The following is a 72,089-nucleotide window of genomic DNA, read 5'->3' on the forward strand; positions in this document are numbered from 1 at the left end:
CTGTGCATTACAAGTCCCTTGCTTTCCCCTTTGAAATAGGCTGAACACACCCCCTGCTAACCTGCAACCTCTTAATTTTTCTGGCTCCTTCTAGAGCGTAAGGCCCATGGGCTGGATCCAGCCCCTTGAGAGCTCTTTTCTGGTCCATGGGCCACCCCCCCCCCCAGTCCTGATCTGGGCTGCTGAGGCATGGTGCAACAAGTGACATTTATGTCATATTTGGCCCTCGTAACAATTGAGTTTGACACCCCTGTTCTAGAGTATAGAATCATGGAGTTGGAAGGGGCCATATAGGCCATCTAGTCCAACCCCCTCCTAAATGCAGGATCAGCCTAAAGCATCCCTGAAAAGCGTTTTTCCAGACTGCCAGTGAGGGGGAGCTCACTGCCTCCCAGGGCAGCTGATTCCACTCCTGAATTGCTCTTACTGGAAAAAATGTTTTCCTAATATCCAACCAGTACCATTCCACTTGTAATTTAAACCCATTATTGTGAGTCCTATCACCTGCTGCTGATAGGAATGGCTCCCTGACTAGTAGACTAGTTGGAGCCAACCTTAGCATCAGTTCTAGGTTTGGGGGGACCCTGGGGCAGATGCTCAGTGCTGGACCAGTGTTGCCTCCTCATTCACGTTCAATGCTTTGGATGGGAACACCCAAGCATAATCCTTTAAATTAAGGTGCTACTGGACTCTTGCTCTTTTCTACTTCTTCAAATTTAATCAGGTTTTACAACGCCAGTGCTAATGTAAATGTGGCCAGGCCTTGGGGAAATATCCAGTACAGAAGAAGAAGAGTTGTTTTTTTAAAATATTGTCGAAGGCTTTTTTTATATATGCCGACTTTCTCTACCACCTAAGGGAGAATCAAACCGGCTTACAATCACCTTCCCTTCCCCACACCCTGTGAGGTAGGTGGAGCTGAGAGAGTGTGACTAGCCCAAGGTCTCCCAGCTGGCTTCATGTGGAGGAGCGGGGGGGAAAATCCAGTTCACCAGATTAGCGTCCGCCGCTCAGCGTCCACCGCTCATGTGGAGAAGTGAGGAATCAAACCCGGTTCTCCGGATCAGAGTCCACTGCTTCAAACCCCTGCTCTTAACCACTACACCACACTGGCTCTATTGTTAGAACTTGTTGACACTTTGGCTATGCATTCTCTTAGGCTAGGAGATCCAGAAATCTTTGGGTATCAGTTTGCTTACAGCAGTCCTCAGATTGTCAAGATGTTGAGTATCTTCAAGGATCTAATGGGTGGTATTTTTCTCTTTATTATACCAGTAAAGCCCCCATAAACACATGGCAGTGTGAGGAATTGATTTATATGGCTTAGTGGTTAGAAAGAGACTTTCTGATGTTTATAAGCCGATAAAGGAGTGGGAGGATTAGAATTTGAGAATATAGTTTAATTTCCAAAATTTGGCATCCAATGAGATTAAGTTGTTTCAGTGAAGGCTTGCCCTGCAAACTGTAAATTCCATATCTGCACCATCATTGCCCCGGGTATGTGCATACATATGCACAGTGGCTGATGTGCATATGTACGCACATACCCGGGGCAATGATGGTGCAGATAAGGAATTTACAGCTGCCACACACTGTTCTAGGGAAAGTTGCAGTTGCCTTTCTAGCTTTCTGATGTAAATTGACCATAGCTTCTCATGCAAGCACATTTTCTGTTGTAAAACCAGGTATGCTGCTAGGAAGCAGGGATGTGGGGGGGATATTCTGTTCCTATGAGAATGTACATAGGCACTGGAGAGATAATAGAAATTTAAGGCAACAGCATTCTTAAGTGGATTATGGTCAATTCTGAAGTATCCAAAACAAATGAAAGACAAAGGTTTCAGGTGTGCCTTCCCTGGAGTATGTGTTGATGAAGAATTGGCTTGGGTTTTATTGCCCATACACTACTGTCTTCATAGTTAGCTGATTTTGTGATTAGGAAAGCCTAAGGAAAGTTGAGAATAAAGCTGCCTGGAGTAGAAAAAAGGAATTTTATTCATGGCTCAGATCAGACATTTTGACATTAACGCTCTGCTCTAAAATGAGAAAAGAATTTTAAAAAATACTTTGCACACATTCCAGCTACTGAAATTGGTAAACTTGATGTTTTTCAGTCAAATCTTTTTGTTGCATAATGTTTATCATCAAGATTTTTGCTAACAGCAGACTAGAACCAGGATTCCAGTCTTGGCCAAACTAGTATCTTACCAGGTCTGTGATGAGAATACTTGAGGGGGAGTAAAGGTGAGAAGCATGAGGACTTCAGAGAATATGGATGCTTAGACATAACTTTGTTAATGCTTCTTTCTGTGACAATGTGGTCTGCAACCATGTTTGGGTGGAATTTAAGAAGCTCATGCGTGGTTCACAGGTAGAGCCAGCGTGGTGTAGGGATTGGACTAGAATTTGAGAGAACTGAGTTCAAACCCCCCCCCCCCCAGCCATAGATTTAACTGGGTGACCTTTGGGCCAGCACTCTCAGCCTGAGCTACCCAGCTTGTGAGGAGAAAACAACCTTGTACTCTGTCCTGAGCTCCTTAAGGGAAAGATGTCATAAAAGTGTAACTCTTAGATATATATAATGAGCTCCTTCCTTGATTACTGAGCATTCACTGCTGAATGGGTGAACTGGCTCCATTGATAATGCTTCTGGTATTAAGATTGAGGAGGAGCCCCGTGGCGCAGAGTGGCAAGCTGCAGTACTGCAGTCCAAGCTCTGCTCACGACCTGAGTTCGATCCCGATGGAAGTCGGTTTCAGGTAGCCGGCTCATGGTTGACTCAGCCTTCCATCCTTCCAAGGTCGGTAAAATGAGTACCCAGCTTGCTGGGGGTAAAGGGAAGATGACTGGGGAAGGCACTGGCAGACCACTCCGTAAACAAAGTCTGCCTGGTAAACGTCGGGATGTGATGTCACCCCATGGGTCAGGAATGACCCGGTGCTTGCACAGGGGACCTTTACTTTACTTATTAAGACTGAAATGGCCTTTGTTGTCCGGGTGGATGATATGCCCTGGAAGATGGACAGCGGGGTATGCAACCCTGTTCATTCTTCTGGACCTCTCAGTGGCTTTTCATACCATCAGTCCTGGTATCTGGATCACCAGGTTGATAATTGCATACATTTTATATGGGAGACATATACAGCCCAGTATAACAACTTGAGACAATCTTACCAGATGTTTGTATAATTGGTAACATATTATACAACCTATTTACATGCCTGGTCTGATATATATTGTCTGTATATGTATGTATATATCTGTAAATGTGTGTATGTTTGACATGGGTTTCAGTTGACCACCGAGGAAGGCCAAACAGGCCGAAATTCGTCCGGCATGTGGTTATAGATATCAAGCTTAGGAAATGCCATTGTGCTTTTTTTAACGTTTTAAAATAATGTTTATCTTGGCATAGTGCTTTAAATAAATTATATTTTCATTATCTATATATTTTATTTATCCCACCCAACCTTGGGTACCCAGCTTCTGTTTTCTAGTTTGGGTTTCATTCCCCTCTTTTTCCTTCTGTCTATGCATGCCCTGGTAACTTCTAGATTAGATTACTGTGATGCTTTCTATATGTGGCTGCCCTTGAAGACTGCCCAAAAGCTACAGTACAGAATGGTACTGTAGTACCATTGGTACAGAATGCTGCAGCCCGAGTGTTGACTGGAATGGGTCATAGGGACTATATCACCCCAGTCTTGTTCCACCTGGCTTCCAATTTGCTCAATTCAAGGTGCTGGTATTGACCTTTAAAGCCCTGTATGGCCTGGGACCATCATACCTTAAGGACCGCCTTCTCCCATACAAACCTGCCCACTCACTGCAGTCATCTTCAGAGGCTCTGCTTTGGTTGCCCTTGCCCTCTGAGGTTAGACAGGTGGCGACCCGAGAAAGGGTCTTCTCCATCGTGGCACCAGAACTTTGGAACTCCCTCCCCAGGGAGGTTCGTCTGTTTCCCTCTATCAATATCTTTCACCAGCAGGTGAAGACTTTTTTGTTTCATCTGGCATACCCCTAACTGGCCCTCCTTCTGGTGGTGCTTATGTGTTTTTCATTGCTCAAATGTTTTGATTCTTTAAAATGTTTGCCGGCGTTCAGACCTTGAAAAGGGGCGGAAAGGCAGCATAAAAATATTTCCAGTAAATAAATGAAATATTTTTCTTACTCCATTGCCTACAGAAGCCAGGTCCCATGATTGGCGAGGCTTGATTTTCTTGGAGCACATTTATTTTTGTTTGAAATAGCTGATAGACCCCCCCAAAGGAATAAGCTCATTATGCTGGTGTCAGACTTCTGTAAACATCTTGTCAGTGCAAAGTGTCCCATTGTTTAGGCACCTGACTCTCCCCCCACCCCTCACGATCAGTTGGAGCATATGTACCGGCAGAAACTCTTCTAGGTCAATTATTTGGAGATCATCAACCACCCAAAGCCTTCAATGTGTGCAGAGCATGATACTTTCCAGAATTATCTGGAGTAAGCAGATAGCCCTTTGGTCCTTTCCCTAGGATAATGTCAGCTTCATCAAACCCTCTTAACCATGTTATCTCAACAACAGAATAGTAATAGGTTTTTAATGCCTTGATTGAGGTCCCTCATGAAAGATATGAAAAGTAGACACGAGAGGAATATCCAGGGATAATACAGGACAGGTCTGAATAGTTCCTGAAGTAGTAAATGCTTGTACTTCAGTGGAAGACAATTACTTTTAATAGTGAAGACCTACCTGTTCTTTCAGTGGATAAATAATGGGGTATCTGAGGAAAACCTGGTAATCCTGGGCAGAAAAGATCTTGCCACCGTGGCACATTCCCTGGCACATTCCCAGGTCTGAATAGTTCCTGAAGTAGTAAATGCTTATACTTCGGTGGAAGACAATTACTTTTTATAGTGAAGACCTACCTGTTCTTTCAGTGGATAAATAATGGGGTATCTGAGGAAAACCTGGTAATCCTGGGCAGAAAAGATCTTGCCACCGTGGCATATACCCTTGGTTAGATTACTGCAATGCACTCTACGTGAGGCTGCCCTTGAAGACTATCTGGAAGCTACAGTTGGTCCAGAATGCTGCGGCCAGAACGTTTACTGGAGTGGGTGTTAGGCTAGGGACCATATCCCTCCAGTCTTGTTCCATCTACACTAGCTTCATCTGTCTCCCTCTATCTGTGTCTCTCACCAGCAGGTGAAAACTTATTTTGTTGTTTCATCTGGCCTATCCTCAATAGCGGTTACTGGCCCTCCTTCTGGTGTTTCTTGTGGATATGATTTTTATGTTTGTTGCCTTGTGGACCCAAATTGGGAGGACAGGCAGCATAAAAATGTTTCAAATAAATAAAATAAATTTATCTTCATTCAGATCAGAAAAAGTGCTCCTAGATTTTTGCAAAATCTGGTAATGCAGCCTCTTGCTTCATTTTCCCTCTTATGTTTTCGTATTTGGTCAAGTCTAACAGATAGCTCCAAGAAGGAATATCCAGAGAGACTGAAAAGTTTTCCCAGTGGATTCTCTCAACTCAGATCCATTGAGGATAGCTGTAGTTACACAATGAGAGCTGCTGTAGTGGGACAGTAGAACATGGTTGTGGACAACATGCGTGCCTGAGCTTCTGAGTTTCATAATCAGAACTTCATAATCAGATGCTACTTTTCCATTTTTATGCATTTTAGCAAGTTTAATTTTTCATGAGAGATTTTTTGATTTGGTTTTGTTGGGTGTCTGTTATTTCAGCTGGAATTCAGCCTAAAGTTAGAATATAAATGTTTTAATGAATAAGAAATAAGAAATATAGGCTACCAACGTGATGGTAAGAGGTCAGATTGTAGAGAGGGATCCCTTTACAGAAGATATTTTTAATATGAAGACGGTTGCTATTTGCACACACAGCATTTACAACGATGTTTCTGAAAGAACTTTGTAATGGAGTGGACTATGATTCTTTGATAAAGCATGCTGATTTGTTTAATAAGGTAGAGCAAAGGTTAATCACTATCCCAGAGCATGGGTATTTTCTTGTCACTGAGAAGTTCTCTAATGTGTGGATTCTGAAGAGCTTGAGAAGATACTGGTGAGTTTGGGAAGCGGTATGTGTGCACACATGTGAAAATCCTTGAATAATGCTTTAAATTATTTAATCTGAATGATGTTTCTTTAAGAAATAGGAGCACCTTTAAGAAAAAGGAGCACCTTACACCATTGTTGTGGTACCTGCTGGTAAACATGGGTGTCCCAGTATGTCAAGAGGAGATATTAGAATGATGCTGCAGAGGGGATCTGATGAGACCTGGGCTTGGAGGATGGGGCAAAAGATGACTGAATTATAAAAGGAAATTGTAAGAAAGGAAAGGATGAGTTTGGACCATAAATTTTGTTTACACTGAGATTTTAACTACTGAAATGTTGTGTTGCCATAAGATGTCATGGCACCACTGTACTGGAATTCATCTCCCCATTAGGTAGAATAATTTATCATGATGGAAAGTCTGTTTAAAGATTTGTAGCCCTGGAGCTATAGCAATGACCAGGAAATCCAGCATGGTCAAAGTCTATCAACTGAGTATTTCTAGAGAAATTTTACTAGCTGTGGATGCAGAGATCTTTGTGAGGCCGTTCCCAGCGCCTCAGAAATGAAAGCTTTATGCTGAAAGTCCGGTCCTGTCTGTAAATTGTGTGGTTATTTGCCCAGAGAGGATTCTTGTGCCTCAGTTGTGTGTCAGGGAGAGGTTCTGCAGGAGGGACCTGTTCTGTCATAGTGTTTCCACAATGGGGTAAGCCACATTTTATGAATGCTTCCCTGCTTATGCAGTTTCAAGGATACAGTCTTAACACGAACATGTTTTTGGTCTGGAAGCAACCCCGTACAGGACAATTTTGGATGTTGGCATTGAATTTCTAAGTGTCAGTTGCACCTGAGTCTTTCCCAACCCTAGAAACAGGAAAGCTGAATTGGTATAAAATGTTTTATAGATGGTGTATTTTCTCAAAGATATCGCAAAAGCCAATAGCAAATACAGGGGGAATTGTTGGAAATGCCATATAACTTCTTCTTCTTCCTCCTCTTCTTCTTTCTCTTCTTCCTCTTCTTCCTCCTCTTCTTCTTCCTCCTGCTTAACATGAGCCAGATCCAGTTATACTGACTTACAAAAAAGAAATCGTACTGGGATGTAAATCCGTTGCACCCGACTTCCTGTCTCTAGTTGTTCACCCATCCATAGGTCTAGGATGGCTGAAACCATCTGTTTGCGTTAAAAAATAAACAAATTGTACGATACTGAAGGGAAATGGGCGAAACGAGCAGTTGGTATTTGAATTGGCTGAGGATGACTGGAAAGGAGGACCAGCCTAATTAAAGCAGATGGCTATATACAGGTGGTTCCTGTAGCAGCCCAATTAAAAAGCACTTGGCAGATGGAGCTAGTGGAAGAAAACAACATTTTGAGGGAGGGAATTTACAGTGAAAATCAAGCATGCGGCCGTCATAAAGTCAGCTCTTCACAGATCTAGTGATGTCCTATGGCATCTATCTACAGCACTGGTTCCCAACCTTTTTTTGACCAGGGACCACTAGGACTTTTTTGTTCAGTGCAGGGACCCCAAGGCTCAAAATAAAAATTCCGAGAATTTGAAAATAAACTTTAATCACAACTGTTAGTTAAACATTAAACTTAGAATAATATTTGAATATATATTTTTATAATAGAGAACTTTTAATTGAAAATATTAATTTATTATGGGTTTATAACTTTGTTTCGCGGACCTTAATTTAGTTCTCGCGGACCCCTGGGGGTCCACGGACCCCTGGTTGGGAACCAGTGATCTACAGCAATAAAAAAGGAATAATTGTCACCAATTGATGGCGATTTGTGTCGGAGCCCCAGCTTTGTTCCAGATCCATGAGGAAAATTTCTCCCTCTTATTTGCTATACTTTTTTCTATAAAATGGGAACAAGATTGCCATGACTCACGGGGTTGTGTTTTGAGAACTAAGCACAAAAAAGAATGTGCTTTTGGCTCCTGAGGTTTCAGTATCTTCTCATCCAATAGATCTTTAAACTTGCTGTTTTTTTTCTAAATGACAGCTGAGATGGTTTTCCTCCAGAAAATTGACATGCAGCCTGACAAAGTTGTACTAGTAAATGGTTCTTTTATTTTTCCCCCCCATTGATTGATTTTGTAATACATTTTTTTCTGTAATAGGATGGTGTAATATGGTTGTTGTGTAATGTGGCGTAGAGTGATAAGCTGCAGTACTGCAGTCCAAGCTCCGCTCACGACCTGAGTTCGATCCCGACGGAAGTCGGTTTCAGGTAGCCGGCTCAAGGTTGACTCAGCCTTCCATCCTTCCGAGATCGGTAAAATGAGGACCCAGCTTGCGGGGGGTAAAGGGAATATGACTGGGGAAGGCACTGGCAAACCACCCCGCAAACAAAGTCTGCCTAGTAAATGTCGGGATGTGACGTCACCCCATGGGTCAGGAATGGCCCGGTGCTTGCACCTTTACCTTTTAATACGGTTGTTTGGTTCAATGGAACAAGTGCCACCCTGCAAGATATTATGTCCTTTTTTTTCTCCTTGCCTTTTTCCTTTTCTTTCTGTGTGCTGTTCATGAAGCTATTCTTCACAAAATGCTGCTTCTCCTTTAAACTGCTTGGTATTTTTGCCCTCTTTGTGCCTGCGCGTGGCTGCTTGTTGCACTTGGCAAACGCCTCAATGCAATGTGGGCAGGCAGGCAGGTGTGATTTCACAGCCTTTCAGCTTGTTAGCTTGCTGCAGTGAGTGGCAGAATTGGAACGATATTTTTTTCCTCTTAAAAATTAAAAGTTAATGTGATTCACTTCCACTCTGGATGAAGGGTGGTTTTGTCACTTCTATATCTGGATAAGTTGTTTCCATGGGATTCAGGGCCCAGCACAAATGGAAAGAGCTCCTTTGCGGCTAATGTAACAAGAAAGTGATTTGTCATATGTGTGCAGTGTTTAAACAATGGTGGCGCAGATGGTAGCATGGTGATATCATCCAGTTACTGAGATGAGTTCAGTAAGCTGGCATGCCCAGTTTATGACAAATGTTCAACATTCGAGAACGCAGCCTCTTCAAGGTCTTCCTTGTGAATGGACAGCGCCTCTCACATGCATGCACAAGAGCAATTCAGAGAAGGGGACAAGAGAAGACAGCAGGGCGTAGTTTAAAAAATCTGTCCAACCTTAGTAGAGTGAGCCTGTGCAAGAATACCTTTCCCTCATTATTGAGAATATGCACAGCCAGCCCCACATTGCAGTAACTGATATTTAGGGAAAGGTCTTTCTTTCTTTCTTTCTTTCTTTCTTTCTTTCTTTCTTTCTTTCTTTCTTTCTTTCTTTCTTTCTTTCTTTCTTTCTTTCTTTCTTCCTTCCTTCCTTCCTTCCTTCCTTCCTTCCTTCCTTCCTTCCTTCCTTCCTTCCTTTCTTTCTTTCTTTCTTTCTTTCTTTCTTTCTTTCTTTCTTCTTTCCTTTCTTTCCTTTCTTTCCTTTCTTTCCTTTCTTTCCTTTCTTTCTTTTCTTTCTTTTCTTTCTTTTCTTTCTTTCTTTCTTTCTTTCTTTCTTTCTTTCTTTCTTTCTTTCTTTCTTTCTTTCTTTCTTTCTTTCTTTCTTTCTTTCTTTCTTTCTTTCTTTCTTTCTTTCTTTCTTTCTTTCTTCGCCCTCATTCCCGGCAAGCCGGGCTCAGAGCGGGTAACAACGTGATAAAACATTGATTAAAACATAGTAAAACAAATTAAACATGTTAAAACATAACTATAAAATCGTATTTCATTATATTAACAGTAAAAAAGATGGCAATCCCTTTACTTGCTGCCACTAAACACTAAACAGGCCTGGTAAACAGTGGGCCCCCAATCTAGTTGGGGGGGGGGGAGATGGGGAGGCCAGCAGGAAGATGAAAGTGAAGAGGGACTTATGGCTGTCCTCAGATGTAGGCCTGGCGGAACAGTTCTGTTTTACAGGCCCTGCTGAACTCCTTCAGATCCCGCAGGGCCCTGATGTTACTTGGGAGACTGTTCCACCAGGCCGGGGAAATCAGAAGGTATCATTTATTACTTTTAGAATCATAGTGTCGGAAGGGACCCCCAGGGTCATCTAGTCCAACCCCATGCACAACGCAGGAAATTCCAAAGTATTTTCTCCAAAGATATTTAATTGCATTTGGCACGTTTTAAATGTATTTTGGATATTTATACCCTGCTTCCCCCCCCCACCCATGGGGACATGAGACAGTGTGAGTGACCCAAGGTCACCCAGCAAGCTTCCATGGCAGAGTGGAGATTTGAACCTGGGTCTCCCAGGTCCTAGTCTGACACTAATCATTATACCCTGCTGGCTACTGAAGGGAGGTTTTCCTTTTCTCAATTTTGGGTATCCTTGGGCAAGTCAATAAATTTCAGCTTTGACTCCTCCATCTGCAAAATGGCGATTCTCTAGTGGTCTTCTTCGCAGGATTCCTTGGAGCATGATACAGGATGCAGCGTTCTTTTAATTGTACGAAATGCTTGTAGCAATTATTGCGAATAACAGTTTGCTGTTGTTTCTGTTATATCTCCTCCCAGGAACCAAGTTGTTTGGAAAGGTAAACATTTGAAAGATTTTGGGACGAACAAATCTAGTTTGCACAAGCTCAAATCGGAATTAAATGGCTGATAAACAGATCAGGTAAAAACTGTTCTTCATTCACTCTCAACTGTTGCTTCCAGTTCTTGTTTCTTTTCTTAATTCATCATGTTCTTCCCTGCACCATCCTTTCTCGAAGACCCTTCCATTCCTTTCTTCCCTCTTGTCCCTTGGTTTTCAAATGATGTTGCATTCTGGCTCACAACTTCTGGTGACAGCCATACCTCTTGTCAAAACTTGCCACATGTTTTTTACCAGAGCTTACATCAGCTTAAAAAGGCCATTTTTTATTCAGGTAACAGCACCTTTCCTTTCCTTTATCCCTTAGAAGCTCCTTGATCCATTGAACTTGAGCAGCATATATCTAATGTTTGAGGGATACAAGGACTGAAACAAATCTTGCCACTGACAATGTAGCCTTGGGATCCCTATCACTTAGTAAAAAAGGCATTATGTCAGACACAGAGGCATTAAATTTATATGTTAAAAGGGGAAAGATTCAATGTGATCGAAGTTCCTCGTAAAAGCTGCATTCCAAGAGGGCATGAGCTAATGAATCAATAGAGCCAGAAGAGCAAGGACAGGTCCTGTCTGTGTATGGTATATTCAAAATCCTGCCCTGCATAACCATAGAGGGGTTAGCATTCAGTCTAGCTAAACAGAAGGCTCTAGAAAGACGAGGAGTTGTCAAATAATAAGTATAAGCAGGCAAACCACGTGGTGGTGGTATTCCAAAGAACTGGGATGAACAAACGTGGCGAGCACGAAAAGTAGTGCTGTTATAATCAAGCTCTTTAATGCGCTTTTTAATTTTGGTGAAAGCTTCAGTTTTCCCAAGGTCTAGTAACATATCCAGCGAGATGCCCAACAATGACAATTTCTCATCTAAGATTTTTTGCCATGAGGATTAGGTAACAGCACCGGAGAAGCATCTAACCTCTCCTTCCCCAGTTCTCTAGCCTCGTTTAGTATCACACACCCCTTCCCCCATTGACTACTGTTTTTCCTTTCCTTTCAGTTCAGGCTCATCTGACCAAAGGTCTTGAGCACAACGTGCACAGGATAAAATAATTTTAACATTATAGATTATTAAAATGTACAACAGAAGTGACTTTAAATTCTTAAAATACTTGAAACACTTTAAAATTAAAATCACAATAAATTACACACTGGGAGATCAAATCCCAAATCCCCCATGTTGCATGCAGTTTGGCCCTTAGCTAGCATCCAGTGAATGTACAGTTGACGGAATAAGCAATAGACTTTGAGATGTTAGAAGAAGGAAAGAGGAAGAGGTGTTTTTTATACCCTGCTTTTCTCTACCATAAGGAGTTTCACAGTGGTTTACAATCGCCTTCCCTACCCCCCTCCCAACAACAACAGGCACCTTGTGAGGGAGGTGGGGCTGAGAGAGTTCTGAGAGAACTGTGACTAGCCCAAGATCACCCAGCAGGCTTCATGTGGAGGAGTGGGGAAACCAACCTGGTTCACCAGATTAGAGTCCACCGCTTATGTGGAGGAGCGGGAAACCCGGTTCTCTAGATTAGAGTCTGAGTTTGGAAGTGAACTGTGTTGGCTTGCTAAATATAATGTTGATCTCATCACAAAGACTTTGGAATGGAATCCACTAAGTGTACTTGAGCGTTCTACTTCACGCACAGCACATTGTAGCAGTGGTATGTCATGCTTTGGTGAGTTGTCCGTGCGTGGCTTTGATTCTTTGGCTTTACTGGTGGCTCCCTGTGAACCATTTGTAGGTATACAACGAGACACCCCAAAAAGTATAATCTAAATTAATAGCTTCTAAGATTGAAAGCAGGTTTCTGCTTGCTGTTGTCCTTTGATAAATGGCCTTTTGATTCTTTGGGTCTTCTGAAGCCAGCGTGGTGTAGTGGTTAAGAGCAGTGGTTTGGAGCGGTGGAGTCTGATCTGGAGAACCAGGTTTGATTCCTCACTCCTCCACATGAGCGGGCGGAGGTTAATCTGGTGAACTGGATTTGTTTTCCCAATCCTACACACTTTAAACACTTTAAAATTAAAAGCCAGCTGGGTGACCTTGGGCAAGTCATATTCTCTCAGCCTCACCTACCTCACAGGGTGTCTGTTGTGGGGAGGGGAAGGGAAGGTGATTGTAAGCCGGTTTGAGTCTCCCTTAAGTGGTAGAAAAAGTCGGCATATAAAAACCAACTCTTCTTCGTCTTCTTCTTAAGTCCAAAGCCATGCTATCTCCTTCCTCACAAGGGACTTTCCATAGTCATTGTCACATCGAAAGGCTCCAGCTATTAAGAAAAACTGCGGAGATGTTTGAAATTTTTTGCTTTCATTTTGTATGTAGGCAAGTGTCCAGATTTGTATTTTGAATAGCTAAGTGGCTGGACTCAGCTGATAATAGTAAGCAGCACACACATACTCGCAATTATGGCATTATTTTCAGTAATGATTCTGTGTCCAACTTTGTGTAATTTGAGCAGCAGAATGAGATTTCCATTATGAGCTGAAATCCAATGTGGTCCTAATCCACCGGATTTCCATGGTGGCCAAAGGCTGATATATTTATTTATTTTTATTTAAAACATTTTTATGCCTCCTTTCCACCCAATCAGTGCCCACAAGGTAGTGAACAGAAAAATTCGAACAATTAAAATACAGCCAAGTATAACATTCAATGAAAAACATATAAATACCTAAAAATCTAAAATTAAATTAATAACACATAAGCAAACAACGCTAGAAGGGAGGGCCAAGAACCATTATTTTGGGGGTATGCCAGACGAAAAAGTCTTTACCTGAAGACACAAAAAAGTCTTTACCTGAAGACACTAGCTGAAGGCACTGATAGAAGACAGATGAATCTCTCCAGGGAGGGATTTGCAAAGTTTGGTGCCACAGCCTAGAAAGCCCTTTCTCTGGTCACCAGCCATCTAGCCTCGGATGGCCGGGGCAACTGAAGCAGGGCATCTGAGGTTGACCGGAGTGAGCAGCTAGATGTTTGGCAGGGCATTTTTTTATAAAACACACAGAGCAGGACTGCGGTCTATTCCACAGTGTACGCTATATATAGTATCAATTTGTTGTACTATCATGCTCTTTCAGCATTATTTTCCTTTTTTGTAGTCCCTTTTTCTTCATTGCTTGACACAGAATGCCTGATACGTTTTTGCACTTTTCTAATTTTTGTAATCCTAGTCCTGTTATATTGTTTATTAGATCTCTCATGCTATTAGATTACATTGTTTTATGCCACATCCCACTAGACTGTTTATGTACAATGTGAGGGTTTTCTTAGGCCATTTTTGCATGGTCAATTTTGATGCTTGCTCAAAGCTCTTTTTTAAAATGCGCCTTAAAAATGCCTTTTCACGGTCCCGATGCAAAAGGAGTTCCACTCCCCCCACTCACCTTCTCCTTTGTTCCTGTTTTCATAGCCATTAGCATATGCATAGCTAACACACCTCTGTTGTTTTGCATTGTTCCTTGAGGGGGATTCTTTGCGGCAAATACCAAAGGTCGCGTTAAATGGACTCTTTAGTAATGCGAAGCAGGTATGTGCCGGCTTCGCAGTCACTTCCAGAATGACGGTGTGTGTGTGTGTGTGTGTGTGTGTGTGTGTGTGTGTATATATATATATATATGTGTGTGTGTGTGTGTGTGTGTGTGTGTGTGTGTGTTGCTAATAACCATGCAAAACCACCTTAGTATTCTGTAAATGTGATTTTTCATGAATGATTTTTCTGAGTGCTTGTAACCAGGGGATTCTCTAGTATTTTGACACTCCAATCCTCCGTATGCTTACTTGAACTCTGCTGGACTGAATGTTAAATAGACTCATGTAAGGATTGGGCTGCGAGGTTTATACAACCTTGACAGTGGACCACTGTTCAGTTTTATGAAAATGAATCTGAGAGCTGGGCCTCGGTTTTCATTTGCAGGAGGAGAGACTTGGAAGGATTACCCTTGCAAATGTCTGAAAAGTACTGTTAAGAGAAATGGCCTGGCATAAGGAGAATAACAGAAGTTCTTGATTTAGCCAGGGTCTCTTGTTTTGGCTGTCAAATCCCAGTAGGCTACCTGTGTTAGGCCAAGTTAAATGTGAGGCACAGAATTTCCCCTGTGTGATGTTGAACAGATCTGTTTAATCGGTTCTGCAATCCCTACAAAGTATCTGTGGCCTTTTATGCATGGGTTGGATCTCCCTGGCTGGACCTGGGTTCATTGCACATTAATGAAACCCAATTTGGGGGAAACTGTATGGGTTGGCTTGAATGATCAGGGACGAAACTGTGTGCTAATCGAGCCATGAACACAGAAAAGCAGTCTCCCAAGCTCAGATCAAGTCCCACCCCTTTAAATGCTGCTCTGTAATTGGCTTACTTCGCAGTGCTCACCGTGAGAGAAGATTTCCTTCCCCCCGAACCCAACTGCCGCATAAAAAAGCATTTGAAGAACAACAACAAAAAAAGAGCAATCTGAAAGAAGGGGGGGGGGGGAATCCAAGCCTTGTTCTTAAAAGGCCTTTCCTTTGCTCAGAAAGCTCTGAGGAAGCAGGAAGCACTTGAATCCCCACCTCTTTACACACTGCTTCGTGATTGGCTGTGAGAGAAGCCAGTCTTCTGTGTTTCCCCCTGTTTAGTCGTCTGCACGCTGCTTTGAGCCGGGTTGAGCTCAGGGGAGAGGGAAAAGTCGGATTAACAGAGGAACGGGAAGACCCGGGTTGGTTTTGCCTCAAAACAGCGTCGAGCTACCAAGGAAAGGAATATCGTGCATACTGAAAAGTTAGATCCTGGCTGAAACAGGGAATAAAGGAGGTTACAGCGACCATGCTTAAATGACCTATGTGCACTTAGTTAGCATGCTAGCACAATATCTGTGAGGGCTCTGGATCGCTGGTGTGTAACTGAAACACACGTAGCTGCTTTGCACAGATTGTAGCACAAGGAATTTTGCCTCACCAGCATCACATAAAAGTCATCTACATCTAGGTGCAGCAGCAACATCAAAGCATCTTGTAGGACGTTGAAGTCTCCTGGGTTTATTGTGGCTGAAGCATTTGCAGACTAGAGCCCTCTCTGTCACTTCATGCATCTGTTGGAACAGGCTCTAATCGATGGACGTTTATGCTGTAATAAATCTGTTTGTCTTTAAGGTGCCACAGGGCTCTTTCAGGTTTCCCATGCCCGCTGTTCTGTGGTCTAGCTGTGAGTTGTCTTTCCCCTTTGATATCCTGCTGACACTCTCCTTCTGTGTTTTCTTTTCCTCACAGTTTACCTTCCAAGCTGATCAATGGAGGGATAGCTGGGCTCATTGGGGTAACCTGCGTGTTTCCTATTGACCTGGCAAAAACTCGCCTACAGAACCAGCAGAATGGCCAGAGGATGTACACCAGCATGTAAGTTCTCTCCTGTTATTAAAAAAAGAAGAAAAAACTCCACTAAAGTGACTGATTAATTATTGGTTATCCTTTTTCATATCAAGTTTGAGTGAACTGCTTTGCAGCTTTATCTTGATGGTCCTTGCAACAGCCATGTGAAGCGGGCCTTGCCTTAGCGCCTTGTCTGCAATAGCCATGTCTTAGTGATTTACTCAAGGCCAATCGGTATATCTATAATGGGAGTAAAGATTTGTACCTGAGATGCCTGAGCTCAGTACTGGCTCACAACGGCTCTTGTAATTCTGACGAAAGATACCTTTGATGCACCAGTCCTCAGAAAAAGCAGTCTTGAGGACTGATTTGTACTGTAGGATGTGTTTAAAGATGTTTGTTTCTTATGTGGTTACTGCAGTTATCCCTTAGCCTATAGATCACGATGGGTAGCCGTGTTAGTTTGTCTGCAGTAGTAGAAAAAGGGCAAGAGTCCAGTAGCACCTTAAAGACTAACAAAATTTCTGGCAGGGTGTGAGCTTTCGTGAGCCACAGCTCACTTCTTCAGATACAGCTAGAATGTGATTCCATCCATCCTTAAGTAGAGACGAGCGAATTCTGTCTGTACCTGTGCAAGTTTCTTTCCGAGGTTGATGGATTTCCATTCTGTACGGCTAAATGTGGTGCCTTCGATGTGATGCACCTTGTAATCTGAAGAGCTGGGGAGGTGTTAGAGCATCTGAGGGCCAAACTAGGCAACGCTAATTTTTCAGCCCTGCACTTTGAAGATTGGAGTTTGTGAGGAAAGAACTGAAGATGCTTTCCTCCCTGGTTCTTGTCTTTTTCTCCCCGCAGAGCTAAATACAGCAGCCAGCGTGGTGTAGTGGTTAAGAGCGGTGGCTTGGAGTGGTGGATTCTGATCTGGAGAACTGGGTTTGATTCCCCGCTCCTACACATGAAGCCAGCTGGGAGACCTTGGGCCAGTCACACTCTCTCAGCCCTGCCTACCTCACAGGGTGTCTGTTGTGGGGAGGGGAAGGGAAGGTGATTGGAAGCCGGTTTAAGTCTCCCTTAAGTGGTAGAGAAAGTCAGCATATAAAAACCAACTCTTCTTCTGAATTGTGGAACAGGCATGGAAGAAAGCCTTAGTCCCTCTGGACCGTCTCTTATCTCCAGAGTTAGTGCTTTAGGCTGCTCATTAGTTTATTTGGGGTGGAAACCCAGAGGGATCCTAATCTTGGGTCTCCTGCCTCATGTCTAAGGGCCAATCTAGACATGACAAGGTCCTTTTGTCTGTTGCCATTTTAAAGTGATTTTAAAATGCTGCAGTGGCCCGATGTATTGTGGGCTGAGGTGTTCTTATTCTCTCTCTCTCCCCCAGCACCTTTTCATGTGCTAAAACAGCCATGGGGGTGGAGGGGCGGCGGCGGCCATTTTGGGACTTGAAAAGGTGCTGGGGGAGGACAAGAGTGCTTTAGCCACTGTGCTGGGAGCACGATCAGGATTGGGCCCTGATTTTTTAAATCACTGTAAAATGGCGGCTGCAAGGACGCCATCACGTCTGGTTTGGCCCTAATTTGATACCGACTTGGACTCGGGTGACTTTGGTTCGTATCCACTGAAGTATGACAATTATTATGTGACCTTGGGTTAGTCATTATCTCTCCCTAACCTACCTGTGGCTGTAGAGGTAAAAGGAGGTGGGATGGGAAACCATGAAAGGCGGGATAAAAAGTAATAATAATATCGATTAGTGGATATTGCACTAGTGAGAGGGACACTGCCTCATAGCTCAACTACTGTTTTCCAATCCCTTAAATATGTGAACCCATCCAAGAACTTGAAAGAGGCCCCTTCATCCTCTGTATTCCAGTTCTTCTGTTTGGTCTTTCTTTTGTACCTCCATGCTTTGGGTGTCTTGCCCATATAGTTTTGACTTTCTCCCACTTGGGCAAAACCTCATGTGGTCTTTCCTGGGGGCTGCTTTCAGTTCCGGGATCAGCCTTGAGCATATTATATAGTCCTTAAGAGGAGAATTCGTTTCAATTTGTGCAGGTGGCCTTCCCTTGCCACTGATGAACCCCAATACACTCTTACACTTCTAAGATTAGGGAGAAGAAGTTGGATTTGTGGCTTCCAGTCATGGGACCTGTTGTTTTAGGATTAAGTCAACTTCTTGAAAGAAAATGTAATTACTGGGCTTGTCTTGGTTATATTTTTTCCAGTTGGCATAAGCCAAAAACGTTAGGGACCAGGGTGAACATTGCCACCGATTATGCTTCTGGGTTTGTTTTGTTCTTAGGCAGCCGTGGATGTCACCCAAGGGTATTCAGGTATATAACAGGGCACCAATATATATTCTTCAGTGGGCTGTACTACTATTTTGTGATGCACCTGAACTTCATTCCTCATTTTTTTAAAATTGCTTATATAAAACTTTTCCTGAGGGAACTGTTTTCAGAGGGCGTGAAAGCCTTTTTTAAAAAAGAGAGAGAGAGAGAAGGGACTTTTTCCCCACTAGCATAAATCTGGAAGGTGTCTTTTCTCGTGACTGCCCTCCTTATGAAGACTGGCAGTCTTCTTGCATCAAGGTGACTAAGGAAGGAAGAAGTGAGTTGGCTGAGCAGTGTGGCCAAGCCAAAGCACTCCTTGAAACGTCCTGTGGTTGTTTCCTGTCAGACAACCCCTGTGTTGCCTTCGCTGCAGCATTCCTTACTCTCCCGTATTCAACCCGAAGAGTGGTCCTTGTATCCGAGACGGAAGTGTTACCGAATCCCCAAGGGATGGCATTTCGGTTGTCACTACTGCTCTGCTCTCTTCCCTCCCACTCCATCCATCTTTTCAATTCTTATATCTGTCTCTTGCTTGTAGGTCCGACTGCCTCATTAAGACAATCCGATCCGAAGGTTATTTTGGCATGTACAGGGGTAAGTGTTGGGCTGTGTTCCTGTGAATGTGTCAGTCGTAGTTGACAGTCCTATTGGACGAAGAAAGGTTGTTACATTTTGATCAAGGATGCTAAATGTTCTGGTATAGAAGCTCTTGTGCCTTTAGCAGCAGCAGGACACCCAGATTCTGCAGGGGGAACTTTTCTCAGCATGTAGGGACGGAGAGAGCTTTATCTGTTGAATTTCTACTTGTTGAGAGCTGTTAAAAAAATTCAGGTACCCTACCTGAAAAAAAGGTTGGGAACCTATCTTGGCTCTGCAGCTGTGAGCTAAAGATCAATATGCTCATTATTCTTCACAAAGTTCAATACATGTTTTTCCAAATGGCCATGAGATACCTAAAGCGCTATGGTAATTAACGGCCTGGAGGAATAGGAGTGGGTTTTAAGATGGAGTGTTGTGGTGACATGGAGATGGTGGGTTGTGTGGAGAAGACTGTTGCTGACCTTTGACAAGAAGATAACTGGGATATGGATTTTACTGTAGCGCTTAGAACTATTTACTACGTTGACTCTTTGTACCATTTCTGAGTAGAGGGAGAAGGGAGAAAAACCCCAGATTTTTAAAATTCAGGATGGGAATTTTCTGTTTAGCGGCTATATTTGTAACACTTCGCAGTTTTTTATATGCCCAAATTTCCTTAAGTCTCACAAAAGTCATCTGTTATTTCATGGTGGCAATGTGATCCCTGGTTAACTCTTGGTGCTAGGATTGTTGCTTTTTTTCTTTGCAGGGCTCCTGTGTCTTTAAACAGCTGCCCAAGAAGTGGAAATCCAGTGTATGAAGCATTTGTGATCATTATATCGGCATGTTAGACAAAGCTTTTCATTTGCCACGTTTGTGCTTGTCACACAGCTGTTAAAGGCACAAGAGTCCTGCCTGGAATAAAGTCAGCAACCCAGTAGGCTGGAGGAAGCATGTTTGAAATTAGCTGACTTACCTTTGGTTCATCTGTCTTATCAGACTTGAGTTTTACTGTGCGTTATCCAAGACCAAAGGCACGTTTCGTTTTCAAACGAAAATATTCACATGATTAAAGGGAGTAGTTGGCAATTGGAGTCTCTTTCATTTATAGTAATAGAAAACTGTGCAAACATTTACCAGTTTCTTAGAAGCGTGTGTGTTCATATCTTTTGTCAGCACAGATAAAATTTACTGCTGATAGTTGACACCAGTTTTACTTTATTATAAATCCAAGTTCTAGCTCAGTGATCTTTGACGCTTGCTGCTCCCAGGTAAACAGTTTCCTACCACCACAGGTTAAGTTGCCCTGGAAACTGTGATGGTTTGTGGCCATGGGAATAGCTGGTTGGCTGTTAGGGGCAAGCTTCTGGGGAGGATAGGCACCCTGAGCAGATACTGCATTAGGAGTAGCTGGCTCAGCAGTTGAGCAGAGAGCAGTCCCCAGATAGTAAAGCAAATGACCAAAAACAGCCTGTGCAAATAAAGCCCTCTGGTTTTGTTGTCTTCTCGGTCTTTGCAAATCCACTGTAATATAAGTGATGAATTCAGATTTAATTGGATGCCAGACTCGTTGGCTGTGTACCCACAGGAGAATATACAGGAAGAAATCTGAAAGCTTAGATTTATTTCACTCTGGAAAAGCTGGATTCCTTTGCAGGCTTTGTATGGATCCCTGTGCAATTCCTGGATGCCAGATACACGGACTGTGTTCACATTAGCCCTTGAATACTGATGGCGTGGAACTTCCCTCCTAGCCTGCCTTGTTTCTGCCCCACTTTGTGATGTCAATGCACCACTGCCAAACCTTTGCCAAACTGTCCCCCAGCACAGAATAACAGCGGTGTAGATCACAGGCAGACGTTTTACTAAAAATACCCTCAATATCATCCCTGTACGTGCACTGTAACAGACAAACTATTCCTGGCTTCTGGGAACATAATGAGGCTTTATTTAGCTTCAATGCGAGTTTATTTATACAGTTTTGTGGCTGGTTTATAACCTCTCTGATTGTGTCCTCCAGCAGCACGTTGGTGTACTTTGATGCTGATCCTCTTTGCCACAGCTATATTTTTGAGCTTTTCGCTGAAATTGTCTCAGTGGGACCTAGAAACGTAGCTTCCTCTTTTCTCTATGTTTTTTTATCCATCTTCCCCTCCACTCCAAGCTATATATTTTGCAGCAGGTCCAATTTAATACAGGTAAAAGGTCTGCAAATGTGTTATAGCAACTAAATGGTTGAGATAGCAAGCATGGCCACATAAGCTGTAACTCTTACCTTGGGTTTCCGAAATATTGCCTATCTCCATAAGTAAGGAAATTTAATTACCAAGATTCCCTCCTTGTCAGAAAGCATTTGGGTTGGTGCTGTGCCTGATCTGGGCCAGCAGCCTCCCTTCTTGACAAGTTCCTTTTCTTTCCAGGCTGATCATTGTGGATCTAAATGCTTTGGCAATCTCAGCTTTCCAATACAGTGTTCATATTAGCTGCCTATTAGGACAAAGGAAAGAGAGCTGGCAGCCAGGGCATTGCATTGGGAAGCGACTTGCCACCAACCAGAGGCCCAAAGCATGTAATTAAACCCCAAGCAATCTGTGCTCCTCTCCTTGAAAGGACTCTGTTCACTCGAAGAGAGATGAGAGCTTAGGACATTTTGTTAATGTTTAGGCAGTGCCTTGTTATAAACTGTTTTTTCCAGGTTGGTCCCAGAAAATAAGAAACCCAAAATACGTGCATGTAACCGTTGGTCTTTCAAAATCTCCTCTGATTGGCAGAAGCTCTCCAGAGTCTCAGGGTCTTTCACATAACTGGAGAGCCAGGGAATGAATCTGGAACCTTCTGAATGTGAGACCTTTGCAGACCTTTTATTTGTATCACTTAGTCATGGTACCTTCTTAGGCAAGAGGCTTTCTGGACCAATGTCTGTAAATGTAGAAGCATGCAAGTTTTTAGGTTGGAGCTCTTCATAATGCAGTGCCTGCCGCTGCCTTTGAAGAATTCTCTATACAAAGGTGTCTCCAAAATATTATGCTCCTATAGCAAGAATCAATGTGCCTCAGTTGTATGAAGTATAATTTAATAGCAAAAACCTTCACTAACAATGGTCTGTACCATAATTTTTCTCCCTAGTCTAGCTTTTTTACAGTGCAATCCTAAATAGAGTAATACACCTCTAACCCCATTAATTTCATTGTGCTTAGATGGGTGTAGTTCAGTTTAGGATGGCCCTGTTAGTGTTATTTCATAACTCAAAAAGCATACAGACCTGAGTAAAGATGCTCCAGAAGAAATTGGTAATACAAAAAAGTCACGTTCTCTTGTTTTATACTTTTCACTTTCATGGTTATTGAGAGGCATGAACTCATCAGTAAGTGATGTGATTTATTTGTTTGCCCCCTTTAATTTTCCAGTGGTAATGTTTGCCTTTTCTAGTGATAAAAAGGTAAAGGTCCCCTGTGCAAGCACCGGGTCATTCCTGACCCATGGGGTGATGTCACATCCCGACGTTTACGAGGCAGACTTTGTTTATGGGGTGGTTTGCCAGTGCCTTCCCCAGTCATCTTCCCTTTACCCCCAGCAAGCTGGGTACTCATTTAACCGACCTCGGAAGGATGGAAGGCTGAGTCAACCTTGAGCTGGCTACCTGAAACCAATTTCCGTCGGGATCGAACTCATGTCCTGAGCAGAGCTTGGACTGCAGTACTGCAGCTTACCACTCTGCGCCACAGGGCTCTTTTTTCTAGTGATAGAAGCCACTATTTTGTCCTGTTTAACATTCTGACCCAGGCAGCATAAGGTACTTTCACTGCTTGGCTTGTGCAGGTAGTATTTTGATGACTGGTAGAATTTTCCCCAACGTTTATCCAGTATCAGTTATAACATTAAATAAAATGGCATGTAGGTGGGTGGAAGGCCAGAGTTTATAATAAAATAGACTTGAGTGAGAAGCTCCAGTAACTTTGTTAAATGGGAAGGACCATTATTAAAATAATTTAATAGAGCAACAAATCGACCAAGTAGTTAGTCTTCGTAGGAGCCAAACTCATAATGGTTTATGGGGCCTTCAGTTAAACCTTGTAAAATCCTAGTTTTATGGATGCTATTTGTTCTGCCTCCTTGTCCTTTGTTGGCATTTGAAGCTTGTACAACTGTTATTTATATTCCACAAAACACTTCTACATTTCAATGCTAGTAAATTAGACAGCATCTAGCATTAGACTACAAGGTACCTTATGCCAGTATTGCAAGTTAGGGGGAGACTGGGTCTTTTTCAAATGATTGGCAGCCATTGCGGGTTACTGAGGACAAGGATTATATATTTTTGTGGGTCTTTTTCAAATGATTGGCAGCCCTTGTGGGTTACTGAGGACAAGGATTATATATTTTTGTGGGTCTTTTCCCGATGATTTGCAGCCATTGTGGGTTACTGAGGACAAGGATTATGTATTTTTGTATCGAGCAGCTTTTCTAAAAATACCAGGTTTAGGAGGGAAAACACAGCTTGACTTTTGTCGTTGCCTATAGCTTTCCCCTGTCTCTAGATTATTTGAATCTTTTTTTTAAAAAAAAAAGCATCAACCCAAAAACTTTCTCATTGTGATGAGGTCAGGCACGTTGCAGTTTACCTATGCCGTGTGATTCATCAGCCTTGCTGGTTTGATTCTGAAAGGGTTTAAACTGGGAAATTGGAAATATTCACTGTATCAGGACTGCTTCTCTTAGTATGAGCCTATTTGGCATCTCTGCTCTGTGCCTGTTCACCCCTTCTTTCAGTAGCTGCCCCTCGTTCTGTGGAATAGGCTTCTGGAAGAGCAAATAACAGCTTCTACTTCAGTGGAATTTCAAAAGGGGCTGCAAAAGAGAGCTTTTTAGGAAGGCTTTGGAGTCTCTTAATAAGATTGGAGGGCTTACATGGATTTGGATTGGAGGATGTTGTTCTTCGTATTTTTCTTTTTACTAACTTGCTGATTTTTTGTTTTGTTTTTTCCGATGCTTGTATTATTTTTGTTTTAATGTATTATTGTTTTTGTTATCCCCCTTATACCCCAATTACTGGCAGAAAGTCAGGCTTATACATATTTAAAATTATAGCCGCAAGAAAGAATATGTTAAAAGAAGTTAAACATTAGGGATGTCTTGGTTTTACATAATGTATGGTAGAACCAAGTAGTACATTAAAACTATGCATCCCCTACTGAACTTACTGGAATAATGTTATTGAGCTATAAAGCGTGTGTGGCTTCAGGGCTGTGGGACCTCTCCATAGCTGTGCCCATTTTGGACAGGTTTCCCAGTGGGTTGATTCTGCTTAATTGCTTTCCAGCACCATGTCCCCAAGTGGAGTATAAGTCTGTGGTGCCCCCTGTCCATCATCTGATAGGATTAGATTGAAAAGTTTAAAAGTAGAAGTGCTTCAGAATGTGTTCCAGTGCATAGCTTTCAAAGTTTAACTAGGGTGCTAGATGGGTACCATTTGTGGGAGAAGAGGGGCAAAAAATAGGTGATGCCCACTGGAGCCATCCCAAAGTCTTGTGATGAACTTGCACATGGTGGCAAATAGAGGTATGGTCCTCTTTTTGAGTGGGTCTCTGTTCTTCTGACTGGATGAAGGAGGGGGGGAAACCAAGGTAGAAGGACTGGTAACTGCACTATGACTGGAGGAGATGAGATATGCTATTTAGCACTGGAGTTGTGAGCCATTATGTAAACCTTAAGAGAAATCTCTCCCAGAATAAGCTCAGAATCTGCTTTTAGCATCAGTATGACGGGCAGGCATCTTCGCTGATAAAGCTGTCCCACCATTCCATCTGCATGACCATGTTGCAGCTCTGCCAGTTATGCAGCTTTTAAGGACATGGAGGTCCTGCCAAAGAAGCCCCTGTCCCTTTCTTGTGGCCAAATTTCCCCACCCCAAGCTGTTGAATCACAATTATCTTTTTGCTCCAATTCCATGACCCTTTTGGAACTAGAGGAGCATTGCCCACAGCACTCAAAGGGAATTGCTGTTCTTGGCTCTCCCAACCAGTACTGCTTCTGTTCAAGCCAGCCAGGGCTTTGGGAGAAGGAAAGAAAAGAGAAAGAGGCCACAGCATCAGGAGGGGAAGTTGCTTCAGAGAAAACATTTGTAGGGCTTGAAACAGCAGGAACTGTTTCACGGGCGCCGAACAATGTACTCCTCCCTCCCCAAGCGTTTGTGCCCTTCTTCTAGCATTTTACTGCTACTAATCATTTCTCTAGAGCCTTCTGTGTAGCTAGACTGAATGCTAACCCCTCTATGGTTATGCAGGGCAGAATTCTGAATATACCATATCCAGACAGGACCTGTCCTTGCTCTTCTGGCTCTATCGATTCATTAGCTCATGCCCTCTTGGAATGCCGCTTTTATGAGGAACTTCGATCATGCTGTATCTCTCCCCTTTTAACATATAAATCTAATGCCTCTGTGTCTGACACAATGCCTTTTTTATTAAGTGACAGGGATCCCAAGGCTACATTGTCAGTGGCGAGATTTATCTCAGTCCTTATATCCCTCAAACATTAGATTTACGCTGCTCAAGATCAATGGATCAAGGAGCTTCTAAGGGATAAAGGAAAGGACTAATCATTTCTAAAACATCTTAATTTGAAAATTAATTGCAATTAATTTTCTTCTTGCTGGGTAGCTTTCACAGGTCCAAAAACAAACTGGGTGACCTATAAATGACCCAAGGGAATTGGCAAGTATGAAGGGAGAGAAATCCAGGAATTCTTTACTTAGGTAGGCAAAGGCTAAAGGCCTCTCTGTATGTGTAAACAAGCCGTTGAAGGGAGCTGTTCAGGAGATGACCCTACTTCAGTGCACCAGAGCCGGATGGCCCCTTTCAATGCAAACTGCCCCATGGATCCAGAATGGAGTTTACTGTGGGAAAAGGCAGTGCTGCTCTCCCTTCCCTAAATGACCTCAGTGGCGCAAGGCACCCATGTGACACTAATGCTGTTTTCTTTTGTTCTCCAGTGTAGCACACAGTTCATAATGATCTCTGCAGCACAGGGATTTGCTGGTGGTTGTTTTCCACAATGGAGTACTTACATTCACCATGTGCATGTCAAGTGCTGTTTACATTCCAGAGCACAGAACTGGATCTGCTCCTACTCACTTGGAATCGGGCCTGATGTTTTGGTGTGTTTGAGCAAGCTGTCACTCAGAGCGAACAGATCTTGAGCCCTCAGTAAGGTCATGGCGGGGGAGAGGAGGAAGCATTGCTGGTTCATGAAGATGCTTATCCAGGGTTTCATAAAGACAATATAATGCTTAGCAAAGGGCTTCAGAATATGATTGCAATCCTGCCATGTAGGCCAAAAACATCCTCATCTTACAGACTGGGGAGAAGGAATGAGGAAGAGGTGATGGCCTACGACCACCCAGCGAGTACATGGCAGAGATGAGATTTGAGCCAAGAATTTCCAGCTCTTGCTCTGAATTCTGATGGAGGAGCTACTCATTAATGTGCCTGGAGCTTTGGCCCATAGGCTGTTAAAAGAAACCAAAACTTTATTTGTGATAGATGGACCAGGCTGGCAAAATCAAGGATTAGAAGAAAATGAAGGATTCCCCTCCCCCATAGAAACGGATCCCAACCTTAGTGAGATTTGGATCCCAGATATGTTGTGGGCATGTGTAAAGTCCTTAACTATAATTCGGACGGAGGTTTCAGAAAGTGGTCCCTGAAAAGAAGTTTGAACCCTGAAATTCCTTTGCTTTTATGGGAATATTTGTCTGTCTCAGTCTGATCCCACGGATGCTGATGCATCAAGTTGAGGTTTGTGCCTCTATATCTGAAGCAGTGTGTGATTCCACTCAGGTGACTGGCTGGTTATGTCCTATCAGAGAAACAACTTCTCCCCCAAACTTGTTAGTACAGAATTGCATTGGGTTCTTCCATGATTTAACCTTATGAACAGAGATTATGTGACTGCCCACAAAAAGAAATCGAACCGATAGAGCATGTGTTTTTTGAATGCACCTCATATAACAAAATTCGTAGCGAAACTATCGGACCATTTCTAGAAAGGTTTCCCAGAAGATCTAATAAAATCATGCTTGAATATCTTCTGTCCGATAAGAACCACCATACGGCACGATTGGTTGCCTGGTTTTGCACCCTGGTCTGTAATCATAAAAAAGTGGGAAGGGCCTTCAACACTGAAGAGTGGCAGGGATTACAGTCACTGAAAAGACCAAATTTTTAGTATTTGCCTAGGAGAGTGTCCAAGTGCCAATTTGTAGTCAGACGTGTAGTTTTAGCTGGTGTCCACTAAGACTATCCTGTGTTTATTAATGAATTTTTGTATATTTTATCCCTTTTGTAATTAATGTTTCCTCTATTTACATACTAGTCGTGGACTGTAATAATAAAGAACTTGAACGTGATTTAACCATCTCAACCATAAAGCCAGTGTCCTATTAATGCTTCTACATGGCACAGCTGTTCTGTGACAAGGCAGGAAATGCGCACTGATGCAGCAGCCTCTGCTATTGGTAGGAATAGAAATGGGTTTAAACACTGGCTGCTGTCCCGAGCTAAAGTTTTGGGCAAAGGTGAATGCCAAAGAATGTATAATTTTGAACCGGTGTGTTCTCTTCTTCGTGTTTCTTGCCCAGGGGCCGCAGTGAACCTGACGCTAGTGACTCCGGAAAAAGCCATCAAACTAGCTGCTAATGATTTCTTCCGGCATCATCTTTCTAAAGATGGGTGAGTGGAGTGGAGGGAGTTGGGCAGAATGGCTAGAATCAGGATGATGTTTGTGTTGAGATGTGCAGTGGGACAGCTGGACATTGTATCTGCATGGATTCATCTCATTATACATTTTGGGGACAACAGATAAACAGTGTTGCAAATTAAGAAGCGGTTTATCGGTATTTGGTTGAGGTTGGTGATCAAGATTATATCCTTCCTTTCCTGTGTAAGAATAGCTGTTATTCATCTTTGTGCTCTGAGAATCAAGGAAATGTCCGGGTAGTCTGTTTAGTTTAAAAAAATTTTAACATTTACTTACAAAATTTATACTTCACCTTTCTGCCCTCATTAGGGCCCCCAAAGCAGCTAACAGATTTAAAACGTACATAATAAAAAATTAAGGACTATTAAAACCAAACCAAACACACCATTCAAACAATTAAAACCAAGTAAAAATACACATACAATAGAATAAAATACACCTACATAAAAACGGCAATTAAAAACAGGACAGGAAGGACAGATCACTGCGTGAATGCCAGAAAAGTCTTTACACACTGGCAGAAGATGGTGACAGAAGAAGACAGGCGAGTCTCTCTGAGGACTATAGTTTTGATGCTACAGCTGAGAAGGCCCTCTCCTGGTTTGCCACCTGCTTAATTTCAGAAGGCGGGGCACCTAAAGCAAGGCCTCAGAAGATGACTGTAGCAGTCAGGTAAGTTCATAAGCAAGTAGGCGTTCCTTCAGGTACGCTGGTCCCCATATCTTCAAATATCAACACCAGCACCAACACCAGAAACAGATTGGGAGCTAGTGTAGATGGGCCAAGACCGGAGTGATAGGGCCCCTATGACCCATTTCAGTCAACACCCTGGCTGCAGCGTTCTGCACCAGCTGAAGTTTCCCAAACACTTTTCAAGGGCAGCCCCACATGAAATACATTGCTGTAATCTAATCCAGATTTAATCCAGGAATGCACCATGGAAACCAGACCTTTTCCGCTGAGGGAAGATTGCAGCTGACTAGCTGGTAAAAGGCACTCTTGGCCACAGCTGGCTCCTGCTTATCCAGCAGTAGACCTGGGTCCGAGGGAACCGCCAAACTATAGACCTGTTTCTTCAAGGGGAGTGTAACTCCATCCAGAATGGGTGACACCTAAAGTCCTGGGTCAGACTTTCACCAGTAGCACTTCCATCTTGTCAGGATTAAGCTTCAATTTATTAGCCCATATCCACTCCCAAAATTGGAGACAATTAGGCAGCAGGGTGGGTGGGTACACAAACAGAATCCTGATCCTGTCTCTCAACCCCAACATAAGATCCACAGCCTTAAAACCAGAAGTGTCCTGAATGGGGCACCGTTCTAGGGGGATAGACTACAGCAACACCACATTCACCTCCATCAGGCCTATGCTGATGTATCACTGGGGGGACACTGTTGGAAAAGGTCAACCGTTCTCCTCTCACCCAACCAAGCCTCAGTGATACATGCCAGGCCAGCCCTCTCATCCATGATTAAATACTGTTGAACTACAATTCTTCGGCCCCGCCAAGCAATATGACTTTGGGGTTTAGGTTTAAACCATTTTAGAACTCACTGTAATGAACGTAACATCACCAAGTTTGTCTGCCCTAGTCAAAACGTGGAGATGGTCATACCAAGCTAAAAACATGTCTACTCAAACAGGGAATTTCGTGAGGCGGGTAGTTGAAATGAGACTCAGCCTCTTGTTGATTCCCTTGAATCATATACAGGTGTTAACTATAGAACTGTGAACTTTACCTGCTATCCTGCTATTTGCTTTCATGATCACATTACCTTTAGATTTTTTCTCTCTCATTCTGCATACTTGAGCAAAACCATGCCTGCAGAAATCTTTCTCAGCTTCCAGAAGCAGCCTGCAGTCTTAGCCTCTGGAATTACGGTAACATGGGAAAGTCTCTAAAAAGGAATGCAGTACCTGTGATTATTACAAAAACAAACAGACAGTTATATAGAACAGCACCACAAGTGTGTTTATCAGATGGTCCTATAATCAGTCATTGCTGGTAGACAGGAGTGACTGCCTTCAGTAATACTGGTGTTGTAGCTGCTTCCCAAATGTGGGAATGCTATCTAAATCATGAATCTGGTGGCTGTTAATCCACAGGTCTTTTACAAAGCCCTAAAAGTGCCACAGGGTTTTTATTTGCACTAAAATGTGACCATTGACGACAGGCCCCAGGGTCCAATTGCTGGCAGAATGCATTCAGATTCATTTCTTGGTTCAATTACTGGGGTATGGCTGAGAAGGGACTTGTTTTTAAACCCCAGACACATTTTGTGGAGCTGGTTTTAGCTGGTACAAACATCTGGTGACATCAGCCTTCACGCACCATTTTGCAGATATTTGCCTTGGAAAAAATGCAGAGCTGCGTATTTTCTCCTCCTATGTATATTGTAGGTGTATAGAGTGTGTAAGAGAGGGCCTTGGCAGTCAGTCAGCCTGTTAATGCTGCTGCTGCTTTTGCAAAGTAAAGTGACCGGAGCGGCTCTCTGCTGTTGCGGCTTGAATTCTAATGCCTCAGTTAAGCATTGCGCATCAGTTCTGTAAAAGGATAAGATTTCAAAACAGAAAAATAATAATAAATTGGAGTTCGTGGCTTCTTTTTGTGGCTTGCCGGCGTTTTTTTTTTTTAATGTTCAGCATGATTTAAAGACCCGGCAATACCAGGAACACAGCTTTTTAGGTAAAAAACAGTGCTGCTCCTCCCACAGTTCATCTTTTACAGCTCTCTGTGTGCATAGTGACAGAGTTTCTCTGGAGAATGTTTAAGCGCTAAGATGGGATAGGTAAGAGGAAAGGGGTTGGTAGGTCTTGGCTTTAATGCATGAATTCGCCGCTTACTTAAGAGCTGTAATTAACATTGGATAAAATTGTGTCATAATTCACTGGGGTTCTTAAAATATATTTAGAATTGTTGTTCTTCCCTGGTAGTTTTACTGTGCTGTGGCGTGGATATTGTACATAATCCATTTTCTGCTAAATATCCAAATGGGTTCTTAAATTCTGGGAGTGAAATGAAATCTACAGCTCCTCCTTTCTTCTGTTTATTCTAGTATGGAGATTAATTTTCTTTCTGCAATAGCAGTACTTAAAAAAAAATTAGGGTCAACACAGGCCATAAAGAGATAATGCAGCCACTATTTAGTCTTCTCAATGTCATACAAGCATGAATATGATTTACTAGAATTTAGGAATACAAGACTTACAGGAGGCATCTAATTTCCTCCTCTCCCACTTCCTCATTTTCTCCAGGGGAACTGATCTCTGTCATCTGGAAAGTTGTACACATGGAGGTTGTCAACCCTAGTTCCCCTGGAGGAAATGGCTGCTTTGGAGGGTGGAGTCTATGGCATTATACCCTTCTGAGGTCCCTCCCCTCCTCAAACCCTATCTTCCCCAGGCTCCACCCCCCCCCCCAAATCTCCAGGAATTTTCTAACCTGCAGTTGACAACCCTGTCTTCTTCCCGCACACAATGCGATTACATCACTTCTGGGTTTACCTTGGAAGCATCCTGTCATGATGCGGCACTTCCGGAGGCAAACCTGGAAGTGACGTAATCGCGTCATGTGGGGCCACCACTCCAAGGAGCCCGCCAATCCCAGCAACCTGGCAACCCTACTCTACAGCAAGATGGGGATTTGAGCCTGGGTCTCCCAGACCCTACTCTATGGTTGCCAGGTCCCCCCTCTCCTCTGGCAGGAGGTTTTTTGGGTGGAGGTGAGGGAAGATCGCGGCTGTGCTGACGCAATCACTTCACTTCCGGTTTACACCCGGAAGCGCCGCATCACAAGGGGCCTTTACCACTCAGACTGGGTGTTTGAGTGGTAAAAGGCCTGTTGCAATGCGGCGCTGCTGGGTGTAAACGCATCGCAAGGGGCCGTTTACCACTTGAACTCCCAGTTTGAGTGGTAAAAGGCCCCTTGCGATGCATTTACACCCGGAAGCGCCGCATCGCAAGGGGCCTTTTGCCACTCAAACTGGGAGTTCAAGTGGTAAACTGGGAGTTTGAGTGGTAAATGGCCCCTTGTGATGCAGTGCTTCCAGATGTAAGCCAGACGTGGCGCGGCGGGCAGGCACGCGTGCACAAGTTGCCTGCCAACCCTCAGCTGGTTGGTGGGCAGCCAGGTGGGTTGGCGGGGGTTTGCCTGCCACCACCTGGCACTTGGCAACCCTACCCTACTCTGAAGCTCTAACCACTACACTACATTGGATTTTGTAGGTTGCTTGCTGTTGAATAGTTGCAAGCAGCCAGGCCTGGTTGAATCATGCAAGTCTATCAAGTCACCCAGTGGCTGCTGCCAAGCTCAGGCCTGGCCCCAACGAGTCCTCCCTCAGGGGCCAGAACAGCCCTGGAAAGGGCCCTGCCCCCTCCCCCTGCCTTTTACTCCCAGAAACTGTAACCTGGAATGCGGTGATTGCCTAGCAACAACCACAGAGGGAAAACAGGTGCTCCTTCTATAATTTTTTGGTTTGTTAAAAAAAAAAACCCAATGTATTTTTTTTTAATATTTCACATTTTTCTGCAAACCTGGGACCTTCTGCGGGTTTGTAGAAGATCTGCCTTGCCCGTTCACTGCTCCAGTCACTGGATTTAAGTATTCTCAGATTTGGCCAACTTTGCTATTAGGGTATAAGATGCATAAAACTCTGGGATAACTAGATGCCATTTCTGAATATTGCAGAAAATTTTACCGTGCTTACCTGCTCTTCTAACGACACAACACAAAAAGGAGCAACCTATTCCATCCCCAGTATTTCATTGCATTGCACAACTTGATGTTTGCAGTCCTGCAAAGTACATCGTTTTAAAATATAACCCTGACTTTTGCCCCATTAGGCGTGATTGATTGTACACTGTGTCTCAGATGTTGCTAGTAAAAAAACCCAACAACATTGCTTTCTGACAAGCTGTTCTCAGGGTTCTGGAAGTGTTTTTTTTTTAAATGAACTTTTGTCTCAAGGAGTTTTATTTTCATTAATACAGGAGCCTTCTCATAGCTCTGCATAGCCTCCCTCCCCCTTTTTTATCTTGACCTTCAGTGTGTTTGTTGTCCTAGAGTGGGGCTAGAAAGCTGCTGACTTTTGCTAAGTCTCTTCCAGGTCACTAGGCATTATTGCATTGGCTGTTTCTTTGCTGATGCAATCAGAAGCCGTAGGAAAATGGATCTCTGTTACACCCCTCCCCTTTCTTGTTATGTGTAAGTGGTAGTGCTTTGCTTGATGAACAGAAATGTGAGATGCTTTACTCTTCCGGCCCTCTCCGCTATGGCTGCTGCCGTGCCAGATTGCTCGGGAGCATTTTGTCAGGCTCTGGCTCTTGATAAGGAGCTTTCACGTTTGAGTCCGGTGCTGAATGCATGAGCATTGTTGAATGATATAAGCATTCCCACAATTGGTCTGATCAGGTTGTCCTCCTTCTTGCCATTGTGCACACATTCACCTGTCATAACTGGAGGCTTCCCCTTTCCCCTTTTAATACTGAATTTGCATGATTGTACACAAGAAGAACCCTGCTGGTCCACCTAGTCCAGCTTCGTGTTTCAAAAAGTGGTCACCTAATTGCTCTGGAGGGACAACAAAAGTTGAAAACCAAGAGCTTGCCCTGATGTTGCATCCTAGCTCTGGTATTTAGAGGTTTACTGCTCTGAATATGGAGGTTTCCTTTAGTCACCACGGGTAGTAGCCTTTGATGGACCTATCCTGAACACATGAACACACGAAGCTGCGTTATACTGAATCAGACCCTCGGTCCATCAGAGTCAGTATTGTCTACTCAGATGGGCAGCGGCTCTCCAGGGTCTCAGGCAGAGGTCTTTCACATCACTTATTTGCCTAGTCCCTTTAACTGGAGATGCCAGGGATTGAACCTGGGACCTTCTGCATGCCAAACAGATGCCAAACTGAGCCATGGCCCCTTCTCCAATCCAGGAGGTTTCAGAGCAGTCCCCAGCGTTTGCTCCAAAGCATACTAACTTCATAAGATTTTCTTCACCTAGTAGTTTGCATTTTCTTCAGAGCTTCACAGCTTATCATCTGTCCTGAAAAACAAAGGTTGAATGAGGAATCCAAGACTTTTGCCTCTAGAGATGGTAGATGTAGGTCAGACAAAATGAAGTAATTCTTCACACCATGCATAATTTAGAGACGTTCATTGCTGCAAGATGTGGAGACGGCTTGGATGGCTTTAAAACAGGATTAAACAAATCCATGGCCCTGGTGGCTACTGGCTAGAACTTTCATATGCAGAGGCGGTGTGTTGCGGTAGGCACAACAACCTGCGCAGGGAACCTTTTGTCCTTTGTGTGCTGTGTGTGGGAATCTGGATCGCCACTGTGAGGGAACAAATGCTGGACTAGATGGACCTTTAGTCTGAATCAGCGTTATGTTCTAATGGAAGCTAAATAATAGAAGTCCTATGAGCAAAGGTTGAAGGAGCTGGGTATGTTTAGCCTGGAGAGGAGAAGACTGAGAGGGGATGTGATAACTATCTTCAAGTACTTGAAGGGCTGTCATATAGAGGATGGTGCAGAGTTGTTTTCTGTTGCCTCAAAAGGTTGGACCAGAACCAACAGGTTGAAATTAAATCAAAAGAGTTTCCATCTAGACATTAGGAAGAATTTTCTAACAGTTAGAGTGGTTCCTCAGTGGAACAGGCTTCCTCGGGAGGTGGTAAGCTCTCCTTCCCTGGAGGTTTTTAAGAGGAGGTTAGATGGCCATCTGTCAGCAATGCTGATTCTGTGACCTTAGGCAGATGATGAGAGGGAAGGCATCTTGGCCATCTTCTGGTCACTGGGGGTGTGGAGGGGGGGGAGGTAGTTGTGAATGTTCTGCATTGTGCACAGGGTTGGACTAGATGACCCTTGTGGTCCCTTCCAACTCTATGATTCTGTGAATTTATTGGGTTTGAGAATTTATGTCAATGGTGGACTATTTAATCTGTTAGATCCATTACATTTTGTGTATTATATTGTAGGTGTCTGCTAAGTTCATGGTTGAAAATGTAATCAGGTTGGGATAGTGCTAATTAAATATCCAATACTAATTATATCGTTGCAGTAGTGTAGTGGCAGAAAGAAAGGAGTTTCAGGCAGCATGTGGACTATTGGTAAGAGGTGTGTGTAAGTGTGACTGAGGTCCATGGAAAGGGATAGGGAGCTGAGAAGTTCTTCCTGACTCTTAGAACTACACTAAAGAGGCTGTTTTATTGACGCTTTGTGGGCGCTTTTAGAATTTCGAGAAAAGGTAGTGGGTGCCACCGCAGACAGGCTGCCATGGGAACAGCAGCAGTTCTTTGATTTGGGAACATGGTTTGTTTTCCATTTCCAAAACGAGAAAAAAAAAGAGGGTATGTTTTGTTCCCTTTGCAGCCACAGGGAAAGGTTGCCGAGCTTGGATGTTTGAGACAGTTTTTCCATGGCAAATGCTGCTTCCAAAGTACTGCAGTGTTCGGAACAGAGCAGTAGTGGTAATTTCCTGTGTTTAGTGGCTTTCATATAGCAGCTCCTCCAGAGACAGTAGCAGCAATAGAGGATATTGATTGGGAAGTACCCTACAGCTGAACGGGAACATATCAGCAAACATGAGGACTTGGCACTTCAGGCCTAGTTTGGCACTGGTGTTGCTGTGTCATCCATGCTGATCTTGCTGCTCAATTCTCTTTGAAACCATCAGCAAAGGAAATGGCAGAGTCCCCTAGTGTTGTCAGTGCGTTGACGTGGTGTTCCTTATTGCTCACAAAAGTACTATGAATGTTGGAAGAATCAGCCACTTGGAAGCATGGTTCTGTTAGTATGAACCCTACTCTTTAAAAGGTAAAGGTCCCCTGTGCAAGCACCGGGTCATTCCTGACCCATGGGGTGACGTCACATCCCGACGTTTACTAGGCAGACTTTGTTTACAGGGTGGTTTGCCAGAGCCTGTTAAGAGCTCCGTGGCACAGAGTGGTAAGCTGCAGTACAAGCTCTGCTCATGACCTGAGTTCGATCCCAACGGAAGTTGGTTTCAGGTAGCCGACTCAAGGTTGACTCAGCCTTCCATCCTTCCAAGGTCGGTCAAATGAGTAGTGGAAGAAAAAAGAGGGGAATAAAACCCTAACTGAGAGTCTGTCCCTTCTGCTATTTCAATATTCAACACTGTATTTTTTGAGGTCCAACTTCATTTTATTGCTCTTGAGCATCTCCCTCCTCCCCCTAGGCAGTTTAGGCCTGTTGGTTACCTCTTTTTATTGCATTGTACTCAGTTCCAATAACATCAAGCTTGGACATGATCGGTGACCAGCAGTGTGCAAGGATTTTTCCCTTCTGTGATCTGTAAATGACAGAGAAAAGCATCTCACCAAGAATACCAAGTCTGGTTGTTTTGCCCAAAGGGAGGTTAACGCAGCTGAGTCATTCAGCTGACTTTCTTTCTGTGTGTTTCTCTCCCATCTTTTGCCAGGAAGAAGCTGACGTTGCTGAAGGAAATGCTTGCTGGCTGTGGGGCCGGGACCTGCCAGGTGATTGTCACCACTCCCATGGAGATGCTCAAAATCCAGCTTCAGGATGCAGGCCGAATTGGTACCTCACCCGTCTCTCTTCTTTCTTCATAGTGGTCATGCAGCAACAGGAAGTGCTTAAAGGGGAAGGGCTTACAATGGGAGGAAATCAAGTGGTGGTGAGAGGAAAACAAGGACAAGTTTAGTGAGCCAGTCCACAGGGCATTTTAGCCAAAAGAGATCATTTCACTGATCAGCTGTGTCACCAGATAGGGTCTCCACTGTCTGGTGTGACAAATAGGCTTCCCTCGTTTTTCTGTTGTCTTGATGTGGGAGGGGGTCCCTCCTACAAAAAACCCATCCCAATGAAAACGATCTATAGTTACCTGTGTAGGGGAGAGGAAGCAGGTAAAGGAATAGCTGTGTTCAGCTTACATATGGGTAACAATGTAGAAGGGAGGCAGTTCCTCGCCCTTTGTATTTTTCTTCTTACTCTCTCACCCCATTAAATCCTTAGTTTCACAAACATTTTGCCCTAGGGAATGTTTGCCTACCATTGTTATGCTGTCTCCTATTTTTTGTCTTGATTATTATTTGATGGCTGGGGGAAAAATTCCACAATACTAAATCACTGCTGTAGACCGGTGTAGGGTAGAGACAAGAAAGGGAAAGGGGACAATATTGGTGCTGTACTATATTAACTATTATTTCTAATGATGCAAGGATAATCTTATTGCTTAGCATAATGGAACTAGGCAGGAAAGAACTGCTGCTACCATCTGAATCTTTGATGGAGCTGAGCCAGCGTTTCTCAGTCCCTCTCATGGGCATTTCATGTCAGGCGAGGAGCCAGCGTGGTGTAGTGGTTAAGAGCAGAAGACTCTTAGTCTGGAGAACTGGGTTCGATTCCCCACTCCTCCACATGAAGCCTGCTGGGCGACCCTGGGCCAGTCGCAGTTCTCTCAGAACTCTCTCAGCTCACAGGGAGGTGGGCAGTGGCAAACCACCTCTGAACGTCTCTTGCCTTGAAAACCCTATGGGGTCGCCATAAGTCAGCTATGACTTGATGGCCCTTTCCACCACCAGGGTTGTTGTGAGTAAGCACAGGCTCATCGCTGGGATTTCTTAATATCTCTTTATGCTTTTGTCTGCAGAACTGGGACCACCTTTGCATCTCTTTCTCTGCCTCTTCTGTTTCCCGTTGTAATTCAAATCTTTTCCCCCGAAAATGTGTTAAATTAGGAAGCGAAGGAAAGGCTCTTGCTGTAGCACACGACTGTGTCTCAGTTGCAAGAGTACAATATATGGCAAATGGTATCAGCCCAGGGGATTGACATGAGCTCCATCTCCTGATGGCATGAGAGAACTGCACCAGGAATAGTTTGGGGGAGAGAGAAGCATGTGTAGATCTCCAAGGTGCCTTAGAGAATACAATGCTTCAGAAACAGCCTACAAATATTACCATTACTAGTTTAGAGGCCACATTTAGTCTTCAGCTGTTGGGTTGTGTAACATGATCTGTAGTAAATGGTATGAGTTGTATGGTCCTACCATTCTACTAGGGTTATTTTTCTTCACCGCTCATTATCAAGAAAGAAGCAGGGATGCACACAGAGAAAAGCCAGGTTTGGGTGGAAAGGCAAGAGAATAAGTCCAAAATCCTTCAGCGACTTGATATATTTCAGCAACTTGACTGATGCCTCCTTTAAATGTGATTCAGACTGGCAAGAAGAGCTTACTGTGCAATCTTTGCTTAAACAGAACCTCAGTTTCAAAGCAGAATGGGACAAGATCCATTTCAGGTCATGTAAAATATTGGTGAGAGCTGATTTCAGGCAGCGCTTTGTTCCCTGCTGTTGTGACTGTTCTCTTTATTCTGTTGTTCAAATAAGACCTTTCCAGTGATCTTACTTGCGTGTCGTGTTTACATTCATATTGCAGCATCAGCCTAGTATGTGGAGGTTTGTAAGTGATTGTCTTCTCCTGATTCCTCTACAGCGGCTCAGAAGAAACTAATGGCTGCTCAGGCTCAAATAAGCCCTTCTGCTAGTGCTGGGGCAGCGGAGTCCGTAGTAGAAGCACGAACAACAGCCATGCAAATCACAAGGGAGTTGCTTCGGAACAAAGGCATTGCTGGACTGTATAAGGGACTCGGGGCTACATTACTAAGGTAGGTAGTCCTCTAGAGAAGGTAGTTTTAAAAATCTAAATAGATTAGTAAAAGGTAAAGGTCCCCTGTGCAAGCAGCAGGTCATTCCTGACCCATGGGGTGACGTTACATCCTGACGTTTACTAGGCAGACTTTGTTTACGGGGTAGTTTGCCAGTGCCTTCCCCAGTCATCTTCCCTTTACCCCCAGCAAGCTGGGTACTCAAACCAGGGAAGTCGGTTTCAGGTAGCCGGCTCAAGGTTGACTCAGCCTTCCATCCTTCCGAGGTCGGTCAAATGAGTACCCAGCTTGCTGGGGGTAAAAGGAAGACGACTGGGGAAGGCACTGGCAAACCACCCCATAAACAAAGTCTGCCTAGTAAATGTCGGGATGTGATGTCACCCCATGGGTCAGGAATGACCCGGTGCTTGCACAGGGGACCTTTACCTCCCCCACCCCCCGATGTCAGACTTATATTCATGTAATCTTTGTCACGGGGACTGACCAGTTTGTCCAGTGTAGAGGATGGAAAGGCGTTGTTGGCATATGATGGCATAAATCACATTAGAAGATGAGCAGGAGTATGGACCTAAGATAGTGTGGCTGATGTTGCTGGGCCCAGTGATGGTGACGACGTTGCTAGGATCTATATGAGAGCAAATTTGGCACTTTGGTTTGTTGCAGGCCTTGGCACTGGAGCCATGCTAGTTTATCATACTGTTAAGTAATTGTATCATGTCTTGTATCATATCTTCCTATGCAGGGATGTACCATTTTCCATTGTTTATTTCCCATTGTTTGCAAACTTGAATAAACTGGGGCAGAAGAACCCTGATGTCAAAGCTCCATTCTACGTGTCCTTCTTCTCTGGGTGCCTGGCAGGCAGCACAGCAGCTGTTGCAGTCAACCCTTGTGACGGTATGCGCGGGGATGAAGTTCAGTCAGAGGGTTGTGTCTGATGTGTGGGGAAGTTCATGGGAATTGTTGGCAAGAGAGAGGAGAAAATGGAAGAAAACCCCTGGTGCTTCTCTGTCTGCCTTCTCATGAAATGTGAAGTGGGAGGAATATGTCTTCTTGTGAAGAGTTTTACAGCACTGGGGAGAAAGGGGGACAAAAGAACACAGGTGTCAACCTCAGATTTCCCAGGGATCTAGCACCAAAGCGAGAGGAGGTGCTCTCCAGATTGTTCCAGCAGCCTCCCTTGCGGAAGGGAAGGAACTGCACTACTGCCGTAACATCAACAGTGTGCCAGAGAAAGGGGAGCAGGAGCATCTGCAAGGGGGGGGGGGGCTACATTGGTAGCTTCCCTATTAGCCCTGCTTCTTGGGAGAACAGAGGCAGTCAAAAGGAGGCATGGTAGAGGTGTATAAAACTTTCTGCAGGAAAAAATTAGGAGTGGATGGAGACTTCTTTCTCCCCACCTCAATGCGAGAATTTGGAGTCATCTAACGAATTTCTTCAGGAAGAAGTTACTTCTTGGCACAATTAATTTTATGGAATTCACAGCCACAAGATCTGATGACAACAGTCATTAGCTATGGTTGAACAAATTCACAGAGGATAGGCTAGTAGCCAAGATGCCTCAGTGAAATCCAGTCTACTTCTGAATGCCAGTTTCTGAGGGAGGCAATGGTTGGGAAGGGCAGTGGCCTTCATGCCCTGCTTGTGGGTAGGTCATTGTGGGAAACAGGCTGCTGGATTAGATGGCCCTACTCTCCTTCAGCTAAATTCTTCTGTAGGAGTATGTGCTCCCTGATGGGATGTTGTATCAAGCTTTGCTATCTTCCTTCCTCAGTAATCAAGACAAGGCTGCAGTCCTTACAGAGGGGAGTCAATGAGGATACATACTCAGGGATCACAGACTGTGCCAGGTAAATGATCTCTTTGTTTTGTTTTAATTTTTAATTTTGTTTTAAACTTAGAACTTACAAATACACAAGTATACATAACATACAAAATAAAACTTAGCACACACATAAGATTACATTGTGTGCTTTACTCTGGCCTGGGTCAGCTGTCGGATTATTATCTCTACCATCTGTTCAAGTTAGTTTCTTAGTTTCTTAATTATACATTCAACATTAACATTTATTTCTCTTAACATGTAAGGAGCTTCGTAGTGTTTCATATCTAACTTTCTTAAACATCTATATTTTACTATTGATACTACTTCTAAATATTATTATTACGTTTATATCATTATTTATTATAATATTTATCTTAAAGATGTATATGGTTAACACATCTACCTACTCTCAACATATTACATATAATTTCTCCAGATCATGATCTTATCAACTACACCTGCTACAATTCAATAAAGAAAAAGGCTACAGAAGCCTTACATATTCACATAATCATAATAGGATTTCCATTTTCTTTAAAGCTCTTCCTTTGATCTTTTACTCAGTAAATTTGTCAGCCTGGCCATCACTGCATATTCAGCCATTTTCTCCTGCTATCTTTCTATTTCAGGTGTTGTTTCTTGTTTGTAAATGATTTCTTTGTTGATCATGCATATGCATTTGTTAACTGCTTGTCTTCGGTGCCTATTCAAAGCTACTTAGAATAAAATGTACAGAAGCAGCTCTAACTAGGCCAATTTAGTCCTGAAGTGAACATTCCCCCGTTTGCCAAGCCCCAGTTCCTACTTTGCATTCATCTCAAAACCCATTGATTAGAAAGCATGGAAATTTCACCCACTGTTAGATGCCAACAAGGGATATACTCTCTTTGGGGAGGCTAAATAATGTGGTGTTATCAAGGCAAGTGGGGGGAGGGGGAATACGCACGTGTGGCCTTTACATATCTCCCGACTTTAATATGTGATATACCCAGGTACAATCTGAAGTCTGTGTATACCCAGGCACAGTCTTTGGGACAATATTGGGAGGGGGGCGTGATATAACAGAAAGAGAAGGCAACATTTAATTGAACTACATTTGATCTTTCATTGAACATTCATAAAGAGAAAGGAAAGGCAATGCAATACAACACAACAAAATTGAGGAATGCAGTGGAGAAGTGAATTCAATTGGGGAGTGCAATAAAATCAAGTAAACAGTTCCCAGTGATAACATTCCCATTAAAGTCCAGCTAGTCCTCGTGAAAATACCCATGGATGTAAGCATGGTGTTCCTAAGAGAGAAATTTTTAAAAAGGGAAAGGAGGAGGGGAAAGGGCTGTTGCAACTCCATGGTGAGGAGGGAGAGTCTGGGCTTAAGTAGTGAATGAGAGGAAGAAAGGCACAAAGGCACAGAAGGGATTCTGGGGTTTAGCCAAGTGAGGCAAGAAAGAGGCAGGGAGAGAAGCAGTACAAGGCCTAGGAGAGAAAGGCTTGGGAACTAGGTTGCTGGCAGAGGGAGAAAGAGGGGTCTCTTGAATGGAGCTCCAACAGAGCAATGAACGGAGAGTGTGTGTGTGTGTGGGGGGGATAAGCGAGAGTTTCACACAACGTTTCACACAACGCATAGTTAAATTGTGGAACTCCCTGCCCCAGGATGTGGTGATGGCTGCCAGCTTGGAGGGCTTTAAGAGGGGAGTGGACATGTTCATGGAGGAGAGGGGTATTCATGACTATTAGTTAGAATGGATACTAGTCATGCTGCATACCTATTCTCTCTAGTATCAGAGGAGCATGCTTATTATATAAGGTGCTGTGGAGCACAGGCAGGATGGTGCTGCTGCAGTCGTCTTGTTTGGGGGCTTCCTAAAGGCACCTGGTTAGCCACTGTGTGAACAGACTGCTGGACTTGATGGGCTTTGGTCTGATCCAGCAGGGCCTTTCTTATGTTCTAATGAGAGAGCTGGAGCAGGTGAGAATGAAAATGTCTGGGAGAAAGAGGGAGAGATATTGACAGAGAGGTGTGGATTAGGGGGAAAGTACATGGATAATTTGATCATGGGTAAAAGCTTGTTTCCTAGAGAGAACTGTGAGGACTAAAGCATAATGGGAATAGAACTGCTGAACTAATTGATGCTCCAGCTGGCACCGCTAGGTGAAGGAATTGTAATGGAGGGAAATACGCAGCTTCTTACCTGTTTTCTTTGTCTCTCTCCTTAGGAAAATCTGGAAGAACGAAGGTCCCACAGCATTTTTCAAGGGGGCTTATTGCAGAGCCCTGGTCATCGCCCCGCTGTTTGGTATTGCACAAGTTGTCTATTTCATCGGCATTGCTGAATACTTCCTAGATATGATTCCAAAACGGCGGGATTAACCCTCCACACTTCTCCCCATCCAGTTGGAATACGCCGTAGTCTTCTGTGTCATTGTGGTGTCAGAGCAACAGCACAAAGGGTTAAAGCAGTAATAAGATGGAATGAATGTTGTTTCCCAACAAAGTTCTTTTTCCTTTGGCCAGCATGGGCCCCACCATTACCCTACAGAGGATACTTAATTATGCATATCTCCTTTTCAGTTATCAGCCTAAAATACAACAGTTAACAGGGACCTGACTTGCAAACCTGTTGCTTCTCTTGGCAAGGGAGAAGGAAGCCACCCGCTGCCGCTCAATTACCAACAAATCAAGAAGGAGCAAAAGAACTTGTCTGTTTCCTCCCATCTTTGTTTCAGGCCTCTAAGGAAGACCAGGGATCACGCTTGTAAAAAGGGAGGCCTGATTGTCAGGCAGGTAATTGCTGAGATCATAGTGTTTGTCTTTAGGTCGTTCTCTTAAATATCTACACTCAACATGCCCTAAAAATGTGCTGGACTTAAATGAACTCTTTGGATGCTGAAGGAGGGGGGAAAGGGAAAGGTGTGTCTTCTGTTTAGATTTTAGCAAAGGGACAGCCTTCCTAAATGGGCAATAATGTATATTCCCTGCAATTATGCTCTCACTCTCAGAAAGAAGCATTTTTTTTGTGGGAACACACTGATTGTCCCAAAGATATGTCATGGACTAGGTGTAAACGTTGAGGTGAGGAAGAAGAAATTAATCATTAGGGATCATTTTTTAAAAATTATGCTGGATGAAAATCCAACATGGTAATACATTCCTTTCAGTCTGCCTGGGTGATGATGGTAATGCTGCTGTCGTAACCAGTGTGTCAATTGTAAGTGTCTTTCAACTTGTGCCTGACTCTGCATTCCTCTCCTGTTTTTCTTTGGGAGTACTGATATCCCAAAGAGTAACTTAGGAAGAACTGATCTCTGTGGAAGCTGTGAATAATGCAAAACGCTAGGTGGTACAGAGCAGCATAGCTCAACTGGAATTGTGAAGGTTGGTCATCTTAAATGTTTCCTGATGTTCAAATGTATCGAAGTCAAAAGAACAACAGATTGGATCCAAGCTCCTGCCACTGGGGAAAATTTGTAGAAATGGATCTTTTCTGCCTTTCACCCAGTAGCCTCCTACACCCTCTAAAGATGCTGCTAAAGCTGGGAAACCACAAGAACAATATGCCATGTGGTGGTAGAGGGGTGCAGCAAGAAGGAGAATTTGATAAAACCCCTTCCTTCATTCTTTCATGAACTTTGGGCTGCTGCAGGAAAGGGCAGGAAAGATCTGCTACCCCAAACTACGTCTGCTTGCAGCATCTTGGAAATCCACTCTTCTCACATTAGCTGGCTTACCAGTTCTTTAGTAAAGGTAATTAGATTTTAGAGTTGCCCGTTAGTTTTCTTATTCGGGTAGCTGGGCATATCTTACACATAGGTTATGTCCAATGAGGCCAACTTATATTTGGTTTTCATTGTGGTCCCCCCCCCCCAAAGAAACACCTGTTTTTAGAGGTAGTAGCATAAAACAGCCATTTCTGTTTGTCTTTGCCATCTTTAGCCTATTCCAGACAGTTCTACTTTTGGCTTATCTTGTTCTAGAATTGTGCTGCTTGAATTTCCAACATTATGGGACTTTAAAAAAAAGATCATTCACTTAATGTTTTGCAAAATCCTTTGTTCTGGAAAAACAAATCTACTTTTCAGGACAGTACACTTTTAAGAGGTGTTTTGCATCAAATTTGGCACTTATTTTCTTGCTACTTTGCTTCTGCATGCTATTTTAAATGGCATCCTGTGTATCCCATTCCATAGAAAGAGTTTTTGTACACAGGAAACTTCTCTGTTCACAACTGCCATTGGTAACGTCTTGAATGTTAATAAAGTCCATGTCACTCTTTGATCCTCTGAACAGCAATGGGGGGAAAAATTTTTTTATGTGGCTCTCTCTCTCTTTCCTTTTCCAGGGTATAGAAATATGTTCTGACAAATATGAGGTTATTTCCCTCCTTGCCTTTCAGAAGTTCAAATGTTAAACTCTAATCTGTTCTGGAAGGCTGATTTTTAGAGCTGTTCAGGAAGTGACTCACAAATGAATTGAGAAAAAGGGCTAGGACTGGTTTATCATAGGTAATAATTTGACTTGCTTCGTTTCTTGCTGCTATTTTCATCACTGTTGGGGCCTGGTTCACTTTAGCCTCTAATCAGTGTTTCTAGCCCATTTTGTCTCACCCGCATGGCCAAATGCCACTTCTGAAGGAGAGACGCCTTGATTTACCACCACCAGATAGGACAGCATTTTTGAGGTTACCATGAAATCACAAATTCCCTACCCAGGCCAGGAACCAGCTGCAATTATATGTTTAGTATTTGTTAAGCAGAAATCAAATGAATCTGGTGTTTGAAGAAGCACAATCTTCAGGGTTAGTTTATGCACTTTAAAAAGAAAAACCTAGCTGAAACCTCATTTTGAAGCAAGCCCTTTCCAGAAATCTTTTTAAAACTATTTTGTTGGGGGCGGGGATGGAATACTAATACAATAATGTAACTGTAATTGTGAATGTTGATATCTATAGTTTGAAGCTTTATTTTAATTACACGTGAACTTTTGCCAGGATCAAATCAAGCGTTTATAAGAAATACCAGTATAAAGAAAATAATCTGTGCCTAAAATATGTCCCAATTAATAATGTCGCTACGATGTTTGCTGTGGCCGGCTTACTTACTGGTGTGGTTTCCTGCTGGGGTTGCCAGGTCCCTCTTCGCAACCGGCGGAAGGTTTAGGGAGGCAGGCTCAGGAGTGGCGATTGGCTCCCCCTTCGTGGTGATGTCTCTTCCAGTTTATGCAGAAGCACCAGCATTGCACTGGGCGGGGGGGGGGGGCGCACGCTCTAACACTCGCCAAAACACTATGGTTTCAATAGAGTTTTTGAGGAGAGTGCTAGAGCATCCCCCTGTGCGATGCCAGCACTTCTGCATAAACTGGAAGGGGTGTCATCGCGCAAGCAGCACCAATCACTCCCCCTCCCTTCTGCCAGCCGACTTCTCCCCATGACCAGCTGAGTGTGGGTGGGCAGCAGAAAAAAATCGGCACGTGATTGCCTGCCATTAGCAGGCAGTTGGCAACCCTATTTCCTGCTGAGAGGTGGGTTGGCACTGCCAAGTACTGCTTGGTATTAAAAAAAAGTTCCAGTTTTATTCAGATGTGTGTGTGTTAAGTGCCGTCAAGTCGCTTCCGACTCATGGCGACCCTATGAATGAAAGTCCTCCAAAATGTCCTATCTTTGACAGCCTTGTTCAGATCTTGCAAATTGAAGGCTGTGGCTTCCTTTATTGAGTCCATCCACCTCTTGTTGGGTCTTCCTCTTTTCCTGCTGCCCTCAACTTTTCCTAGCATGATATTCAGGTACTGTAATGTTATTAGCCCTTGATGCTTTTCTGCCAGTTGAAATGCTTAATGCTGACAAGTTGTCATTGCTATAGTAATAGGCTATTTCTTCACTGCCAACATTAACAAGCTTCAAGTGAGCTTGATTAACAATTTTAACAGGGTTTGTAGTCAGGCAGCTTCTACCAAGGAACCTTGGGGAATGCGGTTTTGTGTGGGTATAGAGAAACTGTCTTAGTTCACAAGGTGGCAAGGTTGGTTTACATTTGTAGTAAAGAGGTGCTCTAAAATGGAAGCTTCCTAAGTTATCCAGTCATCAAAGGATCCGCTGTTCAGTCTGCAAACAGCAATGGTTGTCTTTTGTAAATGTAAAGTCATGTCAGATTATGATCTGTGAGTGCTGGAAGTGTGCACTATCAAAGGTTGATAAGCACTGTAGCTTTTCTGAGCCCTATGTTTTAGGGACGCTATTAGGCCTGAGGGGGTCTCCAGTATGGCCCGTGATATACAACACAGCTGATTTCGGGTTAGCCTTCAACAGAGCAAAAAGAATGACTTGAAAATGCTGTTGTTACATTCCAGCGCATCAGCCCCTCACCATTCCTTTTAAATTTGCTTTGTGTTGCTGGCTCTAAATTGTCTTAGACATATGTAGCCAGAATGAAGACTGACTACAACAGAGCTTCTCATTTTGCTTGTATCAGTTTCCTTTCTGTGTCCATACCCCAACCATCCAGCGCTACTTCACATGCAGAAAGCAGCATGGGAGGTGTGTGACTCAAACAGTTGTATATTTGCAAGCAGATTCTTGAAGGGGGGGAGATAGTCTGAAAATGGCCACTTAAAGCAGTAGACTGGGAAACTTCCTCAGAGAGAGAACTGCTTGCTCCCAGCCTGTGGCAGTGAACCTTTTTGCAATGAGAGTAATAACTGATAAAAGCGAAATTGATGTTAATTGAACTGCGATGGAGCTGGCATTTTAGGTGTAAAATTATGGGAGTGCCCCCAGGATATCTGTGTGCTGAATTAGGCTACTAATTTAAGTTGGACGCCCCGATACTGATGGCTATCATCCAAGCTCAGGGAGCCCTGTGCCTTGTACACGTTACTTGTTTTATGAACAAGATCCCATCCTGTTATACTGACTTCATTTTGAATAGCTGCTGATGTCTACTTTTGTCCTTGCAACCCAACAACCACCGCTTACATCCTACATTAGTTCAAGTTTACTAAAAGTATAGCAAACAACAAACACAGAATAATAAAATCACAACACAAACGGTTGCATTGCCAGCTATAGCATAAAATTCACGACCATAATAACAAAGATTAATTTCATAACTTCCATAATGACAAACTACACCATAACAAAAATTACCATAATAAAACTATTAATTGGTAGGACTTGCATCAAGAGATCTTTACTTTGTCTTAGTCTTAAAGACCATGGCAATGTTATCCATTTATTTCTGTCCGCCAATAGTTTTACAAGTTTATTCAAATCTGATCTCCCTGGCAATAGTAATATTTCCCAGATGTCTTCCCTAGTCTGCAGTAAACCTCAGGCACCAAGAGTTCACATCAGCCAAATCTGCAATAGATCTGTGGTCACAAAAGCAAACCAATTAATTAGAGTCCTATTATAACGGCCCTTCACTACTGACCATTGTAAAATGTCCATGCAAGCTTTAGTAAGTCTTTCTATGCTCAGTAATTAGCAGATCATCAAAGTATGCCAGAACAATTAAAGGGAGAGGAAGAACTTGCTTTTATAAAGAAGCTGATCTCAGGGTACTAAATACCCCGAAATCTGCTTGAGCGCTTATATCCAGTAGTCTTTGTTTAATTAAACATCTGGCTATAAAGGGATTAAAACTCCTTAGGTATTCCTCTGAAAATCCTCATTTAGCCACTGAAAACAATATTTGGAAGCTCCAAAGTTAGTTATAGATGCATACCGTTTCCTTCTCTTTTAACTACGTTGATTGTACAAAAGTGGAGCTAAATGGTGTCAAGGAAGCAATATGTTTGTTTAAGTGTACAAACATTTTAATCATTCCATACTAACTGTGAAGAAAGTAGTTTTAGCTTACTGTAATTTATTCACTTTTTAGTTCAACGTGTTCTAGATCCTGAATGGTGCACATTTCACAAAAAAGTTTGTTACTGAATCTTGCTCAGTACATTTTAATAAAAAAGCGGTAGTCCAAATTCAGTTGGAGGAACTGCAGTTTAAAGCATATGATTAACATCTTCACAAAACCTCGTTTATATTTACCACTGAGGGTAAAATGCATAGTTTTTTGACAGGAAAAGATCATGTGGCTTTGCAATACTTTTCTCATGAATGTTTATGTTCAGATTTATGTTGAACCGTGTTGCAAAGATTAATTCTTTATTATTCTTCATTTTTATCGCTATCATTTTTATCATGGCAAAAAAAAAAATCTGGCCATAAGAAAACGACGGGAATGTCACTGTGGTAATATTTTCCTACCATAAATTATTGTATAAACTCTTACAAACCTAGAACCATGACCCAGCCATATTTCAGCAGGAATTTTTGCCCCAGGCAAGAGATCTGTATAGAATTTAATGTTTGAGGTTCAAAAACCCAGCCATCTGGAACTGAGTCAAAACTACCTCTTCTGTATGTAACAATTTTTACTTATCTTAATTTATCATTAAAATTTTAATACAATGGTAAAGAGAACAACCTACTAAATGTATTGAAAATGCTCTTGCCTCTTATCAGTCATCTTGTCCTCTTGAATTCTGAATGCGGCAACCAGATATTTTAAAAAATATGTTGCTCTTTATTTGTAGAGTTGATTATCATTAGCTGTTTGGATCAGTGTCATGAGGATAATATACTGGGAGAAGCAACCAATTAAAACTACTTCTATTTTATTAGAATTTTTCATCTCAATAGATTTTATGAACCTTGGAACTTTCAATAGGCAGTGGTTTAAAAGAAATACATTTCTCTCTATGGACGAATTTTCTACTTTGCAGTATCCTCAAGCATGCTTTGTTTCTAAAAGAAACCATTTTTAAAAGCAAATTCCTCTTTTTCACAAAAGTTATTTCTAGTCTGTAACTCATATTTTTAGGAGAGGACTCCCTTTTGAAGATGTCACATGTGTCTGTACAAGGCTGTCTCTCCTTTGTAAAATGTGCATTATATAACTAAAAAGACCACTGTGGGAGCCACTGTGATAGGCCTTTCCTTGAAACTGAAGGGATCTACACTGCCTCTCTGATGAATTTGGGGGACCTGCTTGGTTTTGTGATATAAGCCTTCCCCTCAGTTACAAGATGTCCTTAGGGTAGCAAGCGTAAAGGCTTTGGGGCACTACTTTGGGGTAAGTTGTGTACTGAGCATGAAGAGTAGAGAGATCACTGAAGCATGAGGTTTAATAAAACAACAGAGAACTGGTTATGTGGCGAATGGGATTCCTCGTCACCAGAGACTGATCTCACAACTCTGTTCTTTCCCAGAGGTAAAGTTAAACCAGTCTGCCACACTGTTAAGGCAGAGCTACACATGAAATTGTCTGCTCCTTTGTTGAGACAATTCCCCTTTTCTGCCTGTACTCTCCCTCAACTCTCTGTTCCTCTGCTGTCCCCCTCTCTCCATCCCATCCACCCCCCCGGAAGGAGATTGCATGCGAGAGCCGCATTCCCATAGGCTCAGGTGTGAAAATAGCTGAGTGGTGTTTCACCTCTTGGGTTCCTGTCTGTTGCAGCGACCCTAAGCAGATCTTCTTGAAAGTAGGTCCCATTTTATTCAATGGATCTTACTCAATGTTGTTAGGATTGCAGCCTATGTTTTATTGCCTTTTCTTACAACCCAGGGCCCATTTTGACACTCCTCTCTAGATTTACAGAAGCAGGCAGTACCTAGTACATGGCTTTTATTTCAGCTGCACAAATAGTAAGTTCATAAATAATGCATGTGCTTCATGTTCTTTGCTGTCAGAATCTTAGCGAGCAGAGGTCACATCTTAGACCTTGCTTTCCTAAATGTTTTCCTTTTTAAGAATTACCCAGCTAGCACAAAATGTATGGTGATATGGAACATTTTCAGATTCAGATGTGCTTTCTCCCTATATGGATTTATGAGGTTGCAGCCAAGAGAAAAGGGACTGTTGCAACACAAATCCATGGAGCAGGAAGTAACCACCAAACACACGAGGCTCCTGTGAGCTTATGGATCCATGTGGGTTTCTCACATGAACTGCTTTTACAGTTCAGAACCTCACTGATTTGGAGGACCTTTGCTTGGAAGGAGGTATTGATGGTTGCTGTAGCTGTTGGACTGTATCGTCTTGTGTCAGCAGGCCTACCCGCATTATGTGTTGCGTTGCTGTTTTCATTTTCTTGGCACCAGGGCTAGGGGAGGCAGTTTGGTAGATGCTGGTAGAAATGTTTCATCTGAGTTTTGTTCCTCTAGCATAACTCTTGAGAGCCAGCGTGGTGTAGTGGTTAAAGTGTTGGACTAGTATCTGGGAAACCCAAGTTCAAATCTCCGCCCTGCCATGGAAACTTGCTGGGTGACCTTAGGCCAGTCACACACTCTCAGCCTCAACCCTGGCAAGTATTTGGATGGGAGACCTCCAAGGAATACCAGGGGCATGACATGGAGGCAGGCAATGGCAAACCACCTCTGAATGTCTCTTGCCTTGAAAACCCTACTGGGTCGCTATAAGTCAGCTGTGACTTGACAGCAAAAAAACCCAAAATTCTTGGAATGAGATCCTTTGTGACCTCACTATCTTCCTTAAGCCTCAAAAAATTCCCCATTAAAAGTGGAAACATTTACTTACTGCTTCACTAAGATAAGCTCTCCTCAATCTCGTGTATTGTGCCAGCCATTATTCAAAAACCTGGCTAGCTGTCACAGAACAGATTTTCAGATTAGATATGTGGGCTATAGACCAAATCTGTTTGATTTATGAAAATAATGAATAGTGCACAAAGAAAGGGCCAGCAATTCTTATTAAGCTAGTTAAACCAAGGAAAGTAAAGTCATTGCATAGTATCTTTGCCTCTCAGTTGCTACATGGTTAAATGAAGGATTTCTGGAAGTGCCCCACAATCATCCTTTGTGACTTTCAGAAGACAATTTAGAAGTGGAATATTGTGACAGAGTAATTTTCATCTGTGAAATAGTAATGTGAATTGGTGAATTCTCTTTTCATAAGGCTAAAATAAAGCCTGGGCATACAATCTAATGGTTATACCTCCATCACACTTCAGTGCCCTCCTTTCCTTACCCCCAAAAATGTGCATTTAGTCTGCAAATGCAAAGTATACCGACTGTAATATAGAAAGGATTGTATTGCAATAGTAGATAGAAGTGACAAAAATACATGTGAATGTATTGTGCAGTTATCTTTGTTAATACAGAAAGGCAACATTGTTTTGATTTTAATAATGCTTTTCAACACAGCCTTTCTCTTCCCTGCCCTTCCCTCATGTGTATTCATGCAGGGCACATTTGCATGCCGCTCAGCCTTGTGTCAACCCCTTCCCAGATGCCATGCACACAACATAGATTTGCATTTTCTTGCTATAAGAATTTTCCAAGAGTGCATGTGCAGACTAATTCTCCCCCCCCCCCCCGTTTTGGCCTTTTAAACCATTGCTGTTTTTAATAGCCAGAGTTTTTGTGCATTCTTCAAACAGCCCGGTCACCAAGGATCTCCTTCTGTCCTCTCCCTATCCTTGTTTTGGCACTCAGCGTGTCTCTGCACATACGTAAGAATGGTTAGTACTCTGATACAGAAAATATACTAGTTCTTTTTAAAATTGGTGAAATCACACAAGCCTACCACGGAGGAGCTGTGTATTCTTATTCTGATCTTACGATAGAGATACAGCTAGTGTTAGGAGCTTTGACTTTCCCCATAGATGTTGGGTTAATCTTTCAGGCTATGAATAGCTTTCCTGCATCAATTTTCCCAGGGCAAGTAGGAAGCACAACAACTCGACTCAAGGCCTGGTTCTCCACTGCAGCCAGCCAAAGCAGAAATTGGTTGGAAAAATCCAGCTAGATGGGGGATCTGGCAGATATTGTTGGTTGGGATATTTTCTATGCCCAGGGCTGCTTTTCAGTAACCCTACTGTAAATTCTGGAAATACTTATTGATATTAAACCCGTCCTCCTTTTTTTAGGGGAGCCAAGCTGTTATGAAGTGGGCCTAACACAAAACAGGCCTTGGCTAGGATCCAAAGTCCCAGTGGGGTGGACACTACCACTCCTGTGGCAAGGCTGCAAATTCCCCCCATCTGCAGCTCCTTAAACGCTTCCCAAAAAGCCACTCTGGAGATGCCCAGCCCACTGAGAGGCCGTTTTCGGGGAGCAGGGGCTGCAGATGGGATACGACTGTCACAACACTCGGGAATCACTTTCCATGGGCTGAGCCAAGTATTTGCGATAACCATGGATGAGCTACAAAACCGTGCAGAAGCATAGCTCTGAAGTTGCCTTCAGGCAGCCTCGCACCAGTTGATCCCCGTAATTTATTGACTCCAGGAGTTGGGGGAAAGACTGTTCGAATTCCACCCTTCACAGAACAAGAGCAAAGAGGACATAAAGTGTTGACTGGACTGTGAAATAGTGCTGATGCATTCTCCAGCCGCTGGTTTCCTGCCGACCAAGTGAATAGGCTTTGTGCAGCGCCCTCGTGACCACAGTAAGCTCTGGTTTGTTGATATGCGGCTTCTGAGCCTGGACCTATTACCGTAGTTTGATTTTTTTTTTTAAGCTGTCAATGAGGGTAGATCGTTCTGACAAACAGGGTGTGTGCTGTGTCGTGGGGCCATGTTGTGCGGAGCTGATTGGAGAGGGGAAGCTAGGTATGTCTGTCTGGGGACAAATTGCGGGTTCAGGTTTTCAATGGCATTTAGTATGGGGAGGGAGGGATGTGTAGATGGGACCTCAGTTGAAAACAGAGAAAAAGAGCATTTCTTTGGGAAGGAACATCTGGGGAGCTAACATAATATGATGGAAGTAAGGCTTATATGAAAAGATAACAGGGCAACAGCATAGTGTTGTGCCTAGAAAACGTTATCCAGATAGGTCCGATCAAGGATAACTCACTGGAGATCAGGAATTATTTTAACAGCTTACTATTTAATGGTACCAAGTCTTAAACACTCCAAAGCTGGGATCAAATCTCTCCAGCCCAAAAGCAAAAGAAAGAATCACACTTGCCGTTCTCCAAGCATCAAGCTTTATACCTTTTTAACAATGGATTTCAAGATGATACAATCCTAATTTTCTCATGCTGTCATCCTTAACAAACAATTCTGCATTAAGCCAGTTCTTTAGCTGAACGTGAAGTTCCCATTACCAAGATAAAAAGCTAGCGAAGCACAGGAAAGCCGGCACTGTTTAGCAATGTTGCAGATTAAGGAATGTATGTGAGAGCTTTTATGCAGACTATGCCAATAGAAAGCAAGAGGGAAGAGAGGAAGGGGTGTGTGATTCTTGACACGCATTTATCTACATGGGTGTCATGTCTAAAAAGGAGGATTCCTGAACCTGTTTGTGTACACAGGGACAGTTAATAGTGCCACAGGTAAAATACCTTTATTTGGGGCACTTCAATAGTATACTGTGGCATCAGTATTTCCCCCTGCTCAATATTAAACCAGCCTGATTTTTTTTATTGTTTATCCAGCTCTTATTAAGCTCATCCTGAATGGTAAGAAATAAGCAATTTTACAGTTTGGCACAGACTAACATAGTTAAATGAGTCAATCAGTGATGTCTATTTTTTCTCTGAGACTTTGTAGCTTGTCCTCCTTTAGTACAGGTGCTATCTGCAAAACACCCCTTTCCTCTCAAGATAACAGGTTGGGAACAGTAGCCCTGAATCTAAATGGGTGTCTCCAGGAGACAAACGTCACCTAACCTTGCACTAGGAGGGATATCATAGTCAGTTCAAATGAAGTAGGTGCGTGTCTCCAGCTTGTACACAGTGAAAGTCTTTTTTGTAGTTTGGATTTATATTTATTTAATATTCTTGTGTGGCTGAGATTCTATGCTCATCCTTTCTGGAGCCAGGATTCTTTACCGGTAAAGCATCCTGACCCAGCTTGGTGCTTGAGGTTGTAAACTGTAAGTTGTGGGGGAAGAGCCTACTGAACAGGTTTTTGCATAACATTTTCCCCAATGGGGACTTTGCCAGCTGTGTATTCCCCCAACCAATATGATTTAGTGGTTAGGGTGTCAGCCTAGGAACTGGGGGACCAGGTTAAAATTTTCCCTCTGCTATGGAAGCTCACTGGGTTACCTGGGACCAGCTGTTCTCTCTCAGCTTGACCTACCTCACAGAGTGGTTCTTGGGATCAAATGAAGGTGGGGAGATCAATGTCGTATGCTGTTTTAGGCCCCCATTCGGGAGGAAAGTGGGGCATAAATATTTCTTTTAAAATATGGTCTTAGCAGGGCAGCTGCATAGCTCGGAAGAATCTGATGGTTGGGGCCAGCCACCAAAAAACCCAGCCCTTCTCACGGTTCCCTTGTGTTTGCATGCCACAAACCCTGCTGTTTTCAGTTAAGTTACATGTCCATCTCATTTTTATAGGTTTTTTTGAATTCCTGGTGTTATTGCTGACAATTGGTTGGGATGGGTATCTGGCAACAGGGTGTTTTCCTCCCCAAATCCTAAATATACTGATTTTTTTTTATTTCCCCTGACACATACACACTTGCAACTAGTCTGCTGTTAAAATTAATAGGCCTCCTCCTACCTGTATTATTTCTGTGGACACCCTGGGGAATAGAAGAGAAGGTGAATATTGTGATTTTGTGGACCAGTAGAAAAATAGAATTGAAAGAGTCCCACCCATTGCTCCAAGGAAGAAAACCTGGTGCTTAAAACACCCTTGATGGATTCCTCTCTCCTGCTTCTTGAAACACTCTAGCCATGAAGATCCCATCTTCCCTGCCCAATGGACAGTATAACCTTTGGTACCTTCAAGCAGAAGGGATTAGCCTCAGATGCCTGGAACTGTCTTTTCCAGACAGCTTCCTCTCTAGCCAGCATGGTGTAGTGGTTAATAGCGGTGGTTTGGAGCGGTGGACTCTGACCTGGAGAACCCAGTTTGATTCCCCAGTCCTCCACATGAGCAGCGGAGGCTAATCTGATGAACTGGATTTGTGTCCCCACTCCTACACACGAAGCCAGCTGGGGTGACCTTGGGCAAGTTACAGTTCTATTAAGAGCTCTCTCAGCCCCACCTACCTCCCAGGGGGTCTGTTGTGGGGAGGGGAAGGGAAGGTGATCGTAAGCCTGTTTGAGTCTCCCTTAAGTGGTAGAGAAAGTCGGCATATATAAACCAACTGTTCTTCTTCTAAATGTACATTTGCTTCCTGGCCTCTTAAACGCAACCAAGGCAGAGCGGCGAGTTTAACCTGAACAGGACAGTGTATAGACTGTTTCATAGAAGAAGAAGGCTGATTGGAAAGGCTGCTGGAAATCTTGAATTGAAATGTGTTGCTGAGTTGCAGCTTCACCTGAGAGATTACAAGCCATGTAATTTTAATATCCTCAAAGGTCGTGTTTCTTCCTGATTAGCCTCTCTGTGTGCTGCTTTTTCTCTTTAGCATGCCTGAGCTGTTTTTCTATCCATCATTCTCAGGCACAAGAGCAACCCCACCGGGCTACCTGAGGCACTTCTCTATAAATGCATCTGCTCGCCTTTTTGACTTTCCTTCTAAGGATCCATACAAAGGCATCTTTAAACCGAACTCGCCACGGCTGCTTCCTCCCACATACTAGAACCAGCTCCCTCCTCACAGTGCCCTGGTAGATACATTTATCAGCTAGTCAGATGCTGACCTCAGTTGCCCGTCTCCTTGTTCTTACCCAACCTTCAGGTGGGCTTCTGACTTTTTTTTATGCAAAAAAGGCCATTATTTGTTTAAAACATTTCTATGCTGCCTTTCCACCTAAATAGAGTCCGCAAGCCAGCAAACGTCAAAACATTAAAACGTGTCAACATTAAAACAGCCTTTAAAATTAAAAATATATATTAAAGAATCCAATAAAGCATGTAAACGCAAACACATTTAACGCAGCCAGGGAGGAGGGCCAATAACAGTGAGGGAAGGCCACCCAGAAAAGTCTTCATCTGCTGGCAGAAGACACTGGTAGAAGTAGACAGATGAATATCCCTGGGGAGGATGTTCCAAAGTTCGGCACCACTACCGAGAAGGCCCTTTCTCTGGTTGTTACCTGCCTAGCCTCAGTTGGCAGGGGCACCTGAAGTTTGAATTTTTACGTATTTAAAAATTTGTCACAGTTTTAAAAAAAAAGAAAATCCATTACAAAGTTCTAAAACAGGCAACCTGGAGATTGGGGGAGAGGTGGGTTTGTGATGTTGCAAGCATCGGCCAATCAGTACTATGCATAACCTGCTTCTGCTGTAAACAGGCAGATCTGGTTTCCCCAGAGCCTAGTCCTGAACCAGGGGCGTGTAAATCGGTACATAACATAATGAGTGGTGGGGTTTTTTTTGGGGGGGGGGGACTCAACCACTTAACGCATGTCTACATGCGCCATAAAAAAGCCAAGTATTTATATCCCACCACTGATTTTAATAGCTATGGCTGAAGCCCTTGAACGTATAACCTCTTTTTAAACGCTTCTTTGGTAAAGCCACGTAATATCTCTGCTGGTTTCTTGGTTTCCACTACCTCAGATTATTAAAGTTAAATTCTGGTTCCTATGTATGAACAAACAGCACATTTAAAGCTGGACAGAAGTCTTACAACCCATTTCCTTGGCAAATAAAGACTCAATTGGGCTTGTGTTCGCAACATAAATGAGGGACTGTGAAATGGCTTTCATTTAATCAAATGTCTGGGACCCAGAGAACACATTCAGGCATGTTTGTGTGTGTGTGTGTGTGTGTGTGTGTGTGTGTGTGAGGATTTCTCAGCCTCCCATACTGCATTAAAGGCTGCTTCTGAAGTTCCCAGAGTCACCTTGCTGTTGTGTACACAGCAATTTCCAGGTGATCTCTGGACTGGGCCCAATTTTTGTGTAGAGGGCTCTTCATGATGGAGCAACGTTTCTGGCTCCTGTTGACACACAAGCCTAATCCAGTTGAACACATACTGTGGGTGAACATGAGTGGCAAGTTGTTCCCTTGGTTAAATATTTAACCTGAAACCCCTGAAAATTCCTAATGCAAACAGTTTTCCTTGAGGAAACCGAAGGACCCAAAGCATTTGTTTTGTGCAGAGTGCATGTCCAATAAATGTCCATTATTCTGTGTGGTGGTTTTGGAGTGCAGATTGCATCTTCTGGTGTATGGCTGTGTTTGTGTAAGGGGTGCATCGTTGAATGTTCTTGCAGGTAGATATGTTTTGAGGATCTAACACTGCTTGCTCTTTTGCAAGAAAGCTTAAAGATATGCCTAGTCTTGGGACCACTGAAGTAATTGCTGCTGCTTCCAGCAGCACTATTGTCCTTTTTGCATCATTCATTTCTTACTGCATATGTTTTCTCTCTCCCACTTGTTCTAATTTCCCATCTGTCTTTGCAGCTATTTTCTCAGTGGCCTGGAATGGTCTACATGCGTGACTTTCTGATATTTGCAATGTTGAAAGAAGTACTGGATAGAAGAGCACAGCCCTTTTTCTAAAGAACTCCTCTTTCTAGTTTCCTGTGTAGTCAGCCCCTTAATCAGTAATGCCTAAGAAGGCAGAACAGACCAACACATCCCATAATAATGTACCCCTTTCAGCAGCACTAATCTCTGTTAACTGTGTGTCTGGCTGGATTATTTTCATTTTAGATTTGTTATTTATTTGCTGGTATTCAAAAGGATTTTGTTGTCAGTCCTTTTCTGAACACATTTGTTCAGTTATGTGGTGCTTCTGGTAGTGTTTTCAATATGTAACATTGGCCATTGTGTGTGCGTGCATGTGAACGGTTTGTGAGGCGTACAGTCCGATTGGTGCGCGCCAGCTAATGACATTACGATGCTGTATCTTACTGCTGTAGGAACCCTGGACAATTATCGTACTGTTTTTGGAAATGCTGCTTAAAAATATAAAAACGAGAGAAAATCTTTTCCTCTTGCAGAGTTTTAAAGATAACTTTTTTTGTGTATTGTTGTGTAAAATAAATATTCTAAATACTACTACTCATGCTTCTTCAATGATTTATGTTATTTATGTTTCGATTTCGATTCCTTGGTTCCATCATCAACCCAAAGGGAGACTGCAGCCAAGAAATCAGAAGGAGATTGAGACTGGGAAGGGCAACCATGAAGGAGCTAGAAAAGATTCTGAAGTGTAAGGATGTGTCACTGGCAACCAAGATCAAGTTAATTCATGCAATAGTATTCTCTATTACTGTGTATGGGTGTGAGAGCTGGACAATGAAGAAAGCAGATAGGAAGAAAGTAGATTCCTTTGAAATGTGGTGTTGGAGGAGAGTGTTACGGATACCCTGGACTGCCAAAAAAAAAACAAAAAAAACCAGTGGGTTTTAGATCCAATCAAGCCTGAACTGACCCTAGAAGCTAAAATGACTAAACTGAGGCTGTCGTACTTCTGACATATTATGAGAAGACAAGAGTCACTGGAAAAGACAATCATGCTAGGAAAAGTTGAAGGCAGCAGAAAAGAGGAAGACTCTCACCCAACAAGAGATGGGTTGACTCTATAAAGGAAGCCACAGCCCTCAATTTGCAAGATCTGAGCAAGGCTGTTAAGGAAAGGACACTTTGGAGGACATTGATTCATGGGGTCGCCCACTTAACGGCACTTAACACACATGTTTCGATTTATACCCCGCCCTCAATCCACCAGCCAAGGCCGGGGTCAGGGCAGCTAACAGCAATGATGTGGGGCTTGGTTGCTTTATGCTTTCTTGTCTTACTGCAATTCACAATAACTATCTACAATAGTGAAGTATTAATTCCATTTTACAAACTAGGTATGAAAAGACCAGGAGGGGCAGCCCAGCCTACAAATTAGGGAAGCACACTTTGACCTTGTAGGGATTTTGGGCATGTTAAATGGGACTGAGAATTTTTCTATATCAATCCAGGCACTCATCAAGACCCTGAACAAAAAATTCCAAATGTGCACTAGGCTGAATGTGAATTGGCATAGCACAGTAGTCTAAAGCTAAAACACACCAACGTTTTAAAACACCAGCAAGCTGGAATGCAATTGCATACAGCAACGTTTCTGCATAGCCAACGATTAATTCAAAAACCTGCTACAAACACATTTAAAATTGCCTTCAGTTTTTCCATACATGTGCTTTAAGTTACACAAGGGAATTTTGTCTAAAGGTCATGTGCTAGAAATTTCACCTCAAACACAAGGAATGATGGCCTAACCCCCCCCCCCCCGCCCCCCGCCCCGGCTGAAAAACATCCCAAAGACCCTTCCAGATTAGGATATGTTATTTATTAAAACACGTATAATAGCCCACGCTGTTGACAGCATAGTTTGTTCGTGGTAGAAATACATGTTCCCTTAATACCTTTTGAGCTGCTGAAGCTTACTCACAAATAAGTCCCAAGATTTCAGTCCGTTGTGCTTCCAGGTAAGTGTGAATAGCATTGCAGTCTTGGTCTGTTCAGGAGTTTGAATGCCTTGGTTGGAAGGCATTTGATAAGGCGCTGTAGGCACATCTGGGTCCAGTTGGTGCCTGGATAAGAATCCCTCCTGAAAATGCTATATAGGCCATTGTTGGAATCCTTGACGGCAGGTTATGAACATAATAAATAACCAGCGCTTGCTTGCTAATCTTCCTTGTTAATATCCATTTCTTCTGAAGTCCCTACAATTTAATACCATTGTGGCACTCTCAACCAAAAGAGCAGTTGAAAAGCCTGCCTAGTTCCTATGCAGGCTTTTCAACATAGTTCCTATGGAACTACGTATGCAGATACAACAAACTAGAGAGAGGCTCAGTATTTGAATTCTGCTGTGTTAAGCCCAGTGGCCAAGTTGCATCTTTTTTTCTTTTTTTACATAGCACTAAAAAGGCTAGGTGAATGCTTTCCATTTGGGTGACTTTCCCTTAAGGTATGGAGTTAGGCTAGAAGATCAAGGATGCTTTTGCAGCAGTGAAACTGAGCTAGCTCCTTTTGTTTCTCCACCTTGCTTTTTACACTACTAAGGCATCTCTTGTATGAAATGCAATGTGGTTTAAAGGCCATTCTGCTTCCATGGAAACTCTGTGCAAGCGAGAGTGGAATTGGTTCTTGTAGGTTATCCGGGCTGTGTCCGCTAATTCCCATGGGCGTCTGCCTGATTGTTCAGTTCCAAGAGGAAGACGCAGACATACAAGTTAGGCACTCGTCACTTTGAAATCCTCCCGCCTTCCCCTGTGAGATTTAAGTAGAAAAACAAAGAATGCAGCCTTACTGCATAGCATTATATCTTGACTCTCCACTACGTATGGTAGCCAAATTCAGGAGCACGTGTGCAGATTTCATTTGAATTACAGCTGCGTTACACTTTTGGGTGATCAGCACATGGCTTCTGTTTCCCTCTTACCAAATTCTCTTCCCTCTGTCGAAGGGAACTCTGGGCCATCTCAGGGTCACCTTGGTCTTTTTCTGCCTTCCTCCTTGCGTTGCTTTCTCAGAGCAGGTCACTGCCATCTGCTGGCCATTGGTATACTTCCTACTGTTGGTATACTTGGAGGAAGCTGGACATGTTTTTTTATCACACAAAAAACCTTGCCGTTAAGTTGAACACCTGCTTGAATAAGTCAAAAAGGGCAAGAGTCCAGTAGCACCTTAAAGACTAACAAAAATATTTTCTGGTAGGGTATGAGCTTTCGTGAGCCACTGTGGCTCACGAAAGCTCATACCCTACCAGAAAATATTTTTGTTAGTCTTTAAGGTGCTACTGGACTCTTGCCCTTTTTGACTACTGCAAACAGACTAACACGGCTACCCACTGTGATTTACCTGCTTGAATAGTTAGGGTACACGTTACATCAAGGAGAATAAATTATAATCAAAAACTCCACGACTGCAAACAGAACTTTTTTTTTCCAAATTCTGTGGTGCCCTCAGATACTGTGATTCAAATTTTGCAGTTACATAGAAGAAAAAGAAGAAGAGTTGGTTTTTATATGCCAACTTTCTCTGCCACTTAAGGGAGACTCAAACCGGCTTACAATCACCTTCCCTTCCCCACAACAGACACCCTGTGAGTTAGATGAGACTGAGAGAGAATGACTTGCCCAAGGTCACCCAGCTGGCTTCGTGTGTAGGAGTGGGGAAACCAATCCCGTTCGCCAGATGAGCCTCCGCCGCTCATGTGGAGGAGCGGGGAATCGAACCCGGTTCTCCAGATCAGACTCCACCGCTCCTACATACGCTATAGAAAAGCTAAAACACAAACCCACATGCCTAATTCCACCCTGGAAAAAGTGCAATAGGGAAAGGGGACACTTTAAGCTTGGATTCTGTTAAGTCCGCGTGGGCGATGCAGGAGGTCGGAGATGGAGTTCCACAACAACTGCTTTATTGCGAGAACAAGAACGGAACTAACTACTGGGATCGGACCCCTGCTTATATGCCCGCTTGGCTGCCTGTGGCCACTCCCCCCCAAGGCTGTGATTGGGGGGGGGGAAACCCCAGTAGCCAATGGGAACATACAGTTCAGGAGCCCTGGGGAACTCCAAGCTCCACAGGGTGTTTGTTCCCCCCCCCCCCAATGCAATTACAAGGTACTTGTTTTCCCTTGATTCAGTTACACATACAGACATGCATACATAACACATTCCATCTAGATTTCCATGGGAGACTTGCAATTCTCCCCCGGGGAAAAATCTAGATTTCCATGGGAGACTTGCAATTCTCCCCCGGGAAGAATGTTTTGGGCAGCCAGGGGTGGGAGGAATCCATTAAAATCATTCCCCCGTCACAACCTTACTTTTTTTTTTTTTTTAAATTATTGGTTTTTATAATACAAATTTTCCGTGTTAACAAACAACAATGAAAGTTATCTGAAAATCTAAATCATAACTAGTATTGTTGTAATTATTTAAGTACTTAATAAAATAAAAGATAAAGGAAAATTTTTTGACTTCCCCTTCACCTCCGTCCGCCTCTTAATAAAGTGTTTTATCCCATCGTGATATGATCTGATCTTAATTATTCTTATATCTCAATTAAATTTCAAATACAATAATCTGTTAATATAATTAATTACACTTCTTTGTATTAATAGTGTCATCTAGATCAGATTAAAAAGTACTCTTCCAATTTCCCCAGCCCTAATTCATATTCACAATATCTCATCCAAGCCTCCCATTCCCCCATAAATCGTACATTGTCTTTTTGGTTTAAAGTAGCTGTAAGTTTTGCCATTTCCACCAGTTCAAACATTTTCATAATCCAATCTTTTTTCCCAGGAATATCTGCCCCTTTCCATTTTGCTGCATAAAGCAATGTTGCAGCTGTTGTCTCATAAATCAGAAAAGTCCTTTGTATTAACAAGTCATCAGGTATCATACTTAATAGCATCATTTCTGGTGTTTTGGGTATATTTTTTGTACTATTAATCTTAGTTCATTATAAATCATATCCCAAAAATCCTTAGCTTTATCACAAGTCCACCACATATGATAAAAAGAACCAATTTCTTTGTTACATTTCCAGCATTACCTTTCATCCAAGCCATAGTGCATAAGGTTGGGCCCTTACTGCAAGAAGTCTGCACTCTATAACTTGAGGAAAGAAATGCAACAAAGAGAGGGTTGGAAGGCAGAGCTGGAGAGACACCGGGTGAGGATACATATTCCTTTTATGTTCTTAGGCTTTGGAGACGGAGGCTAAAAGGCTGAGCCAAAGGCTTCAAGGGCAAGGTGGGATTTGGGGGCTTTCAAAAATGAGAGCTGCCGTCTCGCAGATGTTTTTGGAGGGAACCATCCGATTCGAAAAGCTATCCGTTATTTCTAGACTAAGCACATTTTTTACGTGAAAATGAAGGCAAAACACATTTTGAGAAGGAGAAAAAGCATACAGGAAAAATGAAAGACTATTGCTGCAACGTCAAAGGGAGAAAGTGACTGCTAAAATTCACTGGCCATGCGATATTCATGAGGAAATTTTCCTAGAGAAGCACAGACAATAGCAGTAATATGAACAAATATGCCCCAAAAACTTTCCACCAGTGGCAAAGAGGGACCCGGGAACCCTAACTGCAAGCCATGAATGCCCATGGAGGTAGGGTTGCCAGCTGATTTCAGCAACAATACTGGACAAACTTGATTTAAAAAACAGATCTCCCCCCAACACACACACAGAAACAAACACTATGGGAAATTTGAAGACAATGTATATTGGATTGTGTGGCTTTGATCAATTTCTTAGCACTGAAATACTGAGATTAGAAGCAGCTAAAAGCATTCTTGCCTCACTAACAAGGAGTAGGCTCGCCAACAACCCAGAGCAAAGATGTCCTGCTCCTTTAACAGAGGCTTAAAGGGATGCAATTTCCCTCTGTGTCATGAAAAACTCCATCTGCCCATTTCCACACATCAAGCCTGTGTTAAAGCGAAGAGACTGCTGCTGGCATTTGATTTCCGGTTAGTACTTATAATTCTACCATCAGCACAGCACAGAACATGCAGAACAGGAACAGTAGTTTAAAATGACATTTGCCAATAATCATGCAAATCAACCCCAGTAATGGTTTTATGTGACCTGTTGGAAACCAAAATCCAGAGTTCCTGTTGCACCAAGATCCAACTCTGTTTTCACCCTGCAAAAGTGCCAAGTTTCTTTGGCACAGAACATCTTTGATTATGGAGAGTAAAAAAGTCATAGGAAGTGTGCGGAGGTTAAGGGACAGGAACTTTTCACTGACATGGTTTATGACATATTCTGTTAACAGGACCAAGAACTAAAATAATTATCGTTAACGTTGGTCAAAAAGGGCAAGAGTCCAGTAGCACCTTAAAGGCTAACAAAAATATTTTCTGGTAGGGTATGAGCTTTCGTGAGCCACAGCTCACTTCTTCAGATACCACTGTGAATTATCGTTAACGTTGTTGGCTAAAAATGGGGCAGTGTGTCCTGAGCTGACTTAAGCGGCCCATTTCAGAAGCTGATAAATATGAACAAGAAAGGGCAAAAGAACAATTGGTCCAGTGGGGAAAATAATTGATTTGATTTACCAAATCCTTATGTGTTTGGCCTATGCTTTATCAGGGGGACCTGTAGAATAGCTTATCTCGGGGATGCTTAACCGTGTTTACCATTGTAGCCTGTAATGCTTTTAAAACATGTAACCTGCCACTGTTTCCTCATTACCAACCTTACTTGCGTGTAAGCAGTCAGTTCTTAAATCTGTCTTTTGCTCCTAATAAAGTATTACTGCTTCAGGACTGCCTGCCTGGATGAGTTTGCTTATGGGATGCTAGGGACAGATGCCTGAGTCCATCCATCTCTTGCTGGGTCTTCCTCTTTTCCTGCTGCCCTCAACTTTTCCTAGCAATGACTGTCTTTTTTAGTGACTCTTGTCTTCTCATAATGTGACCAAAATACGATAGCCTCAGTTTAGTCATGGCTCATACAGGGAGGAAAAACAGTGTTAAGACTTGGTTCATACATGCAGGAAAATTCGCATTTCAGAAGATGGCAGTATCCTGAGGTGACAGAACAGACTGCAGCTGGTGAACTCCAGTTTTGAATGTCCTTGCATTAAAAAAAAACTCCATGCAAATAAAAGCCTAGCATAGCAAGGAAAAAGGTTTTACCCCTCTTTGCTGCTTTTCTATTTGCAGGGAGCATTTCAAAGTATAAACCTGCAGTCTGGAGCGGTGCAATCACTGGGGTTTAGAAATGAAATAAATAAAGATGGACTGATTGCAAGAGGGAATTTCAGCAGGGGAAGATTCTCTCACCCTTGCATGCCAATTGCAGTTTTCTTGTAACCACAGCTTGTAACTATATTGCAACAAGCCCGTAGCACAGCCAGTGTGTTGTCTGACTAGGATCTGGGAGACCCAGATTTGAATCTACTCTGCCGTAGAAGCTTGCTTGGTGATATACGGGGTCACCATAAGCCAGTTGTGACTTGACAGCAAAATCACAAACACACACAGCCTAACCCTACCTCGCAGGATTGGAAGAATAAAACCGAGAAGGAGAAAAAGATAAGTATGCTGCTTTTTGTTGCCCTTGAGGAGAAAGGTAGAGTATAAATGAAGTAAATAAACATCATTTCTACTAATGCAATCAGGCTACAATAGGGAAATTGGATGTTTTAATTTCGATATTTATATCCAGCCTTCCTCTCCAATGGGGACCCAAAGCAGCTTACATCATTCTCACCTCCTCCTTTTTATCCTCATAACAACAACCTTGCACAGTAGGTTAGGGGGATTCAAATCTGGCCTCCTATATTGTAGACACACATATACAGTATCTGGCCTCAAAGTGAAACTATGCTGATTTATTCCCATAGCCCACTTAACATTTTTTCTGATTATAGTAGTACCTGTGGTCAAATATACGTGCTGGTGCAAACATACACCCAGTTGCAATGGCCCATGCATGTTTCCCAAGTGTACTTGTGCTTCTGGATACCTTATTGAATACATTTGTAAGGACTACTTTATTGTCCTTTTCTAGCAGGAAGCAGACAGCCATTTTAGTAAAAAGACAAGAGTCTTGCAGTGCCTTGAAGACTCACATATTTAGCACGGCAGAGCCTTTCATGAGCCAGAACCCACTTTGTCATTAGGATGAACTGTTACATTCAGCTGCCAGATATATATTTTTATACCCTTGTGTGATAGACAGACCGATACAAGGAGCCATTCTGCGGTTATCCCGTAAGAATAGCTTCTTACAAGTCTCCTATAGCCCCCACCCCTTACCATCCTGTCAGGACTGACATTCCTTGACTCCAGAGTCCAACTTCTACTCACCTTCCCTACCTATCAGCAGAATACATGGCTATTGCAGCTCCTGTTAAGAGCAACTGGGAACTAGAGCTCACAACTTGGCCATTTTTCTTCTTCTCTTTCTCCTCCTCGGTCTTCTGTGCCGGAGAGATCTTAAGGAGAAGCGTGGCACAGCAAGCCAGAACCATAACCAACTAATTTTGCACTCGAGGCAAGAAAATGAAAGTGTGCCCACTTTACTTTCATAATAGTTATAGAAAAGAGCAAGAGTCGAGTGGCACGTTAAAGACTAACCAAATTTTCTGGCCGGGTATGAACTTCCGTGAGCCAAGGCTCACTTCTTCAGCTCATACGAAAGCTCATACCCTGTCAGAAAACTTGGTTAACCTTTAAGGTGCTACTGGACTCTTGCTCTTTTCTACTGCTACAGACAGATCAACACGGCTACCAATCGTGATCTATCATCATAGCCGTTATTTTGGTAAAAAAGCAAATGCATAAATAAGAGCGATAACAACACACCCTTTCTTTTGGTCACACTTTTTCCTGCGCCCTTCAGCTGTGTGCACCAGAGGACAGAGCCTCGCTTGCTTTGCCTAGGGTTGCCAGCTCCAGGTTGGGAAATACCTGGAGATTTCTGGCGTGGAACCTGGGGAGAGTGGGGTTTGGGGAGGGGAGGGACTTCAATGCTATAGAGTCCAATTGCCAAGCAGCCATTTTCTCAAGGGGAGCTGATCTCTATCGGCTGGAGATCAGTTGAAATAGCGGGAGATCTCCAGCTAGTACCTGGAGGTTGGATACCCTGGCTTTGCCCTTGTTACAGCTCTGCAGTGAGAGGCGGCTTCCACTGCAGCATAAAAATCATCCTCATCATCCTTGGGTTCCTCAGGCTTCCTTGGGAGGTGGTAAGCGCTCCTTCCCTGGAGGTTTTAAAGAAGAGGCTAGATGGCCATTATGAGAAGGCAAGCGTCACTAGAAAAGAGTCATGCTAGGGAAAGTGGAGGGCAGCAGGAAAAGAGGAAGACCCAGCAAGAGATGGACTGACTCAATAAAGGAAGCCACAGCCCTCAATCTGCAAGACCTGAGCAAGGCTGTCAAAGACAGGACAGATCAGATCAGATAGTTTATTTGCGGCCCTTGGCCAGATAAACAAGATACATGGACTAAAATGGTCTTACCAACAAAGGTTTACAGTCCGAGTCTTAAGTCACTTAAAAAATAAAAATAATAAAATAAATAACATCCACGTTACATCTGCTATTTGGACTAAGAGACTACTCTGTGGCAACGAATTGTCATTGCAGCCGTACAAAATTTTGCTACCTGAAAGGTGATTGAGGGATTATCTCCTTGTAGGCGCTTTTGATACATTCTCACATTGACTCACCACGAAGCCTTTTGGCAGTTGGAATTGTACCTATTATGGTCATGTATATGTATAAGAATTCTAACTGAGAGAGTGATCAGCTGATGAAGCCTCGGCGAAACGTGAACAACGATCTAGACAACACGTCCATCGCCTTCATCTTCTTCCCAGCTGTTTCCTTGTCTGCAACACCCTTTGGGACATTTGCGCTTACCCGGCAGCTTGACCTCTATAAAAGAAAAAATGATATACCAGTGACAGTTTCAACGTTTAGTACTTACCTTTATCAAGTGAAGTTTTGTCTTTTTATGTAGTTTGTTATTTATGAAGTCACTGTTTCTATACTTTGCACCCAAGATATATAGAACTGCATTGACAATTGGTGCGGTTGCTGTTTCTTTCCCGTGTTATCCAGCCCAGAGCCTTTTTTCTTCCGATTCTAGGACCTTAGGCAGATGATGAGAGGGAGGGCACCTTGCCCATCTTCTGGGCATGGAGTAGGGGGGGTCACTGGGGGTCTGGGGGGGAGAGGCAGTTTGGAATTCCTTGCATTGTGCAGGGGGTTGGACTAGATGACCCCTGGCGGTCCCTTCCAACGCTATGATTTCTCCTCCGCCACCTTCTTGGCCTTTCCCACCAGCAGTCCCCCCCCCCCTCCGCTCGCGCGGAGCCGCCAGCCCCAACCGGAGGGGAGGACCCCGTCCCGCTCCGGCCCCGCCCTCCCCGCCGCCTCCCTCCTGCTCCTCCGCGCGATGCGGCTCCGCAGCGAGGCATTGTGGGAAACTCCCAGGGCATCCTTCTCCTCCTCCGCCCGCCCCGCTCCCTGCCCGGCGCGCTCCCTCCTCTCTGCGGAACAGCCAAGGTGGGACTCCGGGGATGCAGGTAGGGGGTGGTTTTCCTTCTCGGCTTTCTGGCTGGGGGCTGGAGGCCGTGGGGCGTGAGGATGGAGCTGGCGACGCGCAGGTGAGCCGAGGGAGAGGCGAGGGGAGAAGCCCGGCCAGGGGGGTGCTCTGGCCCCAGCAATTCAGCAGGACCCCCCGGTGGGTGCATTGGAGGGCCTCTGGCCGGCCAGGGCGAAGGGCGAGCCAGGCGCGTCCCCCCACTACCACCCCTGTCTCCTGTGCCCTGCTTTGTCCCTTGAAGGTCAGACGGTGGGCGTGAGCATCCCCCCCAAGGCGGGAGGCTTGGCATCCCCACCAACCCGAGGGTGATGTGGGAGGACGTCAGGCGCGCTTCCCCTTTGGCCATGGTGCGGGATGCTTGCCCTGGACGTCCAGGGCGCATTTTGGGCCCGGTTGGGGGAAATGGACCATCCGTCCCCAAGAAAAGGATCGGAACTAGGCCAGGGTGGCGCAGTCTCGAAGCGCAGCTGTGTAGAGCGTGCATTTTAAAAGCGACGTCAATTATGGGCATTTATTTAAATTGCTTTTAGAAACTCAAGTCCACCCAAGAGGGTTTGAGGCACCCTTTTGCCGTCTCTGTTTCAAGCGGCAGCGGCACATTTTCCAGGCCTGAACGATCTTGTTAATTTTACGGGTGTTCCCCTCCGCCCCCCGCCCTGACCTGGATGGCCCAGGCTAGCCTGATCTCATTAGATCTCAGAAGCTAAGCAGGGTCAGCCCTGGTTAGTATTTGGATGGGAGACCACCAAGGAAGACCAGGCTTTCTGTGCAGAGGAAGGCACCGGCAAACCACCTCTGTTGGTCTCTTGCCTTGAAAACCCCATAAGGGGTCCCCATAAGTCGGCTGCGACTTGACGGCACTTCACACACACACACACACACCCATCAACTGTTTTGTTGTTGTGTTTAACAAGCTATTAATGCTGTAAACAAGATGCCAAGCCAAACACTGGTTCACTCGATCAGTCCAATTTCTTGCAGCCTGTCAAAAATTTCTTCCTTTGAAATCATCATCTTTGGGTTGTGTTTCTTCCCCCCCCCACCACCACTTATGTGCTAACAGTGTGTGTGCGCACCGTTCTATTATCACAAAAGCAGTAGATTAATGATGCTTACTGCATCATAGCTTTCTTCAGATTGGCAACAGAGGTTATAAAAATAGGCAGGAAGTGGGAAGCACAGAGTGGCAAAGAGGTTGTTGCCCTTGGCTGTGGGTGGGTGGGTGGGTGGGGGATGGGACACTGATACATTGATCGTCCTATTGATCTGCAAAGTGCATGTTGAACTAGAGTACAATGCTGATTGCAGGGTATTTCTGCCATCCTTTGAATAAGGCTGTTTTCTTTCTGTTCCCCTGTTTCCCATTGTAATTGGAAATACCTGTTGATTTAGCTTTTCTTTGAAGAGTTCACCACTCAATTTCCCAAACATCCAGAATGTATATGTGGCTAGATTTTTTGGGGCTGGGGGAGTTTGGTTCCCCTTTCAGACCCCAAACAAGGGCCGGCTTTTAAAGAGTGTTGAGCATGCTACAATTTTGTTTATGGGCACTGTGTCAAAAGAGGCCAGGGTACGTACGTATTAAGGATTTCTGAAAATCTAATTTCCCAGGTTAGGATTGCTAAAAGTCTTTTATTCTGAGAGTCTAATTTCAGAACATGTATTACTGATCCACATGATGCAGTTAAGGCCCCTTTTTGCTTCCAGAACACTATAATTCCATAGCAGTTTACAGAACCAGCTATGTCATAGAATCAGAGTACCACCTAGCACACAATGTGGATTCAGTGCTGTACAATCAAAGCCCCTTTGTAATCCACGCAACAAGTTCTCAGTCCAGTGCTGGTTTTCCATTTATTTTAATTGTGCCTAACACTTGCTGGGTTTGTCCCTTCATTCTGCATTTTGATTAGGCGAGTTTATATTCGGATGCATGTGGATGTATCAAGTTGTATATTGGATATATAGCAGTGAGAACTCCAGTTTGGTTTGCATCATCGTCTTCATCCACACAAGCAATGAGGATTGGGGCCAGTTGCTCTTTCTCTGCCATTATGGATAGCGTTGCTGAAGCCGATAACTGAAACAACCCAGGTCTTAAAAAACAGTTGCTTTCTTTGGAGGGTTTTATTATTGTTAGCCTCATTGAACTTTTGTTCTTCCGGGTCTTAAATTCTATGACCTTCTACCTGTGGCTGCAGGATGGTGCTCCAAAAGCTACTTATATTCTTATCTTGTAAAAATGTACATGGAACATTGAAGAATCTCCCAGAACCCTGGAGTTCTGTGACAGTCTTTTTCCTTTAACACCTCCCATACTCTTCCGATGTTCTACCACTGTCATAGTTTGGCAAGGTTCAAACTTTGGTGGCATTCATTCTCCTTGCCCAGGCCTTTGAGGGAGAGCTCACTGCAGCAGGAGGAAGAAAGATTTTGCAGGCATTTGCTCATTCTCTTCCTCCCCCAGTAACTTTGCTATAAATAATCCACCATGGACAGTAGTGTGCTGATGAGTCAAGGATTCTCATATTCTTCCCACAACATTGCTTCTTGGCATTATCAGGGCACTGGCAGGAGGAAAGCACCTGGGTCAGAAGATTTCTGGTAGGCCTGGACTCTCCATGCCCAGCCCAAGGGAGCCTGCAATGTTCTCTGCTAAAGGTCGCTGCCTCAAGCTGAGTTGGGATCTCTGCCTGCAGTGGCTTCTAAAATTTCAAATGCGACACGTCAGCTTTGGGCCAGTGCCTCTAATCTGCAGCCCGTAAAATTCAGGACCTTGCAAGATCTCCTGTCCAATCTTTTGTCTACCACCGCAGAACAAACAGGGGAATTGCTGGTGACACATACTGGGCATTGTATAGTTCTGAATTCAATTAGAGGGAAACAGAAGTCGCCAGTTATGAGGAATGCTGATAAGCCGAACAGAGCTCTCACTCTCATTGGAACCATTGTTCATCACTGTTGCACGGGGTTGGAGAGTTTTTGTTCTTATGGATTTGTGAATATTTGACAGACAGGAGGAGGGAGAAAGAAGGGATGGCATAGGCAGGCCATGGCTTGGGTACACAAAGCACAGCTTGGTAGGACTACAGTTTGGGGCCTCTAACAAAAATAGCTTTACTAGTTCATGATCAACCAACTTCCCTGTCACCTTTACGTTACCGGAGTGTTAATAAAAGCTTGTCCACTGTAAACCTGGAAATGGGTCATGCTTTCCTGAACAACTCTTGGATGTTGGTAAGTATCAACAGCCTCATTTCTGAGATGGAAAGTGAGATAAGGATCCATTTATGTCTTGAATTGTCTTGAGACGGTAACGGACCTGGAAGGGCAAAGGAGCACATCAGGTGATACGTCCTCATGGGCAGACAGTTCCATTTGCCCTCTGCCATCTTCCTGCACAATCACTTGGCACAGCTGCCTCCTCCCCTCCCTCTGGGTCAAAAGTCTCCAAGATGGCACTAGCATCGTAGAGCAATCGGTTCTCTCTCCCTGTCTGGACAGTCTTGTTATTTTCTGCCTTTGTGACAAACGTACTTCCTTCTCCCCAAATTGCTGGCTTGAGTTTTGTTTTCTTAAATAAGTAGAGATGTTCAATATTGCACTTTTTATTTATTCTTTGGTTTCTACCCCACCCTCTATCCCCAGCCAGGCTGGGCTCAGGGCAGCTCACAACATTATATGCAATCAGATATGAATACAGTAAAAGCACAAAACATAACTACCTAAAATCATTAAAATAATCTCAAATAAATTCCATAAAAACCAATGGCGCATTGTCAGAGCCCAGAGGTGCCGCATGCCTAGCCATGCAATCAGGGCCCCCTCATCCATTTGGATGAAACCTAAAAGAGGGAAGGAGGGGGGCAGGGAGGCCAAATTTGATGAGACCTGTAGAAAATTTATGTTGACTGCCAAAAGTTGCAGGAATCTTAAGGCTAGGTTGTTCCCAAATAATTCTTCACAGTTCTAAGAAACTAGTCCTCATCCTGT

At 43.5% G+C, this 72,089-nt stretch overlaps 1 protein-coding gene across 1 annotated transcript; it reads left to right on the forward strand.

The window, feature by feature from the left end:
* Positions 1-10,620: 10,620 nt before the first annotated feature.
* SLC25A22 (solute carrier family 25 member 22) lies at positions 10,621-42,829 on the forward strand. Its single transcript, XM_056851586.1, is given in 10 exon segments — positions 10,621-10,686; positions 15,905-16,030; positions 18,875-18,930; positions 27,554-27,644; positions 36,114-36,243; positions 38,121-38,320; positions 39,063-39,217; positions 40,095-40,170; positions 42,363-42,495; positions 42,497-42,829. Coding segments are annotated over 10 exon segments (1,047 nt in total). The 5' UTR covers positions 10,621-10,666; the 3' UTR covers positions 42,557-42,829.
* Positions 42,830-72,089: the final 29,260 nt, after the last annotated feature.

This window comes from Euleptes europaea, chromosome 6, assembly GCF_029931775.1.
Source record: "Euleptes europaea isolate rEulEur1 chromosome 6, rEulEur1.hap1, whole genome shotgun sequence".
In the NCBI taxonomy this organism is placed as follows: Eukaryota; Metazoa; Chordata; class Lepidosauria; order Squamata; family Sphaerodactylidae; genus Euleptes; species Euleptes europaea.